This window comes from Cricetulus griseus, chromosome 2 (assembly GCF_003668045.3).
Source record: "Cricetulus griseus strain 17A/GY chromosome 2, alternate assembly CriGri-PICRH-1.0, whole genome shotgun sequence".
NCBI lineage: Eukaryota > Metazoa > Chordata > Mammalia > Rodentia > Cricetidae > Cricetulus > Cricetulus griseus.
In genome coordinates, this window is record NC_048595.1 from 116,661,479 (window position 1) to 116,733,567 (window position 72,089).

The following is a 72,089-nucleotide window of genomic DNA, read 5'->3' on the forward strand; positions in this document are numbered from 1 at the left end:
TGACTATGGGACAACTGTCATAGGGTAATACAGTATTTGCATCACCTACCAAACACCAAATAAATGATGGTTGAAATTAATGTGATTTGGTGAAGACTTTCTACAGTTTTAAAGGACAGTAACAGCCTTAGCCAGGGGCTGACAAACCTAACTAACGCTTATAACCTTTACTTTGTGTTAGCCAGTACTGTGTGCTTATTTAGTACTTAAGTCTTTTAGTATTTGTTTATTCATGAAACAGAGACAGCAGTCACCTGGATCAAACACATTTCTGAGCTGACTTCCAGAAGCAGAGCACTATCCCTATGTCTGCCCCATATACACCGTACGCACCACTCTGGTCATAGTGACCAGCCAGCCATCTTTGTTTTATAGATTTGTTGGGAGGTGTAAGTTTTCTGCGCATCTGCAAGACTTCAGTCTGATTTGGCTATCATTTTTTTCTTTTTCCAAACTTTCTGTTTTTAACTGGGGCAGTGTATGCTAATGTACCTTTGTGAACATGTGTCACATCTTGGATTGACTCTTTCTTCCCAGTTCCTTCCTGGCAAAGACAATGAGCACAGTGAGCATATTAATAAATGTTACATAATAACAACTATTAAACGTTCCTTTGAAATCTCAAGCAGCTTTTTTATCTTTAGCTCCTACTTTGAGATAATTATACACTTCTCTAAAGTTATTTATAGCTCCAATCAGGAAGAACAGCTGAAAAGAACCATGTAGGGTCCTGCCAAATCTGTGGTAAAAGTGATTTCAAATCCACAGAGCTATTAGAAGTGTTTAAAATGGTATTTGACGTGCAGAAGTCAAACACCATCAATAGAAATCTCTCCCAGCCACATTTGTATGACAGAGGAAGCCACTGTACACATCTTGTCCATGTCACCATCGTCACTCATTTACAAAGACACTGAGACCACACAGAACAGAGGCAGTACAGTTCTCACGCTGGCATACTCAGGCCCTGACATACACCGCCCCTTAGAATGAGCATACTTCAGTGATGCCATGGGTCATGTTCTCCTTCGAAAAGCAAGGGTCCTGCACATTTACACAGGACCACGAGACAAAGACACAGGCCATCCTTAAAGGAATGGGGACAGAGAGATTCCTCCATGTTATGAACCAGAGATCACAGGGTAAAATTCACATACACACATGTAGACCATTATTCAGGTTACCAGGCCTAGCAAATAAAAAGTTAGCAACCATTGCCATTGGCTACACTCATTTCCCACCTTACTTGATAACCAAAATTACTTTCTCCTCCAGTTAAGGAAGCAAGTGAGTAGAATGGGTACATCATTGGACTGCAAGGCTTAATACCTGGGCAGTGACTCAGCTCTCATTGCTCAGAGCCTATGATTTTTGCCAAGAGTCTGTTACAATCAGAAGGTTCATTTCTAGACTTTGGGGGATAGTGCTCAGTGTGAAGAGACATGATAGAAGTCAGAGAAACAGTAAACAAGCACAGGGCTCCTGCCGCCAGAGATGGTAGTCTCCAGGAAATTGTGAACCCAAAGGGAAAGTAGAGGAATGGCTAAGGGCATGTTTATTGTTTTCATTATACCTCTGAGACAGTACACTGCTGTCCTTTATTCTTCTACCTCCATTTGGTTTTACTCTGTTTTCATACGAAGCCATTTGTCTCAAGAAAGTTCACACAGGACCTATTTATTGCTCAGCAATTGTAGTCTTCACACAGAGTAACCTAAAATATTGTGGCTTCTTACAATCTAAGATAATCACAGCTTTTGAGACTATAGTTGAGGTGAAGTTGCACAAGAAAAATCTCTTTCTCCCTGTCATGGAAAAAAAAAAGTTTTCTGCATCATTCACAGATGCAATGCTAATAACGGTCCAGAAAGATGTCAAAGCAGAAATAAATGCCTGGCAACAGGCAACTTTCCAAAAAGTCTCCAGTCCAGGGAGCAAAGGTGATAGCTATGAATTCCAGAACAGGTGAAGGGTGGAGTCTCAGCTTTGGGCTCTTAGGAAGCCCTGACTGGGTTCATATTACTGATCCAACTCCTGAGAAGCAGCAATTCCTAACTTTACCACATCAGCCTATTTGGTTCTCTATAAACATATCCTTTTTCATGAAATCATAAATAACTTAAAATTCCATTAAGCTCCTCCATATCAACAAAAATAACTCTATTAGAGCTAGGGAAATAGGTTGTAAAGCTATTCTTGCCATGCAAGAATAAGGACCCGAATTTCATCCCCCAAGCTCACACGGAAGATAAAGCAACAAGAACAAAAAGAAAAAGCCAAGCTTAATGGCATGTTCATGCCTACGTAGCAATGGGAGGACAGGCAGGTAAATCCCTGGCCTGTGTCAACTGCAATCCTTAAAAGCAGGTGCTAAGGATTCTCCAAGGAAGAAGAAATTCCAGTCGTGGACACCGCCCTTTGAACAAGTCTGTCCTTCCAGTTCTGCCCTTTGGCTCTGCATAACCAGCCCTACAATTGTGTTAATTAATTCTTTTCAGTAAATGTCTATATCTCCTACTAGAGTTCTCTTTCTGGGTAGATCTGATCCCACACAGCCATGGAACTTGTTTTCATTACACAGCAGAGCCAACTGGTTACATTTTGAAGCTTTTGATGCTGCTGGATTCATTATTTTCACAGATGTGAGTAGGTATAAATATAGCATGTAACTCTGTTTTGCTAGATCTCTCTTACCTTTTTGTTTCAGAAGAAGACAATGACTACATAGTCAATGGAACCTTCCTTTGTAAAATTAAAGAAATATATTCAGTTGCATATGAAAGAGAGGAAATCAGGTCCTGATGTCTAATGGGCACAAAGCTGCAACTCTGATAGTCAGATAAATAGTCCCCATGTTTATCTAAAGGGAGTCTTGGAATTGGAGTTACATCGGGAATCATCCCATCCACATAGCAGCATTCTCCACTTCACAAATGTTCATCATTTCAAATGACTTAGCAGTACATTTTCGTAAGTCTCCAGGACAGAATCTCCTCACTGTTTCCTAATACTCGTCATCTTCTGTCAGGTTTCACTCAGGCCAGAACTACACTGAGAACTTCTAAAATGAGAATACAGTTGCACAAACAGACTGGGCAGCTAACTTAAAGTCAAGAATGCAAATGGAAGAGAATTTGAACAGAATGGGACAGTTTTCCATTATTCGTAGCCAAGTTTTTCTAGGATGAAATGAAGTTTTAAAATAAAAAAAAACAAAAACTCCACTTTAGAAATATTAAACATTTATTCATTTTCTTATTGGTAGCTCTTTTCTTGGTTGTAATAAGAACAGTAAATAGTAAACATACTTTTGAGATTTAAATGTTACAACCCCAAATTAAAAGTCTTTCATTCATTAAAACCTGGGTACCACTTTAAAATAAATAAATTTTCATTACAAATGACAAGTACCTATAGATAGCTAAGAACTGTATTAACATTTACTTGCAATAACAAACATGTGCTTTGATATTTTTATTATTATAAAAATTGAGTTGTTTAATGGAGGCAGTTCATCAAAATCATGGTTATGGAAATAAATTTGAATCTAGTTGTACTTTAAACTCAGATATAAATCATGACAGGATAAAATAGCAAGCATGTGAAAATATTTGTGATATATGCATACATATTTTCATGTAAACAAAATAAGATCAGAGAAATTAAATATCTTTGTCTCCAACAAAAGTGTGAGATTAAAAGGCTATTTTATTTTACTTCATGCTTCAATTGAACAACTGGTCTAAGTAGAGAACTAGAAATTAGAAAAGTCTTTACATTCCCCTCACTCTCTTCAGGAAATTACACGTAATGAAGAGATGCCCTATAGAGACATCTGCAGGAAAGAAATACTAGGCTAATTAGCCTTCTGGAAGTCATAACTTACAATTAGTGAGTCATGATTTGACCCCTACTGTGAAACCACATGGTTCATCAGATTTTGCTAGTGAAAAGAAAGTAAAGCTGCTGCTGGCCAAATCTACACCAACACATGTGGCCACCAGACAGTCACAAACCATGTAGATTTAATTTCACTGTGGATCACCATTGGTTTCCAACGCACAACTGCTTTAAGATAAAACAGATAGTTTTTAAATGATGTACTTATTTTCTACAGGAGTGTTTCTTGGAACTGTGCCCCTGTCACCATCTGAAACAGAATCAGGCAAAACACTCAATATAATAAAAATAAACATTTTTGTGCCCAACCATTGACCCAATGGCCTGGGAATTTGTATTGACCTTCCCTGGGGATGTTCAAATGCTTACTAAAGTTTAAATATCACTACTGCCAACTATTTAAAATTTCTCTTTACTGTTTTTTTCTGACAACAAATATTTCCTTATCTCTTTCATACATCGTATTAGCTAGGAGGAAAAAATAAATAATTTCTGATTATGTCAGTCAGCAGTGATCAATATTTCCCAATCAAGAAAACATGCAATTTTGTGCCTACATTCCTTGATGGTACACCATAATATATTTTTCCTGAAGCTTGCAAAAGCTACATATAATTATAATATTTAAAGTGATCTGTAAAATGCCATCTGAACAGATTAGCCAGTGAAAAGAGAGCTGCTGTTCAAAGTCTCCTTCCCCATGGCTTCGAATATTGGCTCAGCAGTCTCTCCAGTGTACCCGCCAAGTGTAGCTGCCTCTAACCAGAAAAGAGTACCTTCAACTGCATGTGAACCAGAAGACAGAATGTGAAAGTCAGTTCAACTACAGTCATAAAGGAAGTCTCAAAAGTTACCAGTATGCATCAATACACAGTGCTATCTTAATTGAAAGTTAGATTTTCAGCATCTGTGTTAATGTCTACTTCCGATCCAGTTTATATTGACAATGGAAAGCAAAATGCATTTCAATGTGCTGCTAGTATCTACTACAGTGTTTAAGTCCTGTGTGATCCCAATGGACAAAAACATATTTACCTGTCATAAACATAAACTAGAAATTAAAGAGGTAGGTAGCTATCATAAGCAATGATCTCAACATAATGTTGTAAATAGTGTACACTAGTCCCTACAGCAGATTAAACAGTCAAGTGATTTCCAACATGATTGCAATTGCCTCTTGGTGCTGTCAACAAATTTACAACATCACAATTCCTGATGACCATGCCAGAGCCCTTCAGACACCATTTTAACACGAGCTAATAAAGCAAATGTAAAGTGATACTGGAGACTGGATAATAGTGAAGTAGGCTGGGCTCTTCCAACTATACTCGTGTATGGAAAACAAAGCAAAACAAAAAACTCTCAGGGTTGAGTAAGACCTCAGCAATTCCTGTAATCCAATTTGGGTTTTTCTCATGGAAGAAGCACAGACTTGTTTTTCCGAATGGCTCACAAAGCACTAAAGTTCAGGAAAGATGCTACCCATCCCGGTTACAGGGCACTTTTGACCTCTGCCTTAGACCAGAGTACAGTCAAAGGCCACTCTTTCAGCTCTTTGCACTTGAGACTGTAGCTTCACCCCTGCTGGCTATTTTATAAGGTCTACCACTGATAACAGACCAAAGCTGACCAAGGTTCTGAATGGACCAGAACAGGTAGACAACTTAAGAAAAAGAATGGAAACTCCAAAGCCTGACCTATGAAAGTTAATCTCAGCTCAGACCAGGGTTTATCTCCCCTCTCTTGAGGAGGCACACCTCTGCAGTTCTTAAACTTCAGTTCTGCGAAGGCCAGAGCTGAGAAGCAAAAGGTCTCACTCCTGATCACATTAGAGCACAACTAGATGGTTGGAAGCCAAGCAGCCAGGGCAAGATCCATGCCAGCTGGGCTGGACATTCATTAACTGTCAGTCATTTGTTTTATAGATTGAAAACTGATCCAATTTTCATAATTATATTTATCTTCAGGCCCACCCACTTGAAAGGGTGGGTCTAAGTCATTTGTTCCCTTCAGAAACTCCAAGACATTCTCAGAAACATAGCAACTTCAAGGCCTGCTCCATGCAACCCTGTCTCAAAAAAGAGAAGAGGAAAGGAGAGAAGAAGAAAGGAGAGAGAGAAAAAGAGAGGGGGGAATAAAAAGAATATGTGTTGCCCCCCTTGACTGACAGGTTCGAACTGAATGAGGAGTCTGTGTGGCACAATGGAACAACAGCATCTGCATCTCAGATGTTTGGAGCCCCGCAGCTATATCAAAACCTCTGGGCAGGATTTTTGTCCCTCTGAAACTTGGATTTCTTTACTCTTAAAAAGGAAACAAATAATACCTACTCACAGAAATCCATGAGGACAGAGCACTGCCCACCACCTGGCACACAGTACCACCCTACAGTGGTTGCCCCTTCTCTCTAAACTTGGTGAGAATGTTTCAGTCAGCAAGATGGCCACAAGCTAGACCAGCCAACCTCTCATTCTGCTCCTCCCTGAAATTCGCCATAGCACTGTGCCTCCTCAATGGTTCCCTAGCACTCTGAAAACTCACTATTATGCTTGGAAAAAATCCCTATGTGTTTATATTCCTTTGAAAATTGTACATGCAGCTAAAATATTTTTAATAAAAACTACCTAGAAATTATTAGCACATGTCTTCCAAAGCACAATATGTCATATATAAAAACAATTCTAAGAACACAGTTGAATTAATCTGTACATTGTCTTTTAAAGTGCACCAAAGTAAATTGTAATAACCTTTAAAATGTCACCAACCTCCATGGGTTTTGTTTTTTAAATAAAAGTAAGTATCTACCAACTGAGATGCATGGGGATTTGATTCCAATATGATGACAAAGAGCAGCAGTGTCTTGTAGGAAAGGAAAAGGAACAGATTAACTCAACCAAGCTTGCCTCAGCAGCATAAAAAACACCTACAATTCAAGTTAACTGCAGGTGCCATGAAGCACAATCCTGATTCATGCTAAAAAATAAAACCACTCAACTAAACAAACACCTCCCCGTGAAAGTTTTCTTAATCTAGAGGTAACATATGTGACCCTTACAGTGTATCCTTAGTTTCAGGATCAAAGTACTCAACACTCTTTCATCACCACACACACACACACACACACACACACACACACACACACACACACACGATAGAAACCAATAAATGTTTAGAAGCCATATAAAAAATTATCAGTCAATAAAGAACCATAATGTCTCCAAATATCTTAGAGTTCTAATATTCACAAAACCGTCCGATGCTCCGCACACACATAGACAGCACTAGGGCGTATCCGTCGCCTTGTGTGACCAGCGAGACGTGGCAAGAACTTGAAGGACTTGGGCATCATGTCTAAGCAGGCATCATGAAACTTCTTAATCCTCCAGTAGTATATCAGTGGATTCAATGCAGACTTGAGGTAGCAGAGCCAGAGTAGCCAGGTGCTAATCTCAAAGAAGTTGTGCTGATAGTAAAAGTGCTTGCTGAATGTTGCCACAAGGCTGTACGTGGTGAATGGGGCCCAGCAGACGATGAAGACAGCAAAGAGGATCAAGATGGTGGTGAAGGCACGTGTTTTAAAGCCCATGTCAATGCTCATTTGGAAGGGTCTCTGAAGACTCATGAGACCCAGTTTGCTGGCCTGGCTGAGGCATATTCCTTCTGGGTAGCTGTGAATCCTCAAGGCATTGTGCCGAAGGGTGTTGAGGATGCCCATAAATGAATACAGTATCACCAGGAAAGGTATAAAGAAAGAAATGAGTGAAATCAAAATCACATAAGCCTGGTATCCAGAATTAGTTGTGTACCCAAACACACACTGTGGGGCTCGGGAAGGGATCTGCAAATCAGGATTTCCCACAGCCAAAGGAAAAGCTACGGAAAAAGCAGTTGCCCAGGAGACTGCAATAAGGACCTTAGCCCTGTACGGATTTAGCTTATCTTGCCTCTGAACTATAATCAGGAACCTATCAATGCTAATGATGAGCAGGATAGCGACACCCTCTATCACAAACAACCAGAAGAACATAGCAGACAACCTGCAGAAGAATTTCCCAAATATCCATCTGGTGGTAAGAATAGTTACCAGGGCAAAGGGCATGTTCAGCACAGCAAGCAGCATGTCTGCAAAAGCCAGGCTGGCGAGAAGGATGTTGATCGCAGAACGCATAGCAGCTTTTTGGTAAACCATGAGACAGACAACCAAGTTTCCAAGAAAAGACACAAACAGAATAAATATCATTATAGCTGAAAGAATGATCTGGAGGGCTAAATTTAGGCTCTTAAAAACTGCTGGTGTTGGGGTCGTGGCTGTGCTGTTCACTGCTAAGGAACTAAATCCAGTGCTAGTCATGGTTTCCAGACTGTATCTAAGCAACGGACCAGGACTTGGATGCTGAAATGGTGGGGTTGTTGTAATATTCACATGGGAGTTTTCATAGACTATAAATGTCGTGTTGGATGTCCTTGAATGGGATGCACTCAACACCTCTGAGACAACCATGGTTTTAGGAGGATAGGAGGCTCAGGCAGAAACGTGGATCCTCTTCAGGCATTTCAACACAGCACTGTAGGGTCAGGTTCCACTGATGGGCTCGGATACACATTCTGGAAAACAGACAGAGTTCCATCTTCCACAAGAATCCTTTTGCCTGGAAATGAGCCCAAAACAGAACATGAGATCAGATTAGTAAATACATTTTACTCTGTTGTGTCACAACATCCATGTATGTCTGTAGACACATTTGACTTTTTAAGTATTTCATCATATAGGATCACTCTTTTTCCTTCTAAACCTCTAAAACTGTGTTCTCTAACTTAGCCAACACTAAAATGTCACTGTTGTTTTAAATAAATAATAATGGAAATTTTATAATATTCGTTCATAAAGCAAGACAGATTTTGAAATACATTAATGAACCAAGGACAGAAGTCAAAACCTATGGTTGATGCTTTTTAAAAAGATTGCAGTGACCCTCTCTCTCTCTCTGGTTCAGACCATTGAGGAAGGGGGAGAGAAAGATTATAAGAGTCAGTGATTAGTGAGGACCTGGGTAAAACCATCCTTTTGGACTTGGCAGAACCACTGTGCTTATGAACTCACAGAGGCTATGGATGCCTGCACAAGACCTGTATGAGAAAAAGCTGGGCAACATTCTAGCGAGGAGTGGGAGTGGGTTCATGAGATTCCTAACTGAGGAGCGATGACTAATCGATAGCCTTGTTGGAGGAAAAAACAGTTTTCTTTAAGGGTTTACTTCCAAGCTCTACTGGATGGCCGTATATCCAGCAGAAATGGACAGCACAAATTGGACTCAGTGGATTATTGAATCAAATAAAGAAAACATGGGGTTGAGGGTATAGGGGAGGGGTAGTGGATCATAGAGGATTGAGAAAAGGATTTGGTATTAAAATAATCAAAATACGCTGTATGAAAGTCACCAAGAATTAATAAAAATATTTAAAAAATAAACTTCAAAAAATTTCAGTAGCATCATAGCTTTCCACAATCAGTATTAATAAACATTTCACTAATTCTCTTAGGAGAACAAATTTCAACAGTTCTTTCCTATGGGTGCTTATTCCACCTTTACATTAGCATGAAGCTCGATGGCAAAAATAACTTAACCTCAATTCCTGGCTTTACATGCGGTAATAACACACTTTAGATTTGACAGCCCTTAAAAGTAAAGATGGGATTATTTTCAATTAAGATCTGAAATTTTTCTTGGCTTTTCTTCCTCCCTTTCTCCCTTCTGCCTATTTATTGTTCCTCCCTCGTCCTTTTCCCAGTTTCTCTCTCTGCCTTCTCCTTTTCCTTTCTCATATCCATCCCCTTCTCTAGAAATTCCCCACCAAACACACTAGAAAAAAGACATCAGATAAAAGTTATTTTTCCTAAGCTCTTTCTTACATTCTCTTTTCTTCTAAGCCTATTTTGTGTTTTACTTTTATCGATTCTTTGTGGATTTCATATCATGCATTCTGATCCCACTTATCTCCCTGTCACTTCTGCCCTTGAAACCTTTCCCCCAAAACAAAAAATTTTAAAAAAAAACTAAACAAAACAAAACAAAACAGATCAAAAAAATAGAAGAATCTCAACATAGGAGCTGTAGTGTGTCCTGTTGAGTCACACAGTTTACCCTTTAGTCCTTTCATCTTTACGGCAAGTATTCATTGCCATGAGTTATTGGTCTGGCATGAGGCCTCTGGTTTCTGCCACACCACCTGTAATAGGCTCTCACCAGGTTTCCTCTTGGCTATGCTGCTGTTGTCCTATGCCATGTTTTGGATCTGTTAGATTCATCTCCTTCACATGCTCCAACAGTTTGTAGATTTAGTTGATGGTGGAGTGGGCCAACTCATAGCCCTGGTTCTGGACCTGGCTGAGTAGCCTGGTCAGTTCGCTAGCTTGTCTTCATCATCACTGCCCAGATAAGCTCTCCAGCACTGCCTTGGCTAACTCACCCAATGCAGCCCACAGCAAGGAATGGGGCCAGTTCTCTTGCTCTTAGGTCCCCTGGATCCAGGTGCCACCCCCATTGCCAGGGTCAGCTCTACTCTTTTGCCCAGGCAAGGTGCAGGGCCTTCTCTTCCTGATTGCTGTACGGGGCATAGGAGAGAGGTCAGGTCAGCATTCCTGCTCTCAGGATTGGCTTACCTGACACCTCAACAATAGCATCAGTTCTCTCACCTGCCACAGGCAGCAAGGGGCAGAGGGAGGACTGCATCTTTCCCTCATCCATGCCACCACATGGCAAATGAGGGGAGGCAGAGTCAGCTCTAGTGTGCTTCCCGGGTGAGGTGCCACACCTATGGTGAGGATTGCAGCCATCTTACCCGAATGTGATGAAGGGACTCTTCTCTGAGGGGGAGGCCCAGCTTGCCTGCAGTAATATCCAGCAAGGGGCAGGACCAGCCTTCCCAGGGCCAGTGAAAAGTAGGACCAGCTCAGCACAGCATGGTTCCAAATACAAGCCATGGATATCACCACAGACCCATACACAGCCCTCAGCAGCAGCTCAGCGGGACAACACCACACCCTGGTGGCAGCACAGGCCCCTCTCAGATAGCTCACCGGGGAACCAACATGGTTCCAGGTGGCTGGCCAGACACAAGGCATCCACAGAGCCCTCAGTGGCAACTTCAGTCATGGACACCATCTCAGACCCTAGCCTCCACAGGGCCACAGGCTTAGACAAGTGGCCGCCTGTTCCCAGATATTTCCATGGCTCCAAGTGGCAGCAGCAGCCACCCAGATCAGCATGGCCCCAGGTGAAGCACAGTCCTCAGACACTGACATGGTCCAAGGTGGCCAACCAGACCCCGGCCAACTGCATGGCCCTCAGTGACAACAGGAGTCCCAAATATCAACTCAGACCCTGGCTGCTCTAGGGTCACAGACTCAGACCCCGGGCTTTGGTACGGTCTTCCTATGGTCTTAGGAGCCACAGACATCAAAGACCCTGGATATGGCAGAGCCACGGACCCAGACACCCTCTGTGCAGCCCTGTTCCAAACAATGTCGTGGCCCCAGTTGACAGTCCTGGTCACCCAAGTCAGCCTGGTCACAGCAGTGGCACAGCCCTCAGACACCAACATGGTCACAGGTTGTGGCCCAGACCCCAACCTTCCATGTGGGTCCTAACAGCAACATGGGCCAGGAACATCAACACAGACCCCAGCTGCAAGCCTGTCCGTTTTCATCATTTTTCCCCTGATATGTAGACTTCTATTTCTTCTCATAAAGACTGAATTGATACTGTTAGCAATTTGACGGGAGACGCTGACCAAGTAACAAATATGGTGTTAAGAGGGGAGAAAGGAAGCTGTGTGTCCACAACATACTCAGAAAATTCACAGAAACCTGCTTATCTTTTCTCAAAGGCAGGAGGATCTCTGTGAGTTCGAGGCCAGCCTGGTCTCCAGAGTGAGTACCAGGAGAGGCTCCAAAGCTACACAGAGAAACCCTGTCTCGAAAAACCAAAAAAAAAAAAAAAAAGATTTGGGTTTGTTTGTTTGTTTGTTTGTTTGTTTGTTTGTTTGGTCATGATGAAGAAGAACAATTAAAAATAGAAAGAAACAAGAGCAAAATATTAAACTGTGCTTTTTAATTTTTTATAGTTCCATATACAACTAAATTGTCTTTTTTGTTTTACAAGCTTCCCATCACTACACAAACTTCTAACTCAATTTTCACAATTACTAGTCAGCCTTCAGATATTTACTGAGGGCATGCTATGTTCCAGTCACTAAAAGGAAAATGATTAATAAATGGTCTTGGATGTTGGATTAAAGAGAGAAGACTGACCAAGGAAGGACACTGCATCTTGAAATTCACTTTGAATGGATTTTTGTTAGTATACATATGTATAAACTAAAAAGAATCAGATCTATAAATTTAAAGTTCATTAGTAAAGAATTTTTTAAATCTTTTTAAGCAACAAACCAACCAAACAGATGCTGCTGTGGTAACTGGCCTAACAAAACAGAAGGGAGAGTTTTCATCTCCAGAACTCCCAGAAAAACATTTTGAGGAAACCAAAATATCTGTAGATCTTCACTGATTAGCGGTGACCATAGAAATCTCAGATGAGGATGAAAGCAGGAAAATGACTGAAAAGTAGGACACTGGAGACCCTGCCAGGCCTGTCTCTGCTCACTGCACAGTCAGAAGCAAATACACATCTCCCTTCAAGAAGCTCAAGGCTGTGGCAAAATGTCAGTCTGTAAATGGCATCAAATGAGAACGCCAACACTCTACAGGAGTGCTAGCTTTTTCTCACCAACTTCCCTGACTGCTGAATCTAGACCAGGCTACCAATGCAGGCGGGCAGCCCCAGATGGGGGCAACTGATTCTCATGGTCACTAATTCAGTCCACAGAGTGAAAACTCACTTCCATTCCTGGGCGTAGACCCCCGAGTACTAAAAGCCTTTTAGAAGTTCTACCGCTTTACAACATTACTATACTGGGTACCAACACTAAACATGAATTTCTATAGGAACAAATGCCAATGTGACCGTAACATCACCTAAAAACTAATTATACAGAACAGAGAAAGAATAAGCATTCAAAGTGAAATCCATGTCTTTTAAAAGTAATTCAATTTAATCTAATTTTAGCAAGAAACAAACAAAAAGAAAATCTAGTAGCTTGGTCCTTTGCTTCTCTTCTCCTTCCTTGTCAGTTTCTCTGATTGCTATCTAAATACAGGTAAGTAACAAATGTGTTTCTATGGGCCAAACCAAATTTCTGAGTTCTAGCCCTACATGTATGTGTGTGTATCTATGTAGGGTATAAAGGCATCAGTGCGGGGCCCACAGAAGCCAGAAGAGGGCATGAGATTCCCCCGAAACTGGAGTTAACAAGCAGTTGTGAGCCACCCAACCAACCTACATGGATCCTAGGAAAAGAGCTGGGATCTTCTGCAAGTGTGTGGTCTGAACCACTGAACCATCTTTCCACACCTACACACTATTATTACATTCTGATGAGAATCTTCTCTGGCCTCTGCATAACCCAAACCTGATGTCAGCTCATCCTATCGCCTCCTCACAGTCTGCACTTCTGAGTGACAGGATTTAGTGAGTGAGCAGTTGTTGTGCTGTTTGTCGTTTGTCATTTGACACAAACCTACCCATATCTCAGAAAATCAAACCTCAAATGAGGAACTGCCCCCATAAGACTGTCCTGTGGACAAGTCTTGGGACACTTTCTTAATGAGGGAGGAGCTATCCCACTGTGGGCAGTGCCACCTCCAGGCAGGTCATTCTGGATAATTTAAGCAAACAGGCTGAGCAAGCCATGGGGAGCAAGTCAGTAAGCATCATTTCTCCATTTTCCTGCTTCAGTTCCTACTTCCAGATTCCTGCCTTGGCTTCCTCCCATGATGACTGATAACCATAAGCTAAAATAAGTTCTTTGTTCCTCAGGTAGGTTTTGGTCTGTGTTTTATTGCAACAATATAAAGCAAAGTAGCACAGTCATGTTAAACATTCCCATGCCACCTCTTCCTTCATGCAAGAGACCTGCAAAACATAGAGAGATGCTTATAATGTGAGGATATATAATGCATGTATAGATACCATGACTATTACACACACAGATACACAGACAGAGACAATTACCCAAACCCCAAACTTGAATGTTAATGGTATGTGGTATATGGTATGTTCTATTTTTTTCAAAGTGAAATCCATGTCTTTTAAAAGTAATTCAATTTAATCTAATTTTAGCAAGACACAAACAAAAAGAAAATCTAGTAGCTTGGTCCTTTGCTTCTCTTCTCCTTCCTTGTCAGTTGACACAAACCTACCCATATCTCAGAAAATCAAACCTCAAATGAGGAACTGCCCCCATAAGACTGTCCTGTGGACAAGTCTTGGGACACTTTCTTAATGAGGGAGGAGCTATCCCTCATTAATTTTGTGCTTTGGTTACTCTTACAAGAAAAGAAAAATAATTGCCTTCAATCTCCAAAAAAATATGTTCAATGTGTTTAAAAGTATTAAAACAAAGCCTCAAACTGATACTTTATCAAAGCCTGAGTCTAGGGGTTAGGAGATGGCCCAGATGGTAACCTTGCCTACTAAGCATGAGGACCTGCATTCATAGCCCCAATACCCACCCACATAGAAGGGTGAGCATGGTAGCACACACTATAATCTCAAGGTGAGGGAGATAAATACAGGAGGCTCCCCAGAGATTGCTGGCAAGCCAGTCTAGCTAACTCAGTGAGCTCCAGATCCAATGAAAGAGGCCCATTCACCAACCTAAAGATTGATAGAGAAAAGACACCTGATCTCCACTTCTGACCTCCACACACATGCTGCACATGTGTGTGACACACAAAGAAAAAAAAAGTCCTAAGTCTAAAACTGGGAGTGGTGGCTCAGGCTTGAAATCCTAGCACTCAGAAGCCTGAGGCAGGAGCATTGCCTTGAGTCTGAGGCCAACCTGGGATACCTAATGAGTTCCAGGACAGCCTGGGCTACCTAGCAAGACTATCTCAACATAAATATACAAAAGACCTAAGTCTACAAAAACCATTCATATAGCTGAGTGGCCCCTCTGGCACTGAGGTTAATACCAGAACTTAGTCACTTCCCTAACACAAAAATCCTGACAAATATGATTCACTTCCTATTGTGCTACAAAATCATTAAAGACAGAGATCAGATGTGAGATGGAGAAGAATGGTCCAGCTTCATGACACCTCTGCTGAACATCTTCAGCATACCCAAGACTTCAGAGACAGGTTCTAAATGCTTTGCTTCCCTCAGTGGAAAAGGTGTCTTTGGGAATGGTGAGCTCCACGGGAAGCCACAGCAGAGCACAAACCCTGAGAGGTCCCCAACTGTGGTGCTTTCAGAGAGTAGTGTTGGGTGGGGGTTGGGTGGGGGTTGTGAGGGTTAGCTGGGGATTTGGTGGGGTTGGGTGGGAGTTGGGTGAGGGGTGTGTGTCAGCCACTGCCTTTCTGTTGCTTCTCTGACTCTCAGTGACTTCTTGCAGTTTCTGTATCCAGCAGTACAGGTGCTGGTGCTTCTGGAGGAACTTCATGGCACCAGCTATCAAGAGCTGTCTCCTTAACATGTATTGATTTCAGTTTCTGATCATTGCACCCACCTCTTTCTTTATGTTCAACATCTTGGTTTATTTTTTTAATGCTACTCATTGCATGAGGATATAATTAACTTTAAGAGGTAGTTATTCTTACTCCAGAATAGGTGTTTTTCCTGTAGGACAATGGTTCTTCCCTGAGACACTAAACTCTTTACTCCACAGAATAACTTATAGCTGTACTTCTTGATATGTTTTATGTATGGGAATATATACAAACATTTTAAGGATTTTAAGACTATTTTGACTACTACTGCCTCTTTAAAAGTGAAAAAAAATGGATTTTCAAAATCCTTATCCTTGGAATGTAAAAAATAATAAAAATAAAATAATTCAAAACAAAAAAATTTTAGTCACATTAAAGAAAAAAGTCCTTATTTTAGTCAGGCCTATGTAAGAGAAAATTATAATTTCTTTTTAACAGTCATTTTTAAAAGCCACTTTGAAGCCTGACAGTGGAGGCCCATGCCTTTAATCCTAGCACTCAGGAGGCAGAGGCAGGTGGATCTCTGTGAGTTCAAGACCAGTCTGGTCTACAAGAGCTAGTTCCAGGACAGCCTACAAAGCCACAGAGAAACCCTGTCTCCAACCACCCCCCAATAAATCAAAACAACAACAACAACAAAAAAGCTACTTTGAGGCTTGCAGACATCTTAGAGTTCATCTTAAACTATATCTAAACTATAATGATAGATATTTTAAATTTTAGTTTTGAGATTATAATATAATTACAACAAGTCTTCCTTCCTTCCAAACTCCACCACCACCATACATTTCTCTGTGCTCTCCTTCAAATCTGTGGCCTCTTTTCACTAATTATTGTATTATGTGTGTATGTATGTACATAGGAAAGGTCTTTAATATGAAACAAAAAGCTATCTTTGTTCCTTCTCCCTGTTGCTTCTTCCTTGCAAAAATATACACAGAGATTAGCAAGCCTTCAGGAACTGGCTACTGAAGAGCACCATGCAGACAAACAGCAGCCATCTACATGAAAGCTTGCCAGCAACAATTGCCGGGATCTCCTATACCAGAATTTCCTTTTGCAGGACTCTGGAGTGATTTCCACACATGTTAAATAGAAGAGATCCAAAAGTTCTGGCTAAATTGATTCAGTCTCCAAGCCTCTGCAGCATCACTCACAGAATTAACACTGTTGTAACTTCAGGAAAGATCACGGACTATCTTTACTAATTTTCCAGGAAACCAGCAGTGTGTCTTTACTAGTGTCTAGGGGTGAGTCAGCATCCATAAAAATGGCCAGATAGTTCATATCTATGTTCCAACAATGGGTTTTAGTCTTTTTAAAATGGAGAAATTTAAGAGAAACACAGTTGGGAAACAAGAAACCAACCCTTTCTTACTGACTTTCACACTAGTCTTTAGGGAACACAAACAGTAAAGAAATTTTTACAAAATGCAAATAACTCCAGCTCATGCTTTCATATGATTTGATTCTTAACAAGTCTGAAGATGGACATAACAAATTCATTTTAAGCCAGTTGCTGAATCATTTTTTTTGCTCCAACTTAAACATATTTTCCAGGTTTTAAAATGGTGTCTGGATGTTGGAATCTCAACTACACACCAAAGTAAGAAATGGGCATTTCCCCCCCAGTGGAAGGTTTGGTTTCACAAAGCATGCAGTTATAAGAAACAATACAGGGATCCCATGTGCCCTGCTTCCCTGGGATCTTATAACACTACACAGTTTCACAACCAGGATGTTAACAGTGATACAGCCCAGACACACAAGACCCTCAACAACAGAGTCATTCCTGGTGGCCTTTCATAGATACATACCCATCAATCCTACCATACCTGGACTGAGACAAACATTAGTCTACCCTCTTAGCCTAAACTGTCATTCTAACACTGTGATCCTATTGAGGAAACTAGGACCTAGACAGATCCCTGACAGGCAGACAGACAGGAAGGGGAGCCATGGATAGATAATAATGACGGCAAACTTCTCTGGCTTCTTCCTCACCTTCCTGACAAGACAAAACCAGCTTAAAACAAAGTTCTGGTAGGCTTTTTCTCCCACCAATAGGAGAGAGAGCAAAGTCCTAAAAGAGAAATGGGAGCTACACAATGTTTCTTCTCTCTAGACAATGTTACCTCTAGCTAGACAATGTTACATCTCTTTAGAAGCATTAAGGATCTCTTCCTCATATAGCATTCTTAAATTTCAACAGGATTAATCTGAGTTTGAACCTGTCTCAATCCATTTTGCTGGTTTCTAACAATTCTTCAATCTGAAGATCCAGATTATTTTCCCAGCATAAGAAGAGCTTCTATTGTATTATGTTATATATCTGACTATTCTAGGTTTCTGTTGTGAGATAAAACAGAGACCATATCGAAGTTTGGAAAAGAAAGTCTTTATTTGGTTCATGGGTCACTAAGCAAGCCAAGACAGGAGCTAAGAGACGCTACAGAGGAATGCTGCTTTCTGGCTTGCTCTCGAGGCACACATTCAGCTGTTTCTTACATCTCTCAAGACCACCTGCCCATGGGGTAGCACCATCCACAGTGGGCTAGACTCTTCCACAAGAAAATGCTGCACAGACCTGCTAACCCCATAGTCTGGAGGCATTTTCTCAATGGTGGTTCTTCCTTCAAGGTGACCCTAGTTTGTATCATGAACAAAAAAACTACACTATTGAGGAACATTCTGATTCTTTGTCTTTCTATGTCTTTTAAAGTTTCAAGTATTTTGATATCAGGCCACCATGACTGGATTTGGCACTTGGCACTTTTTCTGATTTTCTTTTCCATTCTGTGTTACTGAATGGTTTCTTGTCTTCCTTCCTTTCTTTCTTTTCTCCCACTAGTGAGACCTCTTATTTGTCACTGTTAAAAATCTGGATTTTGAAATGATTCTTGGAATGGTGGTTCATTATCTGTCTTAGTTACTATTCCATTGCTGTGAAGAGACACCATGAACTAGGCAAGTTATAGAAGTAACCATTTAACTAGGGGTTCGCTTACAGTTTCACAGGAGCTTGCCATTATCATCATGGCAGGGAGCATGGTGGCAGGTAGACATGGCCAAAGAGCAGCCTCTAAGAGGTTACATCTTATCCACAAGCAGGAGGCAAAGAGAACAAGTCTGGGTCTGGCATGTATTTCTGAAGCCTCAAAGCCCACCCTCAGTGACATGTCTCCTTCAACAATGTCATGCCTCCTAATCCTTGTTAAACAGCGCCACCAACTGGGAATCAAACATTTAAACATATGAGCCTATGGTGGCCACCCTCATTCAAACAGCAACATTACATGCCCTGATCCCATAGGCTTGTAGGCACATCATAATGCAAAATATTTTTAATCCACCTTTAAAAGTTCTCATAATCTTTCAGTTTCAACAAAGCTTAAAAGTCCTAAATTCATCAGAGCCACCTAGGGCCTGGGGACTGCCCACTGGGGAGCTCAATCCAGCAGTACAGGCCACCCAGAGACTACCAAGGCTCTGGTACTAGTCCCGCCTCCATCCACAGGAAGAGGAGAGCCATCAGACTATTGGACCTGCTTGCACCCACCAGAAGAGAACCTTGGATCAGGGAAGAGACTCCTCCTGTACTCACTGGAAGAAGGGATGAGAAGAAGACAATATAAAAACACATTCAACAACAACAACAACAACAAAAAACTACACTACAAGAGTCTAGGGACTCTACACCAGCAAGACATGAACACCCCAACACAGATGAAGCAGAAGAGAATGACCTTAAAAACAATATCATGAAAATGATACAGGCCCTCAAAGAGGATATGAGAAAATCCCTTATAGAAATGGGAAAAAAAGAAAACAAGAAATCTCTTAAGGAAAGCCAAGACACAACAATCAAACAGATGAAGGAAATGATTCAAACATTTCAAGACATGGAAACTGAAATACAAACAATAAAGAAAACACAAACTGAGGGAATGCTGGAAATAGAAAAGCTGGGTAAACAATCAGGAACTACAAATGCAAGCATAATCAACAGAATACAAGAGATGGAAGAGAGAATCTCAGGCATTGAAGATACACTAGGAGAAATAGATTCATAAACCAAAGAAAATCTTAAGTCCAACAAATCACTAACAAAATATCCAGGAAATATGGGACACCATGAAAAGACCAAACCTAAGAATAGGTATAGAAGAAAGTGAAGAAACCTTCTTCTGCTCAAAGGAGCAGAAAACATATACAACAAAATCATAGAAGAAAACTTTCCCATGTCTAAAGAAAGACATGCCAATAAAAGTACAAGAAACTTACAGAACACCAAATAGAGTGGACCCCCCCAAAAATAAACCTCCCCTCACCACCACATAATAATCAAAACCCCAAACATGTAGATTACAGAAAGAATGTTAAGAGCAGCTAAAGAAAAAGGCCAAGTAACATATAAAGGCAAACCTATCAGAATTACACCTGACTTCTCCATGGAAGCTCTGAAAGCCAGAAGGTCCTGAATATATATTCTACCAATACTAAGAGACCACGGATACTAGCCCAGATTAATATACCCAGCAAAACTTTCAATCACTATGCATGGAGAAAAAAAAGATATTCCATGACAAAACCAGATTTAAACAATACATATCTACTAATCCAGCCCTACAGAAAGTCTGGAAAGAAAACTCCAACCCAAGGAAGTTAACAACAACCAGAAAAACATAGGCAATAGATAATCCCACATTACCAACAGCCAAAAGAAAAAGGGGGTGAAATCCACACACTTCCAACAACAACAACAAATCCAAAACAAACAAGAATGAACAATCAATGGTCATTAATATCCATCAATATTAATGGTCTTAACTCACCTATAAAAAGACACAGGCTTTCAGAATGGATACAAGGACAGAATCTATCCTTCTGCTGCATATACCTTAACTTCAAAGACAGACGGTACCTCAGACTTAAGGGTTGGGAAAAGATTTTCCAATCAAATGGACCCAAGAAACAAGTGTGGGTAGCAATTCTAATATCTAACAAATTAGATTTTAAACTAAAATCAATGAAAAGAGATGAGGGAGATCATTTCATATTCATCACAGGTTAAATCCAACAGAATGAAGTCTCAATTCTGAACATGCCAAATACAAAGGCATCCACATTTCTAAAAGAAGCACTTCTAAAACTCAAATCACACATAAAACCTCACACACTTATAGGGGGAAACTTCAACACCCCACTCTTACCACTACACAGGACCACCAGACAGAAACATAACAAAGAAACAAAGGAACTAATAGAAGTTATGACTCAATTGGGTTTAACAGACATCTAGGGAACATTCCATCCAATCACTAAAGAATATACCCTCTTTTCAGCACCACATGGAACCTTCTCTAAAATTGACCACATACTTGGCAACATAGCAAAACAGTTACAAAAAATTGGAATAACCCCCTGTATCAGATCAGACTACCATGCTTTCAAGTTAGAATTCAACAAAAAGACAAATTGCAGAAACCCTACAAACTCATGGAAATTGAACAATGTGCAAATACACAATTCCTGTATCAAAGAGGAAATAAAAAAAGAAATTAAAGACTTCTTAGAATTCAATGAGAATGAAGGCAAAACATATCCAAATTTATGGGACAGTGCTAAGAGGAAAGTTCATAGCACTAAGTGCCCAAGTGAAGAAACTGGAGAATAGTCACAATAAAAAATTAACAGCACAACTGAAAGTTCTAGAACAAAAAGAAACAAACTCACCTCAGAGGAGTAGACGCCAGGAAATAATCAAATTGAGGGCTGAAATCAATAAAGTAGAAACTAGGAAAACAATCAATTTAGCCTCAGGCAGATTCTTAGGACAAGGGTAAAAAGCAGCTACACTGTTTGCCAAAATATCACAAGAATGGTCTCTAGGCCAGCTACTAAAATTGTTTCCTTCTAAAACCTCTTAATCTGGGCCTCCATACTCCAAACTGCTCTTAGCACTACTGTCTTCCAAGTTCCTACTAGGATGGCCCATTAAGCCCTACTTACAGCATGCAATCACTTTTCTAGTCCAAAGTCCCACAGTCTTCCATGTTTCTCAAAAAAAAAAAAAAAATCATTGTCATGCTTGTTGCAGAAATAGCCAGTGCATGCTAGAATCTTCTGTCTTAGTTACTGTTCTATTGCAGTGAGGAGACACCATGAATGAGGAAACTTATAAAAGAAATTATTTAATTGGGGACAGTTTCTTTCTTCCAGGGATATTAATTTTGCTTATTTTGTTCCCACTTTTCCATGATATGTCCTTTTCCTGTAATATCTTGTGCCAATTTCTGAACAATAAATACAGAATATTTTTCCTTGAAGGTCGTGGCTTTCCTCTACCAATTGATACACAGCTGTGGCTTTCTGTTGTTTTCTAGTGGACAGCTGGTAGGAACGCTGTGTGTGGAGACACTGAGGCTGCCAGGAGACAGGCTTTACTTTGGGGTGAGCAGAAGCTATCGGGGAGCACATGAATAACCTCACTTGCCTTAAGTCTCCCCAAGCAGTTTTTTGTGATTTTTTTTTAAGAAAAAAAGATCTCTAAGTGAGAATAAAATGTTGGGCTTCCCAGTTCTATAAGTAACATGGCAAGCAGCAGGAACAGTATTTATGGGGCAAGCAGCTCAGCTATTCATTTCATTACATCCACTTCTACACCTACTATTGTGAATCTTCCTCTAGACTTAAAATACCTCCTGTAACCACTGGAAGTCTATGTAAAAATAAAAATTTAAAAACTGGGGTAAAGATTCTTTAAAAAGATTATCAGTTTTAGAAGTATTCTCAAGTCCATGCTAAGAAATTACTGAACCCATCTGTTTTTTAAATATTTCTTCATTAAAAATCTCCAAAAATCCTCTCCTTGCCAGGCAGGGTGACATATGCCTTTAATCTCCCACTTGGAAATCAGAGGCAGAAGGAGCTATGGGAGTTGAAGGCCCACAAGATCTATACATCAAATTTCAAGACAGGCAGTCAGCACTACATAATGAGATCCTGTATGAAAGAGAGAGAGAGAGAGAGAGAGAGAGAGAGAGAGAGAGAGAGAGAGAGAGAGAGAGAGAGAGAAGTAAACCCTTTATAGAAGACTGGGAGATGGCTACTTCTTTGGAATTGTGTCATATACTGAAAACCAGCTGAGATATCAGCTTTGTAAACTGAATCACTACTGGATTTTTGGACCTTCTGTTGGTAAACAGCCATTGTTGGATTAGCTGGACTACAGCCTAGAATCCTCTTCCCCTCCCCCCTCCTTCCTCTAGAAAACCTTAACTAATATGAACTGTAAGTCCCAAATGAAATCTTTCTTTTGTAAGTTATCTTGGTCATGGAGTTTGTTCATAATACAAAAGTAACAAAGACCGGAGTTGGTACCAGGGAGTGGGTTATTGCTGAACCACTCTGAACATGCTGTTTTTGAGGAATGTGGAAGACGTTGGAACTTTGGGCCAGGAAAGCAGTTGAATGCTATAAGTGGGGCTAATGTGTCATCCCAGGAGGAGCACCGAAGACAGTAGTGGATGACTATAGTGCAGAATGTGGATGCCTTGTTCAAGAGGTTTCATTAGCAACTGGTAAAGACCATACTTCAGATACTTTGGTAAAGAATGTGGCTGTTTTGGCCCTTCTCCTAAGAAGCTGCCTGAAGCTAAATTGAAAAGTTTGAGACTAATTTCATTGGCAGAGAGATTTCAATACAGCCTAATATTGACTCAACTACATGATTGATAGTGATCAAATATACAGATATACAATAAAAAATAGCAAGTGAGGCAAAAAGAAATATAAGATGATGCCACAGACTTAGATGATTCCCCATGGAAGGCATCATCCTCCCTGGGGAGCAGAAAGGGGATGGGATGGGGGGTCAGTGGGGGGCATAGGAGGATGGGAGGGAGAGGGAACTGGGACTGATATGTAAAATAAGATTGTTTCTAATCTCTAAATTTTTTTAACAAAAAAAGTTACTTGAACAGAAAAAAAACATAGAGTTTAAGGAGAAAAAGAACACTAGAAAATTTAATGTTGGAGCCATAGTTTGTGCTGAAAAGTTACAGAGAAATTGAATAAAGGGACTTGTCTTCACAGGGTAAGACCCCACCCAGCTAAACCTGCTATCTGTGAAAAGAACAGGCCTAAGGAATTATCTGTTCCTAAAGAGCAACAAGAGAGGAAATCCTACACAAATGTAATCCTAGGAGAAAGTCAGGTTGTATCCCAAGCAGGCAGTGGAACTGAACTTGATAGCAGCAGTCTCTGGGTTCTGGTTGTAAGAGTCATGAAATATATGAGTTATGGGTTTGTGGAATCTTCCTCCATGATTAAGAAGAGCCACTGAGGGGCGTTGGTGGCGCACGCCTTTAATCCCAGCACTTGGGAGGCAGAGGCAGGCAGATTTCTGTGAGTTTGAGGCCAGCCTGGTCTCCAGAGCGAGTGCCAGGATAGGCTCCAAAGCTACGCAGAGAAACCCTGTCTTGAAAAACCAAAAAAAAAAAAAAAAAAAAAAAAAGAGCCACTGATTCCAAGCTTATGACTGGGGGCCGAGGAGTGTTCCTGCAGGGAGGTCTGGAAAGACCATTGCTTGAAACTGTGAAAGTGAAGCCTAGATTGTACTGGAGATCCCAAAATGTCTAAGATGCCGCAGTTGTTGAATATCTATCTGCCAAGGAGAGTTGCTCACAAAGAGTGGGACCAATGCAAAAGAAAGAAGTCTCTGCAGTCATCAAAGCTGAAAGGATGGAATCATCTAAGTAAGCTCTTTGACAACTGGACATAGAGCTACAAAATAGAGATTGCCTTGCTGGGGTTTGATCTTGCTTTGTTTCTGCTTTGTTTCAATACTTTCTCACTATGTCCCCATCCCTCCCTTTTAGAATGGTGACATATATCATATGCCATTGTGTATTAGAAGTATGTCCTTTGAATTTTGCTTTGGGGGGGGGGTTTACAATTAAGAGAGCGTCTTGAGTCTCAGAAGAGACTTCACCCTTTTTAAACAACTTGAGACTGAAAAACTAGGAACTTTTGAAGTTTCACTAAATGCATTTTGGGTTATGATATAGTCACAAACCTGTGGTGGGCATAGAGTAGTTTCAATGACAATGGCCCCCATAGCCTTACATATTTGGATGCTTGGACCCGGTTAGTTGAACTGTTTGGGAAAGACTAGGAGATCTGGCCTTGTTAGAGAAGGTATATCTCTGGGAGGTGGGATTTGAGGGTTTTTTGCCTCTACTTACAGAGAAAGAATGTTAGCTCTCATCTACTGCTCTGGTGCCATGCCTGCCTGCCGGCTGACATTCCTCCCAACATGAGAGTCACGAGCTCTAACCATCTGGAATTATAAGTCCCCCAGAACCCTTATTCTATAAGACGGAGATTTGTCACAGCGACAGAAAAGTAACTAAGACATTATCTAATCCTGACAAACTGCTCTTTCCCGTAGACAAAGATCCATAGACAAAGGCTCAGCAAGAGGCATGCCTGCAACCACAGCACTGGTAGGAGAGCTGGAAAAGAACCTGGGTATTCTTGGCACCACATCTCCTCTCTTTTCAAAATGCTTTGCTGCCTCTCATCACCCAAGGAGAAAGTGACTTTTATGTCATCACCATAGCAATCTGCAAAGTTAAAAATGCTGTCTCTACATCTGGCCTACATCCCTGGCCCAACACCTTGAGGTTTTATTTTTAGATAGGGTTTCCCTAGAGACTTCATTTTTCTTCAGAACATTATCCTCTGAGGGCTTAGGGCAGCATGAGAGCACACAGTGTTTTGTGCAGAGATAATGAAATGACCAGTAAGAGAAGTAGGACAACTAAGCAAGGACATTTCTGTGAGTAAAGTTGCACTTCAAATTTAAAATAGTTCTATCATAGTCATACCAATACTGCACCAATAGATATATGTTACCAGGCAGGTCATAAGTTCACTCACAGGGGTCACAGCTAGGTAAGATGGTTGATAATTTTCATTCCCTCAAGAAGTCTGAGTAGTCTGCATAACACCTCCCAGTACTATGAAAGCTAGCCAGCCAGGACGAAGCTTCCTCCTAGTCAGCATTAACATGATTCCTCCATGTCCTATTACCAAAGTGGACAATGTCTTCAGCAATAGGGTCATAACATTAAGCTTTGGTTGTCAACCAAGAACAATAACAATAGCCTGTATTGGGGGTTGGGGGAGGATCTGGGATCCTCTGACCAATAAATAGCTCAAGAGGAGATATTCCACAAATAACATTTCAGCTTTTTAGTTAGAAACCTATGGCTTCTGAGAGGAACACTATCCCCTGTGCATAGGTTAACTCCAATTAAGCTCTTGTGTGTGTTTTAAAGCAAGCTATACAATAGTAGTGGTGGGGGGCTGTAAAAATGGTATATCAGTTAAGAGCACTATCTGATCTTCCAAGAGGATCCAGGTTCAAGTTCCAGGGTGGCTTACAACCATCTGTAATTCTAGTCTAAGGGGCTCTGAGACTCTTTTCTACCTCCAAAGATACCAGGCATGTATATGATAGTTATATAGACATGCATCCAGACAAAACACCCACATATATAAAAGTTAATTAATTAAATAAACTTTTTAAAAATAAATTTCCATGTGGCTTTTCCAAGTGTCCTTAGTTATTAGTTATCCCTCCTCCAACCCTTCTCCTACCCTACCCTTTCTGCTTTCTGTTTGAATTTAAGGCTTGCTCCACAGAAGGCAATACATGGTTGGGTACTGTAAACATGGCCAAGAACCCATGGCCAGAAAGCTCAAGGGCCCCAGGAATGAACTTACTGCTCTTCTTTTGTTAAATGGACATAGTATCAAGCTGCCCCCTATATTCATCTCTCTCTACCACAGGTTAGCGCGGTTCTCAAGAGTTTCTTTGTGCAGTGGATTGTGGTTACCACAGAAGCCTACAACTGGCCCAAGTACAGGGAGTGTCAGCCACAAATGTAACATTCATATCACACACACCCTCCAAGGCTCAAGGGTCATGTCTCATAAGAAGGTATGGAAAGAACTTAAGAGCCAGAAGTCAGGGAGGTCAAGTGAGAAACAGTGTCTTCTGGGTATAGCAGGACTGTCATACTCATCAACTGTACAAGACCTATATAGGATCAATCTAGACAATGCCCTAGCTTGAAAAATGGAGGGACTCAGGAGAGGAGCTATTGGCAGTAGATGGCTTCTGGGGGAAAGAGTCAGTTTCTCTTATGGATGTGGTCCCTGGTAGGTAGATCAAGCTCGAGTGGATGTGGTACCAGACCTATAATTATAAGGGAAGCACAAATTGGACTTGGTGGGTTATTTTAAAAGAAAAAGGAAATAAAGTTGGGGCATAGTAGGGTAGGGCTGTGAGGTGTCTCTGGAAGATTTTAGGAAGCAAAGTGGGGGTAAATATAATCAGAACACATTGAATGCAAAAATGAAAAACTCAAAATATTAATAAAATATCATATTTTTAAACATAAATCAAAGTATGCCTAACCTTAGGGGTCATGCTATCTTTCATCAAATATAATATTCTCATAAAGTTAACTAAAATTGAATTGTCTAGATGGGATCTTGAAATGCAAACACAAGGTTCAAGTAAGATAAACTTTGTGGATGAAAATGTTTTCAATTCTTCAATATATATATATATATATATATATATATATATTAGAATTTTGAAGTCAGTCTAAAACTGTCTTATCCACAACTGCCTTCAAACTTCAATTGGTAAGGTTGCCACTCAGCTTTTATATGATACTTCTGGTAATCAGAAGAATTTCACTTCATGTAAGGAAATAAGGCATCTAATTCCCTTTTCACACTGCAAATAAGGTGCTCATCACCGGTGAATGTGGTATATCACAAAGAAGAATCAGACCTTAAAATAGTAACTTCTGTGGGTGTCAGAACGACAGAGATGACTGGAAATGAGAGGCCTCTGAGCCAATCATAGGAAGCATCAAAAACAGTTCCCCAAGGAAAGGGACTAGCATGGGGACTGCCAGGGGTTGCGTGAGGCTGTGATTGTTTCTCTATGGATATAAAGTTCATTGTGCAAGTTAAAGTATCCACAACCTTTGCCACGATCCTTAAAATTGTGTAAAGATGAATAGGAAAACGAATTATTTTGAGGTTATTAAAGTAGTAACTCATCATTCTTAATGACTAAAACAGACAATGTTATACATTAAAAGCTCCTTAAAATCCTAGCAAAATAATGTTATGAGTAAGGAAGTCATACACAGAAAATGAACAAGGGTTTTGAAACAGCATTCAGCCCCACTAGAATAAAAATATTAATGAAAGTGCATATTAATTTCTGTTCATCAGATCTTCAAAGGTTTTTGCTTAAAATGAAGATAACAGAAATTAAAATAGATACTCCACCAGTGGAAATGCAATTTAACAGTAATTCAGAAAGCTGCATCAACTGCCTTAAAAACATCCTCCAGGGCTTCAACTTCTGACAGAGGCAAGCTGTGGCAAACTCACACTCCTGCAAACCCAAGGCCAGGAAAATGGTTAACACTGAGAAACTTTGAAATAGCTAAGAGCTACCAGAGCAAGGGGACTTGCTTTCAGAGATTAAATTTCAGATTTAATTTCAGATTTCAGAGATTAAAATACAGGAAAATGTGAGGCAGCCAATTTCAAAATGCCAGCCTAGAGACATTCTCCAAACAGCTGAGAAGATGAGAGCTTGAGAAGTGACATCTGAAAGGCTCACTGCACTTGAGAAACTGTGAAGTTGAGCAAAAGAGGCAGCGGGGCAGCTGGGAAGCAGCAGAGCAGCCAGGCTGCAAGAGGAGCTCAGGCTCACGAGAGCACGTGGATGGGACCTGGGCTTCGATGCACTATTAGTGGAGCAGGAGAAACCAAAGGGCCCATAAGAGGACCACACCCTAGTTTCTCACTAGGTCAAGTCCTTTCATCTGAATTAATTTCCCAAATAAAGTTACTTTTTTATCCTTTTTTAAAATTTAAATTAGAAACAAGCTTGTTTTACATGTCAATCCCAGTTCCCTCTCCCTCCCCTCCTCCACAAATCAAATGTCAAAACATACTAAAGGGGTTGATCAGAGGCATTGAGAATGAAAAGGCAACCCAAGGCAGAGGCTCTTGCAACAAGACTACTAAGGATTCCGTAGGGTTTGAATCTTGATTGACTTCCAAGAGTCCAAGTGTTGTAGGCTGCATCTCTAGTCTGTGGCTCAGTTGGACAGTGTGTAGTAGAACTGTTAGGAGCCAGTGCCTAGTGAAAGAAAGTTAGGGTACTGTGTGTGCCCTTGAAGAGGCTCCTGGAATTCCAGTACCTTCCTTTTCTTTCTTTAGTTTCCTGGCTACTCTGAAGTGAACAATGCTGCTCTACCATGTGCCCTCATCCTACATGGCACATTACAACCTCAGAAACAATAGAACCTAAACTATGGACCAAAATAAACTTTCCCATATACAGGCTGACTGGCTCACATATTTTGTCATAGTGACAGAAAACTAACATATGACTCATAATTTGAAATACATACATATATAGTGTGTTTATATATGTGTGTTATAATTACTTTACAAGAAAAACACAAGCAATCAAGTTGAAGGATAAGCAAAAGAATTAACGTAAAGACATCCAAATAGGCAAAAACGAAAATCATAACATATGCAAAAGTATTGTCTCTCACCAATCAGCAGTGAAATACAAATGAAGATACCACAAACCCAAATGGCTAAAGTTTAAAAAGTAACAGCAAAAGAAAATACTGTGTTCAGGATATACTACCAGTGGGACTTCCCTGCATTGCTGTTGGGAATGGAAACTGCTGTGCTATGCCATCTGTCATCTCTGCCCCCCAGCAGCCCCATGAAGTATTGACTGGACAGAAAGGCTCCCATCTACCTATCAAATGGCACCAATGTTTTCCCACCAGCACTGTTTGAAATAACCAGATAGCAGAACAACATCTGTAAGCATCAGAATTAATAATAAATAGCCTATTCATATAACGAAGTACTACGCCACCACTAAAGTGAACAAACAACTTAGTACAACAGCTAGATGAACCTAACAAAAAATATTCTGAGCAGAAGGCACAGGCACAGAAATACATTATAATATTGCATAGAAGAAGCACTGTTAACTACAGCACTAGTAGGTGATGGGTGGTTCCTCTAGGGGAGGGAGTGACTTAAGGACAGGTAAGGAACTTCTGGGATGTTATGACTGACTCCCAAGATGCTGTAACATGTTGCTGGATTTTTTCTTGTCTGCCAGATCCCACCACCCTTCTTAGCCCCAAATAAGCACACAGACACTATATTAATTATAAAACTGCTGGCCAAAGACTAGGGCTCCTTACTGGCTAGCTCTGTCTTAATTATTAACTCATTTCTGTTAATCTATGTATTTCCACATGGTGTTGGCTTACCAGAGAATGCCCGGATCTGTTATTCCTTCGGTGGCTACATGGTCTCTCCCCAAGGTGTCTCTCTTTACCTCTCTCCCCAGCATCCTCCTCATCTCCTAGCCCTGCCTATCTTCCTGCCTCTATTGGCCAAACAAGGTTCTATTCATCAACTAATAAGAGAAACATATATACAGAAGGGCATCCCCCATCATTAACATTTCCTCAATCTCTATGGTGATTTTATGTATATGTGTTACGCTAAATCTTTCCTCCAAAAGCCACCCAAGCCCTACTGACACATGGGCGGTCTCCGCCAGCCGCCCGAGTTCTGCCCGCCATGTGGATGGACAAAATAATACAGAGACATATTAGGTACAAAGCTGCTTGGCCAATGACTAGGATTTCTCATCTGTTAGCTCAGTCTTAATTATCATAAACCTATATATTTTATAAGACTTATCTTATAGAGGATGCCTTTCGCTGGCATCCTTTCTTGCCCATGGCTCATATGGCGCCCCTAGAGGAGGAAGGGGAAAATGGAGCATTTCCTGTTTCTCTTTGATTAAATATGAGTCTCCATGCTATGTCACTTCCTGCCTGGATCACCATTTCTCTACTACATTTCCCAGAATCCTCTTTGACTCCTAGTCCTGTCTCATTGGCCAAACAGTATTTTATTCAATAATCAACAAGATAAACATACAAAGAAGAACATTCCCCCATCATCTCCTCTTTTCTGTCTAAATAAAAAGAAGGATGCTCGGGTGGCTTTGGCGGAAAGATTTATCATAACATATATGGGCTCCCTTTTCAGCTTTTACTAAGTTGTCCTTTATGGTTTTTATATCTTTCTGTTGGTATGTGAGACTTTACCAAAAAAAAAAAAGAATCATTAAAACATGGCATGTTGGAGCATAGCAGTAATCCATGTCCTGAGTTGGCAGAGCAGCATCGTGAGTTTGAGGTCAGTCTGAGCTATCTAATGAGAATCTGTCTCAAAACACCAGGGCATGGACATTCAGCCCAGAGGTAAAGTGTCTGCCTTGTATATGCAAGGGCCTGGGTTCCAGCCTCAGCCATAAAAATAAATGAATGTCCTAAAAGTGTCAGAAATTTAACCTTTCATAAACAATCTTTAAGAAGTCCTTCTAAATATTCTTCAAAAGTTAATATAATTAAAATATCTGTTAAAGAAAAGTTTGAGACCTTGGATCAAAGAATTCATACTTGACACCAAAACACCTGCTCATTAAAGAAAAAAAAAATCATAAATTTGACAGGTCAAAATTCTGAATTTTTGTACTTTAGAAGACATTAAGATAATGAAAAATCTGGGACTGACTTCTGCACATATGTTACAGTTGTGTAGCTTGATCTTCTTATGGGACTTCTAACAGTTGGAGCAGGGGCTGTCTCTGACTCTGCTGCCTGCTTTTGTACCCATTGCTCCTATGGGCTACCTTGTTCAGCCTTAACAGCAGAGGAGGTGCCTGGTCTTACTGCAACTTTATATGCCATGGCTGGCTGACATGCATGTGAGGCCTGCCCTTTTCTAAAGAGAAAGAACGAGGAGTGGATATGGAGGGGGGAGGAGAGGAGTCGGGGGAGCAACTGATCTGGCTGGAGAATAATTACTCAATTAAATGATAATGTAAAATCAAGTAACAGACTGAATGTGTTTTCAAATCATATATCGAAAAGACTTGTATCCAAATCCTACAAAGAAAACAGGTGTCTTACTTAGGTTTTCTATTGCTGTGACAAAACACCATGTCCTAAAAGTAAGTAAAGCAGGAAAGGGTGTCTTTGGCTTGCACAGTTAGTAGTTCACCACTGAAGGAAGCCAGAACAGGAACTCAAACAGGGCAGGAACCTGGAGGCAGGAGCTGATGCAGAGGCCATGGAGGAGTGCTGCTTACTAACTTGCTCAACATGGTTTGCTCAGCCTTCTTTCTTATAGAGCCCAGGACTACCAGCCCAGGGATGATACTACCCACAATGGGCTGGGCCCTCCCACCATCAATCACTAATTAAGAAAATGCCTTATAACCAATCTCATGGAGACATTTTCTCAATTGAGGTTCCCTTCTTTTAGATAACTCTAGCTGTGTCAAGTTGGCATAAACTAGCCAGCACAACTTGTAACCAACTGGTTCTTAAATAACCCAATCAAAAATGAATTAAAAATATTAGTAGATATCATCGAAATAATAGACAAATGGTTATCAAACTCAAGTAAAATGTTCCACATCACTGCAATTAGGAACATGTATATTAGCATCACACCTACCAGAACAACTACAGTGAATAAATGAGCCACAATCAATGCTGAAAGTGTCACCCACACCCTGCTGATAAATATGGGAGATGAAGGAACTGCTTTAGAAAACAACTGATTGGTTCCCCCTCACCATTAAATAAGAAAGAAAGAAAAAACTTAAACATAAAACCAGAAATTTCACTCCTAGGTACTCAGCCAAGAGGGGGAAAGGGGCATGCACACACAAGAATTTACCCACATGTGGTGTGGTCACAGTAGCATTATTCCTAAGAACACCAGACTGCAAATAACCTGAAGGTCCATCAGTTAATAAATGGATAAACAACAGGCATGACAGTACAACTACACATGGAAAACTGTTAACAACCCAGAGAAATAAAATACACACGTATACTGTGTTATACATGTACTTCACAAATATACTCACAGACGCTCACCCACAAGAAACCACATGACACAATTCTGTTTATTTGACTATTCACACAGGCTTCAGAACAGCACTGTGATTTTGACACTGCACCTTTGTTTTTCATTTTCTAACCTCCTTTATGGAAAAAATAGCATCTCTCAGCAATTTATTTCCAAATAAAAAGTCAATTAGACTCCCTACCTGTTGACAGAGTTCCTGTCCTCCTGGTCCCACCACCCTTCAGCCCCAAATAAACCCACAAAGACTTGTATTGATTATAAACTCTTTGGCTGATGGCTCAGACTTCTTACTGGCAAGCTCTCTCTTAATTATTAACCCATAACCATTTATCTATATATTTCTACATGGCCTTATCTTACCAGAGAACACCTGCTGTGTCCTCTCTTGACCTTAGCTACATGGCATCTCTTTGCGGATGCATCTCTCTTCATCCTCTCTCAAGCATTCTCCTCATATCATAACCCTGCCTATACTTCCTGCCACTACTGGCCAATCCGTGTTTTATTCATCAACCAATAAGAGAAACATATACACAGAAGGACATCTCTCATCATCTACCCTTCCATCCCACCTCACCTCCATCAATCAGGTACATCTTCTGACATGGTGTCACAGAAACTACACAGCATGTACTCTAAAGATATTCATGTCACCACAAAAAAAAAAAATGCACTCTCTCTTTTTTTCTGCCTTCTAATTGCTTCAAAAAATAAAGAAGTCTCTATGTTCCCTACTAGATTTTCTAGAAATATCCTACCACAAAGGTTGTCTAGTTTACTCCTAGATATCCACATGAGACTGTGATATAACTTATTTGTTTTTGGTAACACCATGTTTTGTTTCTGACTGATTATTCCTGGTAGATCAACAAATGTCGCAGGTATCAATCGTTGTGTTTAGGCACTGTGTTAGGAGTTTGACACTGATGTATGACATGCTATATTCTAAAACCAAATAGGGCTGGGGAAGTGGTTCAGTTTGTAAAGAACCTGCTGCGCAAGCATGAGGCCCTGAGTCATACCCCCAGACCCCACATTAAAAGTCATTTGAAGAGTTTCATGTCTGCAACCCCAGTGCTGGGCAGGAAGGAGACATGCACACCCCTGGAGTTCATGACCCAGTCAGCCTAGCTACTCCAATGAGCTCTGGGTTCTGTGAAAGATCCTGTCTCAAAAATTAAGTTGGAGAGGAATTCAGGAAAGTACTGGGCATCAACCTCTAGCCTCTACATGCATACACACAAATATACATGTCTACCCACACATATGTACACATGTACAGACACCTACATGAACATATACACACACAGGGAAAGATAAAACAAACAGGGAAATGCTGCACACCCCATGCACTCAATCCTACTACAAATCCAGACAATGTCTTGGAGATAGTTCAAGCAAAATCTCTTGAAAATGCAGATAGTTGAGTAGACTCTCTACCTCACCTCCCCACCTAACCCCATTCACGAGGCACATCTTCCGACATGGTATAATAGGAATTTCACAGCAGGCACTATGAAGACCTTCACATCACCAGAGACCTCAAATAACCTCATTTTTTTATATGCAACACTAGTCTTTAAAAAAACACTTGGTCCATTGTATAAATATAGCTCAGTATCATAGCAATTCCAATGATGAACACAGGGGAAAATATGGAATTACTAGTCATTTTCCTGACTTGGAAGCAAGGGAAGTCATGCAAGAGAAGTGCAAAACTAAAGATCACGCTGCTCTTTATATGTCACCAGGGCTGAAGACCAGCCGAGGACTCATCAAGAAAAGTGACAGGTTGGTTTTGACCTCAATTCACAGCTATTTCTCAAAACAACTCTAGAAAGCTCAAGATTGTGAAAGTCTATGGTCAGACTTTCTAAAATACTTAAAGCCCACAAATTTATGAAAGATGATTTGGCTTTAGTATTAAAGTAGCCATGAGACAAAAACACAATATCCATAATGTCATTATATGCCAATTATAATTATCTAACTCACTTACAGTAGCATATGAATACGGCACAGACCTTTAACATACACTTTTCATGTTACTTACCTCTTTAAGACCCCTTCCTTCCCCTTGCTCACTCACCCCCTTCCCTCCTTTTCTCTGTATCAAAAGTAGAGATTGTCATCCATCCAAAATGATCCAAAATAGGGTCAAAATGTTTCACATCTGGGAACATTTTAGAATTTGGAGTATTTTGCAATCAGAAATGTTCTGCAATCCAGAACTTTTTGAGCATGACAGAGCTTGAAAATAATTTGGATTTCAGAGACTTGGGACTTCAGGGTTTCAGATTGTGACAACCAATTTGTGCACAGTGTCTGCTCTGAGTTTGAGAAGGAATCAAACAGGAATCTCCTGAGCTTACAGAACTTGAAAGTCTAGTGAGGAAACTCACAAGAAATGTCCAGTACTCTACACCTTTATGCCTACTGTAAAGACCAGCATGTCTCTGCCTCCTAAGTGCTGGGAATAAAGGCATGCACCACCACTGTCCAACCTAAAAGATGAATTCCAAACACTAAAGAAATACATCTGATGAAGTGTCATGAAAACCTCAAGAGAAAACAGTCTGAGGAAGGCACAGTACTTGCCTGTCCCCAAGGCTCCCACCAGTGATACCTAAGGGGTGTTGCCATTCAGTAAGACTTCTGCTTTCAAAGACAAAAGAACCAGTCAACACCGGCAAATTCACAAAGCACTGATGCAACTCATGTGAGACTGAAGACCCAGAGCCCAGAGGGAATTAATTCACTGGCTCCCTGTCAAGTGTACAAATGGCCAGAACTGCAATTTCTGAGTTGCTTCTTAACAAACAAGGAGGAAAGAAAAGGCACTAAATGCCATTATAAACACCACTATACTGTGTCCACACAAGTTTCTGCAGTTTTATTATATCTTATTCATGCCCTTGTCATGTGATTCTTCTGGCCTGTAAGATTCGTTGATGCTACAAAGGGATATATATGTATGCATGCAACCAGTGTATATTCAATGCTAGCAAGAACCTTTGCAACAACATGGCCCAGGTTTTAGTATTTGTCTCATGGCTAATTAAATAAATGTGAAATTTCCCTTTATAGTAACGGTTTCTGTTATGTGGGAAACTGAATTAAGAAAAAGAAAAAAAAGGAACTGAATGGATTTCTAGAAAAGATATCATTTAGTAAACGACCTCATCTCCATTTACATCAGATATAAAGGAGATTGGCCCTTCCTTCGAGGCAACTGCCCTGCACACTGCAGTTCTAGAGACAAGAACCTTTCCTTCACCCAGCAGAAAGACCCAATTCCCTGAAATCCCAGAATTAGCCAAGAGTAAACAGGATTCCAGTTTAAATAAACTAGTCTAGATTAAGAGACAATTTTTATTCTGTTGCCTTTTTATGTAATGCAAGGATAGAATTGGGACAAAAATATTTCAGTACTAAGAATGCAGCAACAAATTATTTCCTAAAAGAGCACAGCAGAGCAAAAGGTCATTTCTCTGTAGTAGTATCTCCTTGCCAGTGAATTTGTGTTGGTAGCCACACCCTTTTGGGTGGGGCTTCCCATCGGATCAGATCAACTACCCAAGAGAGAGCCTGCCACATGATTCTCCACATTCCGGTCACGGTCTTGTACCTGAAACCACAACCAAACTTGTGTGGCAACTTGTGTGGCCACCAACACAAATTCACTGGCAAGGAGATGCTACTACAACTCTCATTAACCATGGATGGGCTATCATCACTGATGAATGGAACAATGACCCAAATAGGACCAACCCAATTGCACTATGATTTTTAAAGGCTTATTTTTTCCTAAGTGATGAATACCTTTATAGGGATATGTGTACAGGAGTTCAGGTGCCCACATAGTCCAGGGGCTTTGGAAACACCTGGAGTTGGAATAACAGGTGGTTGTGAGCTTCTTGACATGGCTAGTGGGAGTCAAACTCAAGAGTCCTCTGCAAAAGCAGTACATGGTCTAAGCTGCTGAGCCATCTCTGCAGCTCTTATTTGCCAGTATTAGCCATCTCCATGTTATCACTATACTTGCTTTTATTGCTATATTATAGTAAGTGCATACTGGGTATCACAAAGGCCTAGGTCTTTAGCTTCTTTCTATTTGACTGTTCACTCATGGCTGCATCGTGTAGGGTAACAGGAAAAATGTGGTATGTTTTTGGCTTAGTACACAGTGGTCTAATAGAATAGAATACCTGAGGTTGGTAATTTAGAAAGAGAATTTATTTGTGTCCCAGTTCTGGAAGTGTTTAAAAGATCCTGACATGTCAAGTGGCCCTCATGTGTGCCATCTCATGGGACAAGAGAGAAAAGCAAGACAGCTATGCCTGGGAGACAGTGAAAGCAGGAACACATACACCAGCAACAGACTGCCAAACTTGAGCTACGGTGCCAACCCAGCAGTGAAGAGCACTGGCTGTTCTTCCAAAGGACCCAGGTTCAATTCCCAACACATGGTGGATCACAATTATTTGTAACTCCTGTCCCATGGGATTCAATGGCTCTTCCAACCTCTGAAGATACTGAACACACACAGTGCCCAGGTATGGGTGCATGTAAAACATATATACATGGAAAATGAAACAAATTTTAAAAAGAAACACTGAGAGCCAAACTCACATTTATGAACAACACATTTTATTTATTTTTGCATGGAGATGTGTATATATGGGTATTTGCTTGCATGTAGGTGTGTATATGTGCAGGAGCACATGCCTGTGTTTGTTCATGTGCAGATCCAGTATTCACCAACCATACTCCATTTTTTTCTCTTTTTTTTTTGAATTTTTTCCTTTTTTCCTTTTTTTAATTTAAATTAAAAAGTCTTATTTTTCATATCAATCCCAGTTCCCTCTCCCTCCAATCCTCCCATGCCCCCCACTGACCTCCCATCCCATCCCTCTTCTGCTCCCCAGGGAGGGTGAGGCCTTCCATGAGGGATCATCAAAGTCTGTCATATCATTTGGAGCAGGGCCTAGACCCTCCCCTGTGTATCTCCATGGGAAATGGGCTGTATGCCCATGTAAAAATCAAAATCAAAAAGCAGATCACATACTTCCAACATATAATGGCACAGGATATACATTACCAATTCAAAACATAGGGAAGGGAGCAAAGCAAGACCAAAAACCAGCTGGGTAAACATCAAACTCTGTATCTTCGTGTCTGATTCCATAATACTCTTCAGATCTTCAACTCTGTTCAGCTTTGTTGACTGCAATACACTTCTTTCACTTGGGCAGGGGCCACTCTCTGTTAGCAGCTTTCCTCAGAAGGTATCCCATGACTCTGATATCTTTAACACCTTGTGTTCACCAAGGCAATCCAGGCTTCAACTTCACAGCTTCACAAAATGGCCTCTCTAGTAGAACTCCATTCAGAAACACCCCTATTATATACCTAGCCTCAGCAACTTCATTCCTTAACTCCTCTCTTCAATACTCTAAAGATAGAACCACATGGTTGAAGTTGCCGAGTTCTGCTGCTTACTGGGGCTGGAACATGGACCCTTCATTCAATCACATCTTCATCAGTTTTGTCTTGCACTACCTAAGCTTGGCTGTTCTGAAACTTGCTTTGTAGACCAGGCTGACCTCAAACTCAGAGATCCACCCTCTTGCCTTCCCAGTGCTGGGATTAAAGGTGTGCCCCACCAAATCCAGCTCTAAACTTTTCTTCAGTTTCTTTCCACAAGTTGTAAACTTAGCCAGGTAGGATCTTGCCCTGAGGTCACCACTACTGCCTTCATTCCATTTCTTAATCAGTTTATCTCCTTGAACACAGAATTGAGCTCTACCCAACTTGCTGGTGCTTTTTTCTCCTCCAAATTTTCATTTTCTAATTTACCCTGCTCATCCTGCTCCTTTACACTATATATGTATAATGGTGTGTGTGTGTGTGTGTGTGTGTGTGTGTGTGTCTTCATTTGAGTTATCATTGGTAACCACACAACAGAGTCTATACTCTGGCAATGGAATTAACCCAAAATTCTTCACTTTAGTCTGGACAGACTCTTTGGACAAAGGCAAATGACAGCCACAGCCACATTCTTCTTCAAAATATCAGGATGATCTCTAGACAACATACTAAAATTTTTCTCCTCTGAAACCTCGTGAGTGAGCATCCCACACAGTTCATCAAGTCACACTCAGCACCACTGTCTTCCATATTCCTATTAAGCAGTGCTTAAAGCATTCCATGCTCTTATAACCCAAAGTACCAAAGTCCAAATTCCTCCAAAAGCAAACATAGTCAGGCCTATCACAGTACTATCACAGTCCCTGGTACCAAATTCTGTCTTAGAGTTTTTAATCACTGTGAAAAGACACTTTGACCATGGCAACTCTTCTAAAGAAAACATCTAATTGGGGTGGCTTACTTACAGTTTCAGAGGTTCAGTCCATTATCATCATGATGGAGAGCATGGTGGCATACAGACAGACATGGTGCTGCAGCTGAGAGTCCTACATCTTTCAGGCTAGAGGTCCACTAACTGTGCACTGAGCAAACCTTATGCAAAAGACCTCAAAGCTTGCTGCCCCCATACTGACAAATTTCCTCTGACAAGACCATACCCACTCCAACAAAAAAGCCACACCTCCTAATAGTGCCACTGCCTGTGAGATTATGGAGGCAGTTACATTAAAACTACCCCAATGGCAAGGAAGAAAACTGGAGCTAAAAGGGAAAAGAAAGGAATCATTGTGTCCTCTATCCTTGGTAAGAGGGTTTTGTTTTCCCAGGTTTTTGAAACAGGTTTTTATGTAGCCTAGGCTATCCTCAAAGCATGTAGTCACAATCCTCCTGCCTTAGTCTCCTGAGTTCTAAGTTTACACACATGTACCACCACACCTACCTAGACTTTTTTATTTTCAAAAGCAAAACTCCATGGAGGTTCAATTGTCATCTGCTTATTAACCTGAACAAAGGTATTCAAACACATATGTGTCTCTTTACCTTAGTATGATCAAATTTGAATGATTTGAGTTGGTTACAAGATTCTCTTTTTGAGAAGGTTTTAGCAACAACCAGAGTTATTAAAGAAACACATTTCCTCTATTAAAGCTAAAAAAGAAATAAAAGTCTCACTATGCTGCTAGAGATAGAAAATTGCAAGTCTTGATCCTGGTACAAAATAGAAGATGCCAAGAAATCTTTCTAAATAATATGTGCCCATAAATATCCCACCAAAAAGAAAATAAAACAAAATATTCTCTGGCAACAATCTGATTCAACCATGCCTAGATGAGAATGGCACCCAAGCTAGCAAGGGTTCAAGCTTGTCTCCATGGCAGGAGCTCACCTGCCACTAAGGGAAAGCACTACTTCCAACCAACAATAAAGCAGTGTGCCCTCACAGATCATCAAATCAACCAAAGCAATGAAAGCAGTAAGAACAAAAGAAAAGGTGATGGGGGATGTCCTTCTGTATATATTTCCCTAATTGGTTGATAAATAAAACAATGTTTGGCCAAAAGAGGCAGGAAGATAGGTGGGGCTAGGAGATGAGGAGAATTCTGGGAAAAGTAGGCAGGGAGAGACCATGAGGCAATGCCATGTAGCCGAAGAAGGAGTAACATGTCAGGGCATTCTCCAGTTAGACAAGATCACATGGAAATACATAGATTAATAGAAATGGGTTAATAATTAAGACAGAGCTAACCAATAAGAAGCCCTAGCAATCGGCCAATAGTTTTATAATTAATATAACATCTTGTGTGCTTATTTGGGGATGAATATAGGTGGGACCTGGTGGGAAAGAAACTCCAGCTACACAAAGGGACAGGGACATGTTTTCTTACTTAGCTTTAACTGTCAATGTGGCAAAGCCTGAAGTCAGGTGAAAAGAGAGCCTATATAAGATCGTTTTGTTGGAATGTCTGCTGGTGATTGTCTTGATTAGTGATTGATGTGGGACATCTCAGCCTACTGTGGGCAGCTGCATCCGAGGCAAGTGGTCCTGGACTACATACAAATCTAGCTGAGCATAAGCTGAGACAGAGGCAACAAGCAGGGCTCCTCCTGAGTTTTGCATCAAGTTCCTGCTTGAGTCCCTTCCCTGACTCCTTCAGTGATGGGCTATGTCCTGGAAGCTAAACAAATGGATCTTTTCCTTCCTTACATTGCTCTTGGTCAGAGTGTCTGATCACAGTAACAAAAAGCAAGCTAAAACAGATACCCACAAAGACTTTCAGGTATAGCAATTATTAGACAAGGAATACATTAAACAATAAGGGACTGATATTAAGCAGATTTGAAAAAGTGCCGAGCAATCATGAGAAATAACTGATATTAAAACTAAGTCAACAAAATGGTTTATTACTGAAGTGAATTAACTATACCTTAAACAGACAATTTCCTGAGTGCTATAAAGAGACATATGTGGGTAAGAAGTGAATGAGAAGCGGTACAAGAGATGAGACAATGAAAAATACAGATGAGCAAATAAACGTGCAACTGGAGTATAAGATGATCATAAAATAATATTCATGGGATAATGAATGGAAGTTTTCAGAATTACAAAAATGGTAATGTTCAAATAGAGTCCATCTGATGCCTAACAGGATCATGTGTGCTTGTTTTTAATTCCCACTCAGAGCCAACAGATTGAAATTCATAACATACATGTGCCCACACACATGCACCCACACAGGAAACTATCTTTATGGACAGAATGTCTTTAAAACATCTTGGAAGAACTCAGTTTCCCCAGCAAAGGTGGCAAAACAGGCTTGGGTGCTTAATTCTCCATGGCAATAATAAAATGTAGAGGATGATGGAATCCTATTTTGTGATATGCTGCAAGTAATTATCTGTCAAAAAGGAATTTTATCCCCAGAGGATCTCTCTTCAAGAAAGAAAGTAATTAAAATTATTGTTATAAACAAACTCTCCCCACACACTCACTCAGCAAAGGATATTTGTCAGACAAAAAACAATTCCCCAGACAGAAGGCCCGAACTGCAAGGAAGGTGAGGAAGGATGGTCATGACAATTACCCAGAAGTGCTGGATACAACACCAAAAAGATTATTTTAGAAGAAGAAAAGCTAATTAAAACATTAACAATAAATAAATTGGAGGTGGGGTCATATACATTGCTCTTAGGAACTGATGAGTTTAATAAGCAAGGTTAGGTCTCATAAAAAAATATATATACAGCATAAGTGGCCTAAACAATAGAAACATTTCTCACTGCTCTGGAAGCTAAAGTCCAAGATGAAGGTGGCATCAGGATGGGTTCATTCCTAACTTGCAAAACCTTCATATGTTGAAGGCACTTTCATGTGGCCTCTCCTCTCCACATGCAAAGAGGGAGGGAAATCTCTGGGTCTGGTCTTACCAGATTGGTTTCTACCCTGAAGACTTTATTTAACCTGAATTATCCCATCATAGAAACAATCTCCAAATACATTTACACTGGGATTTAGGCCTCCTATATATACCTTTAGGAGGACACAATTCAGTTCTAAAACAGAGGGCAAAGACACTAATCATCACAGAGGAATAAAGATGAGTATTCACGATAAAATTATCTGAGTCACTACATAAAAAAATAGAGCTTCCAGCCATTACCTTAAGCTGGTATAGTAAACAGAATACTAAAAATGAATACTAAAAGGGAGTGGGGGTTAATCTAATAAAAAAAGGTTAAGAAAGGAAAGAAGATGCAGAAAAGACAGGGAAAAATGTATAACTATAGATCATAAATTAAATCTGAATATGACAATCTTCACTCTAAATACAAAGGACTAAATTCTCCAGTTGAAACCATGGCACATGCCTTTAATCCCAGCACTTGGGAGGCAGAGGCAGGCGGATCTCTGTGAGTTTGAGACCAGCCTGGTCTACAAGAGCTAGTTCCAGGGCAGCTTTCAAAGCCACAGGGAAACCCTGTCTGGGGCGGGGGCACAGACTCTGCTATTCTATTAATAAGAGATACATCCAAACCATAATGACATACATCCAGCTTCAACAGAAGAAAGAAGAATAGCACAGAAAACCAAACACAGCCCAACAGTGGTGGTACATGCCTTTTATCCCAGTACTTTTATCCCAGTTCTCTGTGAGTTCGAGGCCAGCCTGGTCTACAGAGCTAGTTCCAAAACAGCTTGGGCTGTTGCCCTGAGAAACCCTGTCTTGAAAAACCAAAAAAGAAAAAAGAAAGAAAGAAAGAAAGAAAGAAAGAAAGAAAGAAAGAAAGAAAGAAAGAGAGAGAGAAAGAGAGAGAGAGAGAGGGAGGGAGGGAGGGAGGGGGGGAGGGAGGGAGGGAGGAAGGAAGGAAGGAAGGAGAAAACCAAACACAATCTATATGAAACAAGGTATTGCCTCATCTATATCAAAGGAAAATATTTTAAGCCAAATAACAGTATCAGAGATAAAGTGACCATATGACAAAAAGGTTTAATTTACCACAAATAAAATTTTCAATTTGAACTTGTATTTGTAACAGTCCTCAAAAAGCAAAACATTAGTTATCCAGATGAAAATGATAAATTCATAATTAAAATCTCAGCAGTTGGATGATTAAGTAGAATAAAATTAATAAACATAAAGAACTGACCCAATTAGAAACAAAAGAATATATATTATTTCCACATGAAACCTTTATTAAAATGGAACACCTACTGGAACCCACGACACTAATATGCATATATCCTCCAGTCTTAAGGACTTGAATCAAAACAAATAATAAGACAGTGCTAGAAAGATGGTTAGACAGTTAAGAGCAATAGTTGATAACCATAGGACCCAGGTTTGATTCTCAGCACACAAATGGCAGCTGATAACCATCTATAACTCCAGTTCCAAGAAATGTGATACACAGACACACAGACAAACATAGACACATGGTACCCAGGCAAAACACTCACACACATAAAATAATTAATTAGTTACTTTAAAAGAGACCATAGAAAATACTTGGAGTTGCATGATTTAAAAAAAAAATATTCTGATAAAGAGCCAAATGATGATATGAAGGGAATTTATGGTCCTTGAATAAAGCAAGAGCCGAGGAGCCCAAACTAAGAGATATGAAAATAGAGTGAGATAAACCTAAAAACTATTTAAGGAAATAAACACATAAAAAGTAAGTTACAAAGAAGCACATCACAGAGATGGCAAAGCTGAGAGTTGAGAGAGATTATATACTACAATATTTAAGAAGGAAAAAGAAGAAAGAGAGGCATATATTAGCAGTAATGGAGGGAAAGAATAAGGGGCTCCATGGACAACCAGAAACTTATTTTATGATAAGACAGAATATTTGATTCTATCTTCTGAGATACAACAACAGTGGCAAGTTGAAAAGTACCTCCTTATAAACATACAATTAAATTGTGAAATTCATACAAAAAAACCCACAAGAGTAAACTTTAGCATGAATCCCCACATCATAAAAGTGAGCAAATGTACAAGAGACACACATATAGTTAAGTTGACATAAACTCCCAAATTTAAAAAAAAAAATAAGAAATTAACTATTTTAGGATGGAGTGGTAATAAAAATCGGTTTCAAGAAGATATTCTGATTGTCCCATAAATGGTGATCCTCTTCATGAAAAAAAAAAAATGCACCTTTTCAATCTGTCTATGTCTGTTACAGCCATGCCAACATACAGAGACACTGCTGTGGTTTGGATATGAAGCACTGTCCCCAACATTCGGGTGTTACAGATTGGTCACCAGCTAGTGGAGCTGATCACTCACAGAGAGTAGATCTTAAGAGCCATCACATAATCAATGGAGAAGTCCAAGGATGCAGTCACTTCTTTATGCCATACTGGGTACTGAAAACTCTGGAGATGAGACCTAGTATGAAGAAGTAGGTCACTGGGATAATGTCCTTGGTGATGGTATCTTTTTACTGGCTTCTCTCTGCCTCTCTGTCTGCTTCCTGACTTCCAGGAGGTAAACAGTTGCCTCTTCCTTCATATGCTCATTACACCACAAGATGTCCCTTCCTTATGCTTAATGCAATAGAGATGGTGAGCTTGGACTAGACTCCAGAAGCCATGAGCAAAATAAACCATTGTTCTGTTAGGACATTTTTATTAGTTCTTTGTCCCAGCAACAAAAAGTCTAACTATCCAAACACAGTTCTCTGTGATATTAAAGAAAGAGAAATGATATTCAACTAAGAAAAAAAAAACTATTTTCAAGTGCAAAGTCAGAGAAAAAACACCAGCTTGGAAGAAAACGGTGAACTAAGCTTGATGTAGACAAAGAAAGAAGCACCTATTCTATGGGGAAAGAAAAAAAACTGGTCCAGAAAATGAGGTGCCAGACTGCTTATCTTCTACAACTGATGCTAAATTCTAAAACTTGCTCAATTCAAACTTTCCATGAAGAGCATGGGAACCACAGCAATGATGTACTCCTTACAGTCATGTTAGATGATTAAAGATAACTTCAGTTCTGAGCATGAGGTGGGAAACTCAACATGTTCTTTTCCTGTCAATGCCCAGTTTGCATCTCTTGTTCTGTTACTGAAATAACCACAGCAAAAAAATAATAATAATCAGTATGTCACTTATCTGGCTTCAAAGATAATTTCTGGCTAAATTATAGTTTTATATTATTGGCAGAGCAAAAAAAGAGCAATATAAGCATTGATAAAATATGCACCCGCATGTGCAGACATAGCTTAAAGCTAAGTTCGGTGCATCTAAACCTTACAAATTTATTATCAAACAGTCCAAGACCTGTTACCATAGATAAGAAAATCTTTAAATTTAAACATGACTACATAATAAGCAATACTCATTTAATCTCAGAGCAGTTATGTATGCCTCAAAGTATGGACCTTCAGAAACCAAGCATGAAAAGACTAAAGGAGGCTGAAATTGAAAAAGAACATTCCCACTGCACACTGTCAACTGCTGTATTTCCTTAAATGTAAATAGCATTTACAGCAGTAATTGAACTCTAATGGATGGCCTGGGGATTAAGGCTAAATCTTTGTGAACATCTGGGATTATTTCGTTTGGATAAAGTGTCAAAAAGAAAAGTCTTGAGAGTTGGGTCTTCTATCTGGAGAGAAATAAACCCTACTGAGAAGAGAGAGAGAGAGAGAGAGAGAGAGAGAGAGAGAGAGAGAGAGAAAGAGAGAGAGAGAGAGAAAGAGAGAGAGATGGGTCACTAGCGTTTACACTGGGGATAATAAAAAGCCTTCAGGTCAATGTCCTTACTTCTCCCACAAAACTCTGCAGTTAGGCTATTGCTCAATATAAATAACCTCAGATGAGTCTAAAAATTGGGCTATAAAAAGATATCCCTGCCCTAACAGTAGCAGAAAAGGAGGAGATGATGGTGCAACCTGGAACAGCAGTAACAATGGCAGTAGCCTGTCTGTTATTATGACATGTATGACATCACAGCTTATCCATATAAAACAGTATTCAACACTCACAATAATGCACATCATTTCATGATATGGAAAATGGCTACAAAGCAATATATAAAGTTTGACACTAAAATATTTTCTACATATATGTGAAATACATAATAAAATGTTAACAATAATCATCTCTGGGTATATTTTCTTTTCGCTTCTCTAGATAGATTTTCTATAAGAAACATGTCATTTCTACTATGAGGAAAACTATTATAGTGTAAAAATGAAGACTAATTTGCATGATATAAACAAATAGAAGGAAGATATTATCAACATTATTTCAGCGTTAAGTGGGGACAGAGTTACCCAAATTATAGAAAATGGGAGAGCTCTGCATTGAAAACTCATGAAAGAATTGGACAATGCAAAGAAGGGGAACAAGTACTGAGTGGGAATGAGCAAGAGAAAACACAAGACTGGACTCTTGCCAGGGTTAGATACTGAATTTTTAGGTGGTGTTTAGGTTTGTGTGGGTTTAATCAAAATAGAGAAAGCAGAATGCTTCCCTTACCTGGATAAAAATGGAAACAAGCTAAAACGATGGAAAGAATGGTTTGTACTGTACACATTCAGGCAAACATTTCCCTCTGGAAGGCAACAGATGCAATGACCTTCCTGACCCTACTCTCCTCTCTACCTATATCCTTCCAGGACCAGCAGAGAGCAAAGAAGTGCAGCAGACACCAGCAACCTAGATGCAGAACCAAATAGCTGGAACACAAGTTGATTTATTCTTAGGTAATTTCCAATCAAAACCTTCTCTTCCAAACACCAGGCATTTTAAAATCCCTATTACTGTTCTTTCTCTAAAATCTCCTAAACTTTTTTTCTTTAAGAAAATAGTACAAGATCAGGGTGTCTCCATTCAGGAGGTAACCACTACAACACACAATGATGTCTGTCTCTTCAGTACCAACCTCCCCAAGGTAGATTCCTCCCAGTGCTTTCTTGATACAGACTGAGATAATCTGGTCAAGTAAGAAAGTTAGCCAAACATACAGGGTCCCTGGAGAAGGGGAAAAGGAACAAGATCTCCTGAGCTAATTGGGGCATTTGGGAGGGGAGAGGGAGTCAGGAGAAACAGAAAGGGAGAAGCAGAGGGGAGGGCATGAGAGAACAAGAAGGTAGAGTCAGGGGAAGAATAGAGAAGAGCAAGACAAGAGATACCATAATAGAGGGAGCCATTATAGGTTTCAAGAGAAATCTGGCACTAGGGAAATGTCCAGAGATCTACAAGGATGACACCAACTAACAATCTAAGCAACAGGGGAGAGGCTACCTTAAATGCCCTTCTATGATAATGAGATTGATGACTACCTTATATGCCATCCTAGAGCCTTCATCCAGTAGCTGATGGAAGAAGAAGCAGACAGCCACAGATAAACACGGAGCTAAACTCTGGAATCCAGTTGCAGAGAGGGTAGAGTGATGAGCAAAGGGGTCAAGACCAGGCTGGGAAACACACAGAAACAGCTGACCTAAACAAGGGAGAGCTCATGGACCCCAGACTGATAGCTGGGAAACCAGCATAGGACTGATCCAGACCTCCTGAACTTGGGTGTCAGTGAGGAGGCCTTGACAATCTATGGGGCCTCTGGTAGTAGATCAGTATTTATCCCTAGCAAAAGAATGGACTTTGGGAGCCCATTCCACACAGAGGGTTACTCTCTCAACCTAGACACATGGGGGAGGGCCTAGGCCCTGACCCAAATGATATGACAGACTTTGAATATCAGGCATGAAAGGCCTCACCCTCCTTGGGGAACAGAAAGGGGATGGGATAAGGGATTGGTGGGGGGCAGGAGAAGAGGGGAGGGAGAGAAAACTGGGATTGACATGTAAAACAAGCTTGTTTCTAATTTAAATTTTTAAAAAAGAAGTTAGCCAAGAATCTTTAGTCAAAAATCCCCAAACAGTATATAAAACACGATAAAATGATAAGAAGAGTTTCAACTGGAAATTATCTAAGATTCCATCAGCATATAAGTCAGGGACGGGTACAGGATCTGGCTGGGTACCTTCTTAATCTTAAATGGGATTAATTAATCTCAATAACTGGGACTAATTCATCTTAATCTCAAAAATTTCTTTTGCACTATCTAGGAAATGCTGAAAACAATAATTTATTATTAATGTCAACAGGTGACCAGTAGTGACCCTCTTAATGGCAAATAGACACATTCCCCCCTGCAAACCTTGGGGCTATATTAAACTCTTTCCTAAGTGCTCCTCACTTGTGCAATGATCATGAACTTCCCAGAGTTCTAGAGTTTCATTCTTTAGCTTCCTAAACCTTCTGTCATACAAACAGAAATGCACACAAATGACCTTTGCCAGCTTTGTCTATGTCTATTGGTGTAGAGACAAAAGGCATTTTATCCTATGTGTCAAGCTCAAAGAGAGAAGCAGCTTGCTGTCTACTTCAGAGACCATTTTTTTTAATCATAGCATGCTGCCTTAAGCCAACTAAACACTAAAGCATGCTGGGCTGCCCACACTGCAAATTATGTGGAATGTTCTCCATGTTTTGTGGTTGCAAAAGTACTGATTTTGTGCATCATCCAGTTCAAATTAAAGACACATCTGACCTTAAATGGAAATTCCCCAAGCAGCTTAAACTGTAACTGACCAAGATCCCATCAGCTTCAAAAGGCGGTGAACTTTCCTAGTCAAACATTTCAAATGTGATTGTTTTTAAGCTAAACAGACATAATGTAAATTTTGTGGAACTTTTTAATGTATTTCAAGAGAACACTAGGAACTCACACTAATCTTGGTTGTCAAAGGGGGGGGGATGACAAATGCCACTTGTAACAATGTAAAAGGCATTTACAGCAAAAGCAAATGCAAATATATTTCCTAAATACCCAACAAACTAAAGCCAAAACAAAAACATCTAATGGGTTATTGATTCCTCCTCTAATATGCATGCAGATGCTAAGATTCCATAGCATAGGTTGTGGAAGGTGACTGAGAAATATTCCAAAGGAGGAAGATCTTGTTACCCTCAATAGTGACTGCAGCAGTGCATTGTGGGTACAATCCAACCATCAGTGAGTGAGCCACTCTCAAATCGAATAGCAAAGTCCATCAATATTGAAAGTGTCATAAAGGTTTGCCTCTGAGGTCATCTTTCTAAGTTGTCAACTTGTGAAAAAATCACTGGAGATCATTTCTGATGTGCTGAAGAAAAAAAACTAAATAATATCTTGACAAACTAAGTTTTGTCTAGAGATTAACCCACTAATGGCAAATTTTTGAAACTGAGGAATGTCTGATTCAATCACCCAGTGGTAGGATCAGATAAGTGTGTGTTTAAAATCATTGGTATCTGGCATATTGATCCAAGCTTTATAAGAGTTCAAATATGTGTTAAAAACAGTATTCTTTGACTAAAATGTTCAAAGACAACAAACCCTAACAACTATTTTTAGCTTCTAATCATTTAGATTTGCTGTTCTTGGTGAGTATGTATCATTGTGTCCCTAGTTTCGCTGTGGTCAGGTGACAGAGAGATAGATGAGAGACAGATAGATACATGATATGTGTGACATCATTATAATACCTACATAAATGCATATGAATTCACATGTGTACAGAGAAAGGATCTCAAAATGAATCCTCATAAAATATATGTCCCAAGTCAAATATACCTATACAAATCTTAAAGTAGACACACTAAATACAGTTCTAGGTACTAAGTCACAACCATCTTCAGAACATCAATTCTCACCATTTTGCCTGGAGTCCAACCAACTTAAGAGACAACTGTGGCCAGAGTTAGGGTTTTAAGCGTGTGACTTCTGAACAAATTTCTCCAAGAATGTTGACTGAAAATTACCAGAAAATGCTTAAAATATTGTTCTAAGTTTCAGTTCTGGGATATACAACGGCAAAGTGACAAAATCATATGCCAGGATGAAAATCAATCCAATATTTTTCCAAGTTTTCGTGGCTGTTTCTGATATTTCAAAACTTCCATACTACAGATAAGGCATTTCCTCTGCTATAGGGACTATACTAGTACCAAGTATCTTTCCTCCATAAAACCATATATGAAACATGTAACTATGAACTTCTTTTCAACACTGCAAGATACTTTCTTTAAGGGCTAGTGTTTAATTTTTATTGTTCAAAGTGAACTTGGTGACACAATCAATTGTGTCACTAAAATGTGGGCTATGTGGTACCATGTAAGCCGGCACACAACTGTCAGCACTTTTGATTTCCATCTGACATCAGATCACCACACTAGCTGGAGAACACAGGAGGGCAGAGAGGCCAGAAGGTGAGAGTGTGGGGCTTCCTTCACTTATGGGGCACGTGGAAAAAGACCGTGTGTGTAGTAAATGAACTTTCTATTTTATCAAGTGATTACTTACCTCCTCCATGTGTAAAGTCATATCATGCAATAAACCAGGTTTTGTTTACAATTCTTAGAAACAGTACTTCTAAAATCCTTAAGAAGTTGCAGCATTCTTAACCAAAGACATGATGAAAACCAAACTGGTCGATAAACAAAGAAACTCCCGTTTTTAAAAAAAGATACCACTAAACTCACCCCTACCTCACCGGGGAAAAGTGCATCCTAAGTCGGATGCCCTTATTTCCTAAGTATTCTAGACTGGCTAGATATTTCATCAAAGACTAAACGATCACTTTGAAAATTGGGCCAACACTGGGGAAGATTTCTCATAAAGCTGTGTGGCTGAGATTTTTTTTTTAAACACCCCGGCGAACACGCTGTGTCTTAGCCCGGAATAGAGAGCCCAGGGCGGGAAAGTTCCCGAGGGTCCCAGCCCTCCGCGAGGCTCTGCTCGCCGGGGACCCGGCTGGAGCGCCCGGTATCGAGGAGGCCCGGAGCAGCGCAGAGCGTCGGGCCGCCCCGGAAAGCCGCGGCCCCGCCGGGAGCCTCTCTGGGGCGCTGGCTGCCGAGTCAGCCCGGTGCAGCCGCGAGGACCCGGGAGATCCGCGCTCCGCGCCACCAGTCCACCCTCCCTCCCGCCCGCCCGGGACGCGCTCGCACCTCGCACAAAAGGCGCCGCGGCGGGAGCGCAGGGAGATGCCGGCCGCTGCCTCCTGGAACTTTGCAGACATCGCAGCGCTGCTCCGCAGCTCCGAGCCCCTGGCGCAGGAGGAGGCCGAGGCGGCGGCGGAGAGTCGGGACATCGCCCGGCAGTGCCTCCGCCTTGCCGGCTGCCGACGGCTCCCGCCCCCGGGTACCCAGCGCTTGCTCTTAAAGGCGCCCACTGCCGGTTAGGCCGCGAGGTAAGGGAGAGGAGAGGAGTGGGGAGGAGGCAAGGAAAGGGGGAGGGGGCAGCACAGACAGGATCCCCGGAGGCCACAGCAGTCTAAACTCAGACTCCTCCCGCTCCTGGACCCTAGGTCGCCTCACCCTATGCTCCTAGGCAAAAGAATTCTAAGGGAGTAAGTGCTCAGAGATTACACCGAGGACGCCTTGCCGCTGCTGGCCCCGCGAACCTCGCTTTTGCTTGGACTGCCCACACCCTGTTAAGGTCTTGACCGGACACTCCCATCTCTGTGCCACACTCGCTAAAAATCGCTGCCCTGTGGGACTGTTTTCCTCCACTGAGTGTGCAGCCTTCCTTTCTTCTTCCTCATTTTCAACACTCCGAAGCACTTCAAACTGAAGACCCTTGGACCCCTACCAGGACCGCTGAAGGAGTCTTGAAGTGTAGTGGTAAATACACCTTGCTTTGACTCATGCTCTGTTCTTTCCACAGCCACTTGCCAGGTGGCCTCCACCCTGATTGCCAGAACCACGGGCTTTCATGGTCATCAAACTGGACTCAGGGAGACCCAAAAAGAAAGATTTCATCTTCAAATATCAGTAGTACTGCTTTTGAAATGCAGTGTCCAAGTGATAAGTAGTTTCCCTAACTGTCATCAGCATTTGTGGGGGGAGGCACAGGGGAGGGTCCAGGATGCCCAGAGCATCCGCAGTTGCCCTGAGCCCATAGCAGACCAGCATGAGGGATCATTCATCGAAAGATACTCTTCTGTCTCTTGGTTCCAAACCTTGCGTCTCAGTCCTATGAGGCCACTCTTTTGTGGACAGGAAAAATGAGGCAATTAGGGGTTATGATCCAGCCTTTTATCCCGGGCTCCAAAGCATCGGTCCCAGTGAAGGACTCTGAGGGTGTGAGTAACATCTTCTAAATCAAATGACCCTAACCTTAATCAACTCGGTTCTTCTCCTCAGGACACTGTAGAGTGTAGGGACTGTAGCCAAGAAGTAGGAGTAGTTTTTGTTACCAGATGGAAAGGAGCTACATCTCAGGCTTCATAAAAAGCAGTGAAGGAGGCTAGCAAGCAGCAAGAGTAAAGAGACTATCATCATAAAATAGGCTAGTCATATCTAATAATCAGGACCTAACTCTAAGTGACTTAAGAAAACCTACAGTGCAAAGTGTAGAATTTATTGGCTCCTATATTTATTAAAGACTAATAAGTGACCTAGCCAGAAAAAAAAATCTTTTCAAATTTCCTTTCAAAAAAAAAAAATTTCCTCCAGATGTTTAAACCATGACTTCAAGACTGTTTCTCTTCCCATCCTGCCTGTGTTTCCATTGTACTATTCTGTTTTCTCTAAGCAGGAGCAACTCCAAATGTAGCTCCACCCTCCTCACAGCAGATGCCTTCCGCCAGCCAAGGAGGATTGGACCACTATGATCCTGTACTTACCTCTGAACTGGCCATTGGAACCACAAGATGGAATGTACACTGCCAGGTTGGGGTCCTTTGCCTGTGTCTCAAGCAAACAAACAAACAAAAAACATCAAGGGAGTTAGCTCTAGTATACCAGTTTCCATATACACCCAAACCACAGGCACTCTCACCATGTGGCAAACTGCTGCCTCTCCTCAGTGTGGCTGGAGAACAAAAAGCCTCTCTGAGACCTTGCTTCTGTCATATATACTTCCCTAATGTTGGGAGTAAAGGTGTGAGCTATAATTCTCTTTTAGGTTGATTCACTCTTCTGTAGATCTGGGTGGGCTTGGACTCACAGAGATCCATCTATTTCTTAATCCTGAGTCCTAGGATTAAAGGTGTGTACCACCACCCCCTAGTTTCTGGCTGCTGGGATAAAAGGTCTGTACCTGGTCTCTATAGCTTGTGGTTGACTTCGCTTTCTAAATCCTCAGGCAAGTTTTAATAAGTCATAAATAGTATGTCACTACACCTGTGTCTTTTACCAGTAGTCTTAAAATAGGAAGAACAAGATTATTTATGGCCATGAAGTCACAAATTGCTGAACTGGGTAGCCATGTCCTCAGTAACCATTGGAAACATCTTACCTCTATAATAGTGTAATAGTGTAGCAAACTGTGAACAGACTTCATCTGAAACATTTTATTTGATTATTCCACTTAACCTATGGTACCTTTGCCATTGTTGGGTCTTGTATTTTTATGTCACTACACAACAGTCTATAGAAACTTTTTGCATATATGTAGTCATTAACAGGAAAAAATAAAGTCCATGAATAATCACAAGGACACAGGACCCAACTTCATTTTTATACTTTAATAACTATTTAATAACTACTTAATAAATTTTCAGGGCTAGAAAATGGAGGAGTTGATGTTTTCCTACCCAAAATGCCATCTTCCAGGCTGGGGACATGTGGGTAAAAGTCACCCAAGCCCGATGAACTCAGCTTGATCCCCAGGACTAATGGCAAAACCAACTCTAAAAAATTATTCTTTGGCCACTACACAGTTGCCACATCACAAATGAAGCCACACTCATTCACACATAGAACATAATAAAATCTAAAAATGTCACCTTCCACTTGCTTCTTCCTCTACATGAAGCTTTCTAATCTCCACAAATCTAAACCATTTTGTATTCTTTCTCTTCATTTGTAAATGTTATAGAACTCCTTACATGCCATATCTGTAAATCCTGAAGAGACTATAGGGGAACCTAAAACTTCCCTTTCATTTAAGAAAGAAAATCTCAACAGCTGGCTTGTTCAGGGTCATGGAGCTGTTCTCAGTATCAGTTGCATGCCTCCTACTAAATGTACAGAAGCAGTAATGTCTACTGTGATCATGAGGATGAAATTAAATTTAGCTAAGGAGACATGATCCTCCAAGGCATAAACCAATTACCAGGCATCACAATGTATCATATAATTTGGTGTAGAAACAAATGATGAGTGGAGATGGCTCCACCAGCCTTGTCATGCATACATGAATTCAGATCACCAGCTCTGATGTAAAAGCCAGGCATGGCAGGAGGAGCCTAGAATTCCACTCTGGAGAGTAGAAACAGGAGGACCTCTGGAACTTGCCAGTCAGCCACTTGAAATGAGCCTGTGAGCTCCAGGTTCAGTAGGACACCGTATCTCAACAATAAGGTGATTTGAGAAGGATTCAGAGTCCCAGCATCGACCTCCAGCCTCCATGTACAAATCCACACACATGCACACTCTGGGACACATTCATACATGTGCGATAAGCTCTGTATGTTAAGAATACGTTATCAGACCATGCTGGGGAAACCAACAAAAACAGCTTTACCTGATCAAGTGGGAGTTAATGGATCCCGGTCTGGGGAACCAGAGTAAGACCAAACCAGGACCCCTGAACATGGGTGTCAGTTGGGGGCGCTAGGTAGTCTATGGGGCCTCTGGCACTGGAACCAGTATTTATCCCAAATGGGTTCTGGGAGCCCATTCCTATGGAGGGCTACTCTCTCAGCCTAGATACATGGGGAAGGGCCTCGGTCCTGCCCCAAATGATGTGACAGACTTTGATGATCCCCCATGGAATGCCTCACCCTCCCTGGAGAGTGGATGGGGAGTGGGAGAGGAGGAGGATGGGGGGAATGGGAGGGTGGGAGGGAGAGGGAACTGGGATTGATATGTAAAATAAGATTTTTTAATTTAAATAAAAATTAATTAAAAATAGAATAGGTATCAGAATAAACACTATATATGGGAGCCATCTTGGAGGTGTTTTTTGTTTGTTTGTTTGTTTGTTTATCAAGGAAGCAATTTGGTGACCCTTAAAAACATACAAAGACAAAAGGAAGGGCCTAGGTGAGAGAATAAAATGAGAAGGCCTTGGTGGGGAAAAGATATTGCAATTTGTTGGAGTAAAAAGGAGGCCTGGATTTTTATGGCTCAGAAAATTGTCTCTAACAGTCCTGAAATCATTTCACTGCCTAACACCACTATCATTTTCTGTTTGTGCTGGGGGCAGGACACAGACTGGGAATCTCTCCTGGTGTATCATACGTACTAAGCAACTGCTCTACCACAAGGGAGCACCTCTAGACTACACCCTTATTGTTTTAATTAGACAAAGTAAAAACCTGTGCACTATTTTAAAATATTTACTACTTTTAAAATACTGTTTGTTAGTACTTTCTATCATGCAGTTTGGAGTTATGTAAACTCTGTCTTGTTTTCAGCCATGTTTAAAATAAGTTCAAAAACCTTGCTTCTGAAGCCAAATAGACTAGATCGAAACTAATTTTGTGGCAAAATATAAAGCAAATAGCATCTTCCTGGGAACTAGTTTCTCACTGGGTTAAGGTAGCAGATAGCTATTTTCCTAGCAACTAGAAGGCTGATGCAGAAGAATCATGAGTTCTAGGGTAGCTGGCACAATGTACCAAGCCACATCTCAAAGGAAGAAAGAGAAAACAATCTCCATATGTACCCAACATTTACAGCATAGCCGGGTACACATAATAAGGCCTATAAATGTGTTCTAATTTGCTAACTAAATTGAAATTTTTTCAACCCTGGCTAAGCATTAGAACCACCCAAAAGCTTATTAAAAATCGCCCCTGGGGTCCACCCTCGGTGAAGCCAGACAGAGGTGAAACAGAATTTCTCCGGAGATTCAGATTCTCCATCATGACTGAGGCCCCCAGTATGACCACATGGCAGAACTCATCTGGAACTGAGGGGCGAGTTGATGCATGTGCTCTTTCTTCTGTATGCACAGTGATCTTGACCAATATTTCTCTTTCTGCACCAATGCTACAGCATGGGGCAGGCAGGTGGTAGACTTCTAACTGCTTTCTGCTCCTCATTGATCCTGAAATATCCTCAACTGTGATGCAAACTGCATGTGCTTTAGCTCAGTCAAGAGCACAGCATGAATCCTAAGTCATAATCTTATCTGTGCTCTCCACATGGACAACTTACAGGCAGTTATCAGCACATAGGAATCTCTGGAGAAGTTAATCAGGAAGAAAACACCAAAAAAAAAAAAAAAAAAAGTCCTCCTGAAGAGGAGAAGGCCTACAAGCAAATAGTCTTGGAAATTCATGCCCTGGGTAACGGGGAAAAAAAAAAATCACTCATTCATTAACTGTTAGTTATTTGGATCCTCATTATAAATATGATGTGCATACATACACACATATAGCCCATTTTAAATATAGCACTGATGTACTTTTTCTGCAATTTTGTATTCATTAATTCCTCTGAAGTGTGTATAACTATATTAGTTACTTTTCTGTTGCTGTGATAAAACACCACAACCAGAAACAACTTAAGAAGTAATGTTTAAATAGAGGGAAACATTATAGGTTTAAAGAGAAATCAGTCACTAGGGAAATGTCTGGAGAGCTACAAAGATGACACCAACTAACAATCTAAGCAATAGAGGAGAGGCTACCTTAAATGCCCTCCCCTGATAATGAGATTGATGACTAACTTATTTATATGCCATCTTATAGCCTTCATCCAGCAGCTGGTGGAAGTAGAAGCAGACACCCACAGCTAAACCTTGAACTGAACTGAAATCCAGTTGCAGAGAAGGAGGACTGATGAGCAAAGTGGTCCATACCAGGCTGGTGAAACCCACAGAAACAGCTGACCTGAACAAGTGAGAGTTCTTGATTCCCAGACTGATAGCTGGGAAACACTGACACCCACCAGATCCCTGAATGTGGGTGTCAGTGTGGAGACCTCAGAAATCTATGGGGCCCCTTGTAGTGGATCAGTACTTATCCCTGTCATAGGAATGGACTTTGGGAGTCCATCCCACATGGAGGGATTCTCCCTGAGACTAGACACAAGGGGGTGGGCTTAGGCCCTATCCCAAAGGATATGACAGACCTGAAGACCCCCTACAGGAGGCCTCATCCTCCCTGGGGAGCAGAAAGGGTATGAGATAGGTAGGGTGTTAGTTGGGGTGCAGGGGAGGAAGGGAGGGAGAGGGACCTGGGATTGACATGCAAAATAATCTTTCTAATTAAAATTAATTTAAAAACAAAAAAGTAACGTTTAGGGCTGGAGACATGGCTCAGAGGTTAAGAGTACTGCCTGCTCTTCCAGAGGTCCTGAGTTCAATTCCCAGCAAACACGTGGTAGCTCACAACCATCTATAATGAAATCTGGTGCCCTCTCCTGGAGTGCAGGCATACATGCAGGCAGAACATTGTATACATAATAAATCTTTGAAAAAAACAAAAAACAAAAAAAGTAAAGTTTCTGTAAGAGTTGTTTTGTTTAGTTTTTTGTTTTTGTTTTTAAGAAAGCAATGTTTATTTTGGCTGCCGATTCAAAGAGAAAGTCCATGCTGTGGCAGGAAGCTGAAAGTTCACAACTCAACTGCAAGTGGGCTGAGATTATAAACTCTCAAATTCCTCCCCTTCCTCCAGGAAGGCTGCACCTCCTAAGGTTTCCTAACCTCCCCACACAGCACTACCAACTGGAGACAAGTATTCAAATACATGAGCCTGTGGATCCACCCCAGCCAGCTAGGCTTAGTTTCAAAGGGACCAGACCCTCACCTAACACCCTGCTTTAGAAGCCATGACAGACTGCTGAAAAGACTCAGCAGCATGTGCTTGTCTCCTCCCAGTCACTAGGAGTTCAGATTCCCTCCACAAGGCAAGGAACCATTCACAGTTAGCTGGCAGGCTCTGGACTGCTTTACGGTAAAAGTGACATAACAGTGGCATACAGAGCATAGCAACTGCCCTGGGAGGGCCTGTGGGACATAACAACCAATTGACCAATCAGCACAGGACAGGTTGCTCAAGACCAGAAGCGCACCAATCCTGAGACTGTTGTGTACCCCTAGACACTCCCCTACACACCCCAATAAATTCCCTGCCTCAGAGCCTCCTTTGGTCCTTTTCAGGCCATCCACCATGATGAATGGACAAAGTTAACTTATTAAACAATAAGTTTAACTGCCCGAGTTAAGACAGTTAACTTATTAAACAATAAAAGACTCCTTGCTTTTGCATCGGAATGGGCCTCTTGGTGGTTTGGGGTTCAGAATTTGGGCACAACAGTCTCTGCAGATTAAAGGAAATGGCAAAGATCTGAGTGAGATAATCAGGGGACTCAAGACTTTCATGCTTAGTACAAACAAAGCACTGGAGGGACCAGCCCCCGTTTTGGCAGCCATGACAGGCTAACACATGCTTGCATGACCTTGCTGGGCATGCCTTGGTCACTAGGAGGTCAGATGCCCGCCTTGTGGCAAGGAACCAGTCAGAAGTTAGCTAGCAGGGCTATGCTTTACAGCTCTGGGTGTGCTTTACAGACAAGTACACAACAGTGATGTTGCAGAGCATAACACCCACCCTGGGAGGGCCTATGGACCATAACAACCAGTTGACCAATCAACATAGGGCAAGTTGTCCAAGCCTGAAAGCACACCAGTCTTGAGACTGTGCGTACCCCTAGACACTCCCCTTACGCTACCCTATAAGATCCCTGTACTGTGGTTTCTTGGGGTCTTTTCCCAGCCATCCACTATGGTGGATGGATGGAAGGCCCGAGCTAATGGGGTTAGCTCACTAAATAACTGCAATAAAAGACTCATTGCTTTTGCATCGAAATGGGCCTCTTGGTGATTTTGGGGTTCAGAATTTGGGCACAACACCACTTCTCATTTTTATTGTTAAAGAAAGCAAAACAAGAGGTGATGTTTACAGTATAGTAAGGGAATACACCTGCTATGATGAAGAACCAGGAATATTCCTCCCAGGCCTTTACCTTTCGAAATGAGATAATGTGGACAGGCCAGGAAATTTCTTCATGTTCAAGTGCATTCATTCACTTATCATAGGTGATGCAATTCTTTCCAGAAAGCCACTTTGTGGGAAGAATATTCTGTTCATAGTAAGCCCACAGCTTTCTGATATAGGTCCCCACAAGGGACATTTCTGATTCAATCCTCTTCAATAACTAACACACTTTCCCCTATAAAGACAATCCCTTTGCATTGGAATAGGACAAATTCCATCAAAAACAACTTCTCTAAGAGGCCATAATCTAGAACAACTGGTATTTTGTCTACTAATTTTGTCAATGTAAATCCAGACTAAGTTAATCTTTGGTTCAGGAAAAATAATAATAATAACATAACTTTGAATATTTCTAAGGAGATATAGCAACTAAAACAAGGGAGAAAATAGAAAATTGTTAAATCCAGCCTGCCTCCATTTTGGGCTTGAAAGCCATCTTATAGCAAAGACAAACTAGGGTCATTCCTGTTTATGATTATACCTGTTTCTCAAGGATTGGGCTATGCCCCTCCTGTAACCTTAACTACAATGGATCTGTACTGCCTGTTCCAGGAAATGGTAACTATGTTTTTGTTTTAAAAAGTTATGACCAACTTGCAGCCATCTTGCAACCTTTATTTCAAAGGATTATTATAACTACCTCTTGTTATGACAAACCTTGTTATATTCTGCTTCAATAACCCCACCTATTTGGCTGCCAACTCCCCCATTTGGAACCCCCCTACCTCTGAGCTATAAAACCCCTTATAACACCATAAATTCCTGTAACACCATAAATAAATGACCCAGACGCAGATATTGGGGTTTAAGCTGAGACCAGGGAAGCAAAGCAGTCAAGCTACCAGAGAGCCCTTGCCTCTAAAATGGCTGGGGTGTTTCTATTCTTTACGTGGCTGGACAATGAATGCCTGATACTGAGCCCTTCCTCCTGTCTTCCTAATTCTGGGATTAAAGGTGTGTGATCCCGGGTGCTGAGATCATCGTTGCCTGAGCTGTTTCTCTTTAGGACTCGATCAATCTTGTGTAGATCTGAGTGGCCTTGAACTCACAGAGATCCATCTACTTCTTAATCCTGAGTCCTAGGATTAAAGGTGTGTACCACCACCTCCTAGCTTCTGGATGCTGGGATTAAAGGTGTGTGCCTGGCTTCTATGGCTTGTGGCTGACTTTGCTTTCTGAATCCTCATATCACTATATTTCTCCACATCCAGTTGTGTCCTTTTGAACCTCCCCCCACACACACCCACACACACACATACCTTAGGGGGAGGCAGCCAGTGTGGACAAATAAAAAAGCTTGCTTTAATTAATTTGGCCATGATGATTTGGGTCAGTGGTTTTTCTACTTGAATCGTTGGGATTAACACAATATAGCAAGTCCATATGTATTTTATAACTGACAAAATCAAAAAACCACATCGAGTCTTCGTCCCTAAGCAACTGAATCTTCATCTAAATCTAGAAATATAAAGGAGGGATGGTTAAGTTAAAACATCCTGTGAAAGGCAGTCAATCAAGTGCAGGACCAAATCAATAACATAAAGAAAAGATATCAAACTATAAAAGAATGAAAGGACATTTAAGAAGCATAACAATTAAACGCAACTCGTAAAATGTTGTGTCCTGTTATGAACAACTAGGAGAGTAGAAGTTAGATTTCCTGGAGGCAGACAGATAGGGAGAAGGTAAACAGGATTATTATTGGGTAAACAGAAGCCTAAATTCAGCATTCCTCAGAAATCTTGTAAGCCAGATAGGGTTATGTACCCAGATGGCTGGCTTCTTATTCACCCTCCTGACCTGAGAGACAAAAGCCTGGCAGTTTAAAAACAAAGTCAGTAGACTTTTTTTCTACTGCCAATAGGCACCCTGCTGATAAGAGTGGCTCAACTAGTTTGAGCCTGGATCAGGAAATGTTTACAGTTGTGGGCCAATCAGCCATCCTATCTTTCTTCTAACTGATCAACACTAATAAGTGGAGGAAGACTCTTGTGAGAGAAAAAAAAAATGAATAAATAAAACCAGCCATGTATAAAAGTTGGGTTTTCAGCACGGGGTCTTGTTCTCTGTGTATCTGCCCATGCCTCCCAATAAAAGTTTTTCTTCATTCTATCTGTCTGCTGCTGTCTGTGCAGTCTGAAACTTCTCCACAGAAACCTGTTAAACATGCTTCAGCTTTTCTTCTGCCTTTTAATTCTTTAGCTGGCAGAGAAAACAAACAGGGTCAAAACCCCTAAAGAGTATCATTGTGGCTGGGGATAAGGAAAAATAATGGTTTCCTTATCAAATCAATGACAATGAAAAAGACTAGACTGTAAAATAAATAAATAAATAAATAAATAAATAAATAAATAAATAAAAGACTTTTAAAAATTATAATAATTAAGTGCATCGTGGGATCCTTGTGTTCTGTTTTGAATGAACAGTCAGGTCCAAAGTGGGCCCCTAAAGTAGTTTGTTGTTGTTGTTGTTGTTTGTTTGTTTGTTTGTTTTAACAAACTGTTAGGTCCAAAGTGGGCATTATTCATGACAGCGTTCCAAGCAAAAGGGCTCTGGTCTGGTAAACAGGATTATTATTGGGTAAACAGAAGCCTAAATTCAGCATTCCTCAGAAATCTTGTAAGGCAGGTTTTCTTTTTTCTTTTCCCTTTTTTTTTTTTTTGTTTTTGTTTTTGTTTTTGCTTTGTTTTGTTTTGTATTTCGAGACAGGCATTCTCTGTGTAACAGCTCTCGCTGTCCAGGAACTGGCTCTGTAGACCAGGCTGGGCCTCAAACTCACTGGGATTAAAGGTGTGCCTAGTGTAAGGCAGGTTTTCCGTTTACCAGAAACCTCCTTAATCTGGACCTAAAGGTCAACAACCTTGGTCAAGGAAGGGCATCTAGTTCCCCATCAATAAGAATAGCCTGTGTCAGTTCAGAACGCCCCTCGCCCCACCCCCCTCAACCCTGCTAACTGGTAAGAACTAGCTTTTCTGCAGTTTTGCTTCCTCTGCCCCCAGAGAGACAGCCTTGGAAATTTGACCCATGAAGTGGTCCAGTTCGGTGGTTTCACTGCTCCCTCACTTAAACGATATGTGAGGGGGTGGGGGGTGGGGGGGGCGCAACCCTTGAAACAATCAGAAAACTGGATACTATAAATGAATTATTGTGCTAGAAAAAGTAATTGCATGTCAGTTATATGCTAAGCAAAATGTGATCATAAGAGCATGATGCAGATTTTACAATCTGCAAAACAGTGGAAAGAAACATATAAACATATATGAGGAAATGATTTTTAAGTATTGAAGCTGTGAGGGGAGGTGAATAAATGAAAGGTTCTCAGGTTCATAAGGGCCAAACACAGTTTTTAAAAATCTCCATTTTAGGATTAGTTATTGGGCTCAGGAATAAGAGTACTTGCTGCTTCAGAAGAGGACCAGAGTTTGCACCCTAACACCCACATGTAGACATTCAGTTTTTCCTCAACAGTTTGTTAAAGGTAATCGTCTAAGGGAAGCTCCGCCTCAGCTCCTGCTCCCTCCCTTCCCCAAGAACCCATACCTCAGAAAGCCCACCAAGGGTCAGCTCCTCCTCTGGAGGGTATTTAAGGGCCCCTCCTCAGGAGCAACCTCGTGGTTTCTCCTCTTTCCGGAGACCACCTGGGAATGCTGTGTTCAGATTAAAACCTGGATTTTAATTGCCTTGATTGGCTTATTGCCATCTTCAGAGTTACCCATTACTGGGGGATATTTTTACGTATCAGTAATCTCCATAAAAGGAAATGAAGTGATTCACAGACACCTTTCCTCCAGCTCAAGGGAGTCCAAACCCTCGTCTGGCCCCTTTAAGCACTTGCACACACACATGCACATATACACATGAACATAAATAACTGATAAAATAACTCTTTAAAAGACCTGTTCCCATTTTGTTCAGGAGCACATGGGTTGGGGGAGGTAGGAGAAAGAGGAGGGGAGAAGAGGAGGCAGGAGTGAAAGGTTCAGGCTTTAATACTGATCGGCAATATCTCTTTAAGAGACAGACCCTGGGCTGGAGAGATGGCTCAGAGGTTAAGAGCACTGGCTGCTCTTCCAGAGGTCCCGAGTTCAATTCCCAGCAACCACATGGTGGCTCCTGACCACCCGTTATGAGATCTGGTGCCCTCTTCTGGTGTGCAGATATACATGAAAGCAGAATGTTGTATACATAATAAATAAATAAATTCTTTAAAAGAGAGAGAGAGAGAGACAGACCCGGGCACGCACAGGAAAACGTGCCACATCATCATCACATCACCCACCATGCATTACAGCCTGCTGAGGACTCTGGGCATGTGTGGAACCTCAGTGCGCATGCACAGTCTTCCCTTTAAAAGTTCCAACTTCCCTGCTGCTCCTCTCTTTACTCTCTACTCTTTGATCTCTCTCACCTATGCACTCTTTCTGCCTCTCTGTGGTGACTGGCCATGGCTGTCAGCCATTACCCCTGTTTCTCTTCTCTCTTCTCCTTCCTACTCTGCCGGGCCCTATAATAAACTAGATGTCTCATCTGCCTCTTCTCTTTTTCTTCAAAAATCTAACAAGGAGGAGAACATGAAGGATCAGGAAGAATGAGTGGGGGAAGAATAGAGGAGAGCAAGAAAAGAAGTACCATAATAAAGGGAGCCATTATAGGTTTAAAGAGAAATCTGGCACTAGGGAACTGTTCAGAGATCTACAAGGATGACCCCAATTTAGAATCTAGGCAATAGTGGAGAGGCTACCTTAAATGTCCTTCCCCTAAATGAGATTGATGTCTACCTTATATGCCATCCTAGAGCCTGTATCCAGTAGCTGATGGAAGCAGAAGCAGAGATTCACAGCTAAATACTGAGCTGAACTCCTGGAATCCAGTTGCAGAGAGGGAGGAATGATGAACAAAGGGGTCAAAGCTGAAGAAACCCACAGAAACAGCTGACCTGAACAAGTGGGAGCTCACGGACTCCAGTCTGACACCTGGGAATCAACATAGTACCAAACCAGGCCACTGAATATAAGTGTCAGGTAGGAGGCCTGGGCAGTCTATGGGGCCTTTGGCAGTGGCAACAGTATTTATCCCTAGTGCACAAATTGACTTGGACTTCAGGCACCCATTACCCATGGAGGGATACTCTCTTAGCCTAGATATACAGGGGAGGGCCTAGGCCTTTCCCAAATGACTTGACAGCCGTTGATGATTCCCCCATGGAAGGCCTCACCCTCCCTGGGGAAGAAAAAGGGGATGGGATGGAGGGAGGGTGGGGGCAATGGGAGGATGGGAGGGAGAGGGAACTGGAATTGATATGTAAAATAAGATTGTTTCTAATTTAAATAAAATTTATTTCAAAAAAGAAAATGATGAAGCAGCTTAAAGACAAAAATAAACAATAAAAAATATCTGTTCCATATTGAAATAACCTTTCCCAAGCCCTTTCTCTTTGTTAATAGAAACGTGATAAATACAAATATAAGCCTAAGGCTGGTTGTGTAGCAAGAAATTTTGAGGCTGTCTTAGTCAGTGCTCTATTGCTGTGACACCAAGAGCACAGCAACTCTTACAAAGAAAAGCATTGAATTGGGGTAGTCCATTATCATGACCTGGCAGCATGGCGGCAAGAATTCACGGTGCCCAAGAAATAGCTGAGAGCTACATCCTGATCCAGTCAGGACAGCAGGGACAGAGAGAGTTGGCCTTGGGCTTTTGAAACTTCAAAGCCCACTCCAAGTGACACACCTGGTGTGTATCAACAAGGCCACACCTTCTAATGCTTTTAATCATATCAAAAAGTTCTATTCCCTGGTGACTAAGCATTCAGATATATGAGTCTATGGGGCTCATTCTTATTCAAGCCACTACATTCCACTCCCTGGCCCCTCTAGGCTTATATCCATATCATAATTCATAAATGCACTCAGTCCAACTTCAAAAGTCCCCACAGTGTATCACAATCTCAATACACTGTTGAAAAGTCCACCTCTCTTTTGAGACGCAAGGCAACCTCTTTAACTATACCCCACCCCTCTGTAAAATTAAAATCGAAAGGCAGCTCACATGCTTCCAACAAATAATGGCACAGAAAATATATTACCACTCCAAAAGGGAGAAAGGGGGCATATTGATGAAATACTGGAGCAAAGAAAGGCCAAAACTAAGCAGGGCAAATTCCAAATCCACATCTCCGTGTCTGACATCAAAGTGTTCTTCAGATCTCCAATGCCTTTCAGATTTGTTGACTATGACACATTTCTCTCTCTTGAGCTGGTTCCACTCCCAGTTAGCAGGTAGGTCTCTTTGACAGGTTTTGTTAGGATTCAGATATTATGCCCACCCACTCTCCCACACCCCTGTCACCTGGCAGGATGCACTCAGGCAGTACCTTGGCCAAGCCAGGGTCCTATGGCTGCTATACATAGTCTGCACACAGGTGCAAAGATTTCTTCAAGAGGCAAACTTGACACACCTCCTATCTCTCTTTTTGACATCTCTCTGAGGAGAGAAACAGATATCTGTCTGTTCTGTCTCTTCCCCCTTCTTTCTCTCTTCGCTCTCTTTTTCTTCCCTCTCCCTTCCCTCACTCCCTTTCTTTCCCAATAAAACTTCCTTCCCTTGTAAGTTCTGCCTGATGGTATGTTTGTCCCTCACCACTCATAGTCCTGTCTCATGGCGTATTATAACAGGTACCCCATGGCTCTGGCATCTCCAGTATTTTGGAGTCTCTGAAGCAAATCAAGATTCACCTTCACAATTTCACACAATGGCCTCTGGACTTCTATGTAGGGACACTGACAATGACACACATTGGCTTTCCTTAACCATGGAGGAAGATTCTACTATGCAATTCCATTTTAGTTTTGATTCGAAAGCCAGAACAACATGGCCAAAGCTGCCAATTTCTTCTGATTGCTGGGACTGGAACCTGGGCCCCTACTGTTCTTCCAGAGGACCCGGGTTCAATTCCCAGCACCCTCATGGCAGCTAACAACTGTCTGTGACTACAAGAATGACACCCTCACACAGACATACATACTTGCAAAACACCAATGCAAATAAAATAAATAAATTGCTTTAAAAAGTGTGGGGGTGGGTGGGTGTAAGGGCTGGAAGACAGAATGAAAAGCAAGTGTTATCATCCAGGCAAATCTGGCCCTGGCCCTGCCCCTTGGGGACCTGGCAGAGTGGTTACCCCTACACACATGGCAGGTAGTACCCTGGCTCTATATGCAGGTACAAAGGTCCCTTTAAGAGACAATCTCCGCCCATTCCTGCTCTCTTTCTGCCCTTTCTCTGAGAGGTAGGTCTCTCTCTCTTTCTTCTCTCTCTCCCCTCTCCCTTCCCTTACTTCCTTCCCTTCTCCCAATAAACTTCCTACATAAGTTCTGCCTGATGTCACGTTTGTCCCCCACCATGGGATCCAAATATAATAACAGCTGGGAAATGCCATTTTCTAAGCATGGCACAGCCAATACGATCATAACCTCACATCTGTTGACTGTTTTCAGTTGGCCTGCACAGAATGGGCCAGTCTAGCTACTGTAGGAGGAGCAGACATTGTTTTCAATTACATATCCACTGATGAGCCCACTGGGTTCCATTGGGTAACTCCAAATTTTTGTTCACAGAGATAGCCCTGATAAATTTAGCAAGTCACAATATAAAACAAAAAGACATTAATGATGTCAACTATCATTGCTCATTAGAATGTCCCACAGGTTTCCCCATAGGCCAAGCTGATTTTCTCAGTTGAAGTTCCTTCTTCCAAAATGTTAGCTTGTGTCAAGCTGACATAAAACTAACCAGTACAATTGGCCTTTTCTCTTTTTGACACAAATACATCACTATTAAACAATAACCTTTTCTTTTTTGTTGTCTCTGAATTGTCATATTAATATCAATATCACGAATATAAAAAAATAATTCAAACTTTAAAATTCTCAGTCTCTCTAAAGCATCCAAAGTCTCTCAAATGTGGGTTCCTATAAAACCAAAAAAGTTACATATATTTTTAATTCAAGAAGAACTAAGACACAGTCATAAAACAATCAAGACCAAACTCAGACACTGTAAATAACTCAGTATCCAATGTCTCCCACTTTGTCTCAGTATGGTATGGTCAGGCTATTGCACACTAGCCCAACCTGGGGTGAGAGAGAGGGATCAAGCACAGCTGGGCTGAAGGAGGATCTTGAGCAATGGTGAAATGGATGGGAAAGAATAGCCAGGAGACTGTGTCAGAGGACAGCTCATTTATTGGGACAGCTATACCCCAGGAAGACTGGCCAGTAAGATCCAGGAAGTGGTATGTCTTAGGTCAGGGCAAGAACACCCAGGGTGCTTCATTTGCATACTTGGAAGCTGCAGAGGCCAGGGGAAAGACCCTTCTAAGGTCATACAGAAAACAAAGGAAGTCCAGCCCCGGGATGTTTCAGCAGTCAGATAAACATCAACCAGTTGTCATAGCCTTGGAGATACTTGAGCTTATCTGTTACTACATGCAATGGGCATGTCTGAACCAGAGGAAGTCTATCTGCTGGGATCTGTTGGTTCCCGACCAAGGTGGAGGAGCAGCCAAACTCATATCTTTCTCAGGATGAGAAAATTCAGGGTTTTGGATATGCTTCGATCCCTTTGTAGCTTCTGGACGATCCCAAACACTCACACTCTTATGGGTACCAGAGGGTCTTAGAACAGCTCTATTTCTCCAGCTTTGACACCTGAAGTTCACACAGATGGTCTCACAAGCTCAGACCAAGTCCACTCTACAGCTGCTTCTGTCATTCATTGGTGGTCCTCTCATGGCACTGGTATCTCCAAAATGTTCAGATATCCATAGCAACTGTGCCACACCTTCACTAATGGGTCTTCCAGACCCACTTGGAAGAGAACTTCAGCCCTGCCACACAATGCCAAGCTTTCTGACTCTTTCATGCCTTTAAAACCAGTAGCACCTCGGTTACTCTTACATATTACCAAGTTCGGCTGCCAGCATGAGATGTATCCTTGGCCCCCTCTGGCCCACAGCTTCTGTGTGCTGACCCTGAGGAAAGACTCCCAGAAGATTTCACTTCAGGGATGCTGGTCTCTTCTTAATCACTGCTGATTTCTCAGCCCTGATTGGCCAGCACCGATTGTCACCCACTGTTCTGCATGGAAATGAAAGAAAAAGTCCATATAATCAATGGTAATGGATTGTGTGGGAGCCATAAAAAAAGAGCAGTGGTGGATGTGATGAACTAAATTCTCTATCAAGTCCATAAGTAAAATATAAAATCGAAAAGCTAAGAAATTAACACATCAGTATTTTATCTTGTAATAAAGATCAAAAGAAAAATTGAAGCCATTCAAAAAATTGGCAGGCTGAGTTTGTGGTGTGAGGCAGGCACAGCACAAACCTGTACTGAGACTTGACCCTTTGCTTCCTAGACCCATGGCTTTTCGTTTGTTTGTTTCTTTCAATAACTTTGTCTACAGTAGATTGCAAGAAAATATTGTAACTATCTAAAATACATAATTATAAGAAATGCCTATGAACATAGTGTAGAAACAAGATCTTGGGCAGTTAGGAATTATTAGAGAACAACAAGGTCCCAGAGAAGCCTCCGATGCTAATCTGATCTTGGCTCTACTTTCAAGGAGCTGAGTTGGTTGGAGTAATTACACTACTGTGTCAGACTGCCTCATTTGGAGTCTGAACAGATCATCAGAAAGGGCATTCCAGTTTTAAGGTTTTTCTGTCATTATCCTAGTGTAGTGTTTATGCTTTGAACATTCATATCCTCTTTTTGTGAGGACTCCCTTGGGCCCATTAGCTCTTTGCCATTCTCTCTGTAACCAGCCCAGTGGGATTGGACATTTGCTGAGAATACTAGCCTTTCCGTCAAGATCTCTCCCAAATCAGGGTGAAGTGCTCCATTTGTTCCCTCCTATCGCCCAACAAAGAGTTTGCTCCTAAGAATAAAGTCAGGAGGAAGGAGGGCTGGTGAGGCAGAATTTAGCACCCCTGGCTCAAGGGAAAAAGGCTCTCATCTTTTGGAAGAACAAGGCTCACCCACTCCAGACCCCTTCTGCTTCCTGCAGAGGTTGTGAACTTGGAACGTCAAAGTTTTTTGTCTTTTTGTTTTTTTTAAGATAGCACATCCTACATCAAGATGTCCTTTTTCAGATTTCTTCTTGTTGTGAAATCATTTCCCTGACAGAGAGCAAAGGTACCAGCTTCAGGGGCTGGTCCTGACACTATGGATGAGTGACTACAACCAGACGCTAGGTAACTCCTTGTTGAACAAAGGAGACCACAGAACAAGTTATTCTACTATATATTAATCAACACCCACTAGTGCCAATTAAGCCCCACTTGTGACTCCCCATTTAGAACTACATTTGTATACAATCTCCTAAAAATAGGATATTGGGGCTGTAGATACAGCTCAGTGGGTAGAGCACATGTGTGGGATGTGCAAGTCACCTGGTAAATAAAGCAGGATGTCAGATCGGCTTCTCAAGGAAAATCAAGGAACTTGAGTTTTTTTTAATTGGAACATTTTTCTATCTGTATTCCTGTTCAGTAGCCAGTCATAACCCATGTCCTAGATAATTTATAGGTTATGTTTATCTCTTTACTAGGTATCTCTAAGGGACCCAGGTACAAATAAAACAAGCTATTCTCACCCAGAATCAGTCCTGGTAATTTCACTCAACATTCCTGGATGTTTTGTTGTTTGGTTATTGTTTTCATATTTCAAATCTTATTAGAAGTTATGATTAAGTGTGCCTGTCGAGCTTATATTTCTCCTTTTTTATAACCAAGTCACTTAAAGTGCTTTTTCTGATATATTCCTCCCAGTGAAATTTAATTATATGGGCTCAAGGTTATGGCTTAGCTTAAAAGGCTCGTGAGTGACTAACTTCAACCAAACCATTACAGGACTCATAAATCTCTACTGTCTATGCTAAATAAAACCTTGGGTTGTAAGGGAAAATTCATTGTGAGATATTTATTGTTATTCATGCAATTTGTAACTGATTTTTGCCAATTATTCCATGCTTGTCATTGAAAGGTAATAGGAATCTATCATCTTTGACAATGAAACCACAGTGAGTTTCATTTAACACAACAAACATTTATTGAGCACTTTTTTTGTAGAAAGTTTTGTATAAAGCAGTGTGCCGAGTATTGCAAGAGAAAAATCAAGTGAGAAAAACAAGATGGCTGCTTTCCAAAGAGGAAATCGTCCCTTTGTGGTAGGGGAAGCAAGTGCTGCCGAGAAGACCAAATACAGAGGCCTTGCAGAAGGGAGATGCTTTGTTCCACTTCAGAGACTTCAAAGGCCTTTAAGAAATGAACGCTTGACTTGGCCCTTAAAGAATTAGTAAGAATGTTCACGAGGAGATGAAACTAGAACAAAACAAACTTCAACAACCCAAGTACCATCCTGAATGCTTATATTCTAAACTACTTGAGAGGCTGAGACAAACCTAGGAAAGATGCAACTCCATTTCCACAAAATATTACACACACACACACACACACACACACACACACACACACACACACAAATAATTTTGGTACATTTGTTAAGTTCAGTTGAGCGTGCACTACTCTTACCACTATGGAAAAAGACTTCTTTCAAGCCAGCTTGGTAAGTGTCTGTCCTTCTTTCTTCTATATCTTATTACGATAAATCTTTCCGCCAAAAGCCACCTGAGCCCTACCACCACGTGTGCACTTTACGCCAGCTGCCCGCCTGAGTTATGACCCAAATTAATACACAGAAACTTGTATTAGGTACAATGCTGCTTGGCCAATGACTAGGATTCTCATCTGTTAGCTCAGTCTCAATTATCATAAATCTATATATTTTATAAGATTTATCTTATCGGATGCCTTATTGGCGTCCCTCCTTACCGGTGGATCACATTGCTCCACTGGAGGAAAAGGGGAGGGTAAAAGGGGACACTTTCGGTTTCCTTTGCTTAAATATGAGTCTCCTTGCTATGGCACTTTCTTCCTGGATCACCACTTCTCTACTACATTTCCCAGAATCCTCTTTGACTCCTAGTCCTGTCTAACTTGCTGTTTCATTGGCCAAACAGAACTTTATTAAACAATCAATAAGATAAACATACACAGAGTACTTCCCCCATCAATATCTTAGTTATTAAATTATAGGAAGAGAACTGTGTATCTCCAATGGTGCTTTACCCATCCATAACCTAGGAAGTTTATCTGGGAATTAACCAGATAAATAACCATCTAGGGATCTGTTATAAGAAAATAATCACCATATACTTAAAGTTTAAATGTCGTAACTATCACATAACTTTAACTAAGAAACTCATTTAGTGGTTGGAAAGATGGCTCAGCTGCTGAGTGCACTTTCTCTTTCAGAGGACCCAGGTTTTGGTTCCCCATACTTGCATGGAAGTTCACAAATGTCTGCAACTCCAGTTCTAAGGGACTCTGTATCCTCTTCTAGACACTGTGTACATCATGAATCCACAAGTAAATGCGTAATGCACAGATATTAATGTAGGCAAAACATTCATACACATAAAATAAAATAAATATTTTTAAAAGAGAGTCAACTAAAGACGTTTGTCTATAAATTGCAGACTTTTGGCTACAGAAAATAAGTCAGGTGTTTCTATAAACCTGAGTTTTCTACACTCAAACTACATAGAAGAAAAGACATCCAGAATGTATGGCCTAATTACTGATATTCAATATTATCAAATAAATCCTCACCGTATGTACCAACATCTAACCTCTTTGAAACAGAATTTTCAGGGACAAGTGACAAGTTGGAAGCATTTTCATCTATTTCAGCAAACATGATGCCCCGTATGACCCAGATGATCTCTATGGCTTGATATTGTGTGGGAGCCTGCAGGTGACTCAGTTTCCATCTGGAAACTATTCTGACTTATAAGACATTAGAGTTTAAGCTTGCTTATTTCAGTCTCCTTGAGAGTCGTGAGAAAGTTCTGATGAAGCCCATGGAAAGGAACATATTAGCTAACTAACAAGCTTCTGGTGCTA

General features: G+C 41.0%; 1 protein-coding gene across 1 annotated transcript; it reads right to left on the reverse strand.

Annotated features, from left to right (window-relative positions):
* Positions 1 to 6,987: 6,987 nt before the first annotated feature.
* Positions 6,988 to 51,286, reverse strand: Gpr63 (G protein-coupled receptor 63). The gene is made up of 2 exons (XM_027403443.2): positions 51,051 to 51,286; positions 6,988 to 8,549 (listed from the first exon to the last, which is right to left on the reverse strand). The coding sequence occupies exon 2, from the start codon at positions 8,399 to 8,401 to the stop codon at positions 7,142 to 7,144; it is 1,260 nt and encodes a 419-aa protein (XP_027259244.1). The 5' UTR covers positions 8,402 to 8,549; positions 51,051 to 51,286; the 3' UTR covers positions 6,988 to 7,141.
* Between the last annotated feature and the right edge of the window lie 20,803 nt (positions 51,287 to 72,089).

Bases quoted from the DNA above. Each gene is read 5' to 3' on its own strand.
- Gpr63 (XM_027403443.2), bottom strand. From the start codon at position 8,401: ATGGTTGTCTCAGAGGTGTTGAGTGCATCCCATTCAAGGACATCCAAC.